Genomic DNA, 72,089 nt, shown 5'->3' on the forward strand with positions numbered 1-72,089 from the left:
CTGCCGTATCAGAGGATCATGAATTGTGGCATGTGTTAAAGGAGCCCAGTGACACTTTGGCCCAGGGCCCACGAAAAGCTGGAGCCAGCCCTAGCCCCCCCCCCCCCCCCCACTACTTTAGCCAAATAACCCCCCATTTTTCAATAATGCCTATTATTATAAAGTAAATTAAGGTTGACAAGCTTAAGTAATAAGAATTGATGTTTTTGGCATTAAAATGGGCACTGTAGGTGTGTTTCCTGTCCTCCACTCACTGCTGACCTTGGTTCCCAATTGACTTGCATTGGGTTTCGTGTTTCAGTCGGCCTTCGACTTTTCACGATAATCGGCAGATTGCATTTGACCCGACTTTTGAGAAAGTCGGGTTTCATTAAACCCGACTTGACCCGGAAAAAGGCAAAGTCGCTCATCTCTACTATACCTTATTATTGGGCATAAAAGAATCTACCAAAAGTTTAGTTATTCTTTGAGGTTAATTTACAATGCTGTCAAAAATCAGAAACCTTATTGAATCTATCTTAACAGGCTATTAATCACCCAATGCACAAGCAAAAGGTTCATTTGTCGGGCAAAATAATTGTTCAGCTTAACTAAAGGGAGTCTGTTATTTGCAAAATGCCGATTAAACTTCATTATTGTGCTAGTACTTTAGTAATCGCCTCCTCGGGGCAGTTTTCGAAGTGTCTTTTACAGAAGCCTTTTCTCCTAATTGACCTCTTTTAAGGCCATTTATATATGTGCATACACATTCAGATATAAGATGGTAGCAGTACGTCCTGAAACTCAAGTAGAAGGATCATTACTGGGCTGAAGCCCGAATAATCAGAAGCACCTCCTTGAAGCTCTTAGGGAAGGCTGATCTCTCCAAAGCATTGCTTCCCTAAGTTATAAGGGATAAGGCCTCACATGGCCTTGTCCAAGATGCGTATTTGGTCCTCACTGTACTGGGTACATCCAATTTTGTGAAAGGGTTAAAAGAGCATTGATCGACTTTAGTTCTCATTGATGGGTGGACGTACATGGACAGTCAGGGTATGTTTCCATGGTCAGTATTGGCAGCGCTTTGGACGCAGCTCCATCCAAAGCGCTGCCGGCTTTTGTATGCACGGTGATTACGCATGTGTTCATTGAGCCATGCGGAATCACTGCACCCTATATATTGGACTGTGTGTCTCCACAAGATAAAGACACGCTGCGGTCTAAAAAGACGCGCCGCATGTCCGGTTACGCAGGGAAGCCGGAGGCATTCCTGCACGCATAGTGGAGATGGGATTTAATAAAACCCCATCCGTTATGCTGTAACATCTAGCCTCTGCGGATTGGACGCTGCGGCTGTACACGGCGTCCAATCTGCAGCGTTTACTGACCGTGGAAACATACCCTAAATCTTCCATAAATGTCAAAAAAACAAAAAAAAGTGTGATTCTTTGTTAAACAGGCTTAGGAACTTGCTCTCAAGCTGCAAAGTCCCTAATGTTAATACAGATATGGAGGCCCTGACTCAGACTGGAGTTGTGTGTGTCAGTCTTGATGAAAGGAGTGCTAGAGAAAAAAAAAAAAATTAACTAAGAGGCGTGCGCGCCAGGATAAGAAAGTGTCGGGGACAGGAGTACATTTATGTTCTGCTTTTTCTAGCATACATTTTTATGAATCTGGTGGGCTAGAAAGCGAGGCAAGAACAAAGACAATTGTATCATTTAGCTTTTATTTAAAAATACTGCACAAATGTGTGATGTCAATATTTCTATGAAAAGTTTAAAATTTCAGACATTAACATTCCATAAAAAATACCATTATCTCCAAACAATTTGATTCCATTTAAAGTTGCATGATATTATACATAATTAGTAAACCTGGAAGATAAATTACATCAGTTTGGTACTTATATTTTTTTCTCATTCACAGAGATATTTCCATTTTCGGGGGGGGGGGGGGGGGGGGGGGGGGGTGGCTTGGTCACGACAGCCCACAAAAGTAGCGACAGGAACAGAAGCAATATAGGCTACCACTTTGACTATCAGTTTCTGATTACAAATTCTGGGAATTTCAATTCAAATGATAAGCAATATATGGCTTTTCTTCCAGTTGTCACTTTGGCAAAAAAAAAATGGCCTTTACAGCTCAACAGAAAATCTCTGCAAGTAAAACAAAAACTATAATTACAACACTGTGGCTACTATGTGGGTATATGGGCAATTTTCTGTTTTGGGTGAAATTCTATTTACAATATATAAAAACTTTAAAAAAAAAAAAATGAAAAAATCAGAAGCCTTTAATCTAGCAATAATAAGAGTCATTCCAGCTCATCAGGCCGTCTGCATAGTAGACTTTGCCAACTGTTAGTACAATGGTAGCTTGTCCTGCTGCCTGGCATTGGCAACAACCAATGATAATGGGTTTTATATGGTTATGTCTATGATTTAGCCCAATCTTAAGTCATTTATAAAATATATTAAAACTCAAAAGGCTTTATTTTAAATCAGTTTTCCCAAACTCCAGTCCTCATTGCCCCCCAACAGATCAGGGTTTCATGATTTCCCTAGTATTGCACAGGTGATGGTATCAAGGCAACAGAAATTGCTGCAGCGTTGCTCACCTTCTTCCATGCAATACTAAGGAATCCTGACAAAATCTGTTGGGGTCCATGAGGACTGGTGTTTGGGAAACACCGATTTAGATCAAGTTAAGAAAAAAAAAAAAAAAAAGGTTATCTGGGACTATTTAATTTTATTCTTATGGGCCTAAGAATTTACAGGTAGGTAGCTGCCTGTTGATGAGATCTGCAGCTTCCGGTGATGTCACGTTGAAAGAGCAGCTATATTTCTTCTGCGCCACTGTTTTGATGTGGTGTGAATGCAGATGTCATGTTGATAGATGACTCCCTGTGGGGAGCTGGCTGTCAATCAGCATGATGTGGTCAGTCATGCCCTGCCGACAGAGCAGCCCGGAAGAGGAAGCGTTGCTCTGTTAACACGAAGCAGATGTATTGTCGGCAGGAACAGACAGAGATTACTCAGCAGATGCCGGCCAGAAGAGGGAGATTGTTATAAACTACCTGCCCTATCCTTTCTTATCCGAAAAAAAAAAAAAAAAAAAAAAAAAAAAAAAAAAAAAAATTAAAATAGTCCTCAAAAACCCCTTTAAATCAACCTCATTTTCAAGATCTAGGCTTACTGTAAGTGAATTAAACTATTCTTGTTTGCATCTAGAGACTGAAAATCTTGCTTCTAGGCAACCCTCTGTGGTGGATAAATGACATTTTCATTGATACATAATAGGATAAAAAAAAAATGTGACCTAGCTAGAATGGATACAATTAGATTTCTTGATGTTTGTTGGCTTATTAGAGATCAGAAAGTAACAAAGATTTGAAACTCAAGCATAAAAGTTTTTTGTTGTTCAATGATTAAAGGTGATTTCTGCTTGTGGGTAAATAAAGTTTAAAGTAAAAAAAAACAGTTTAAAGCCAATTCATACATAATATGCAGTATTTTTTTTTAACAAGGCTATCTATATTTGACTAGAAATAGTTATTAAAAAGCATATTCTTACAAAAATATTTTAACACTGTACATTTTGTATTGGAAGTGATCATTTCTTTGCATCTACAAAAGTAAACTTTGAAAGAAAAAAAGAAAAAAAAAAGGCAAAAAAAGGAACAAACACTGTACACTTTCCTCCCGTTTCAGTTAGTGCAATGCACATAAAGGCCCAATTCATCAAGACTGCTTTCTCATTCATTACGCTTTCTAGATACAGTGTCCCATGGCGTAAGTACTACAAAATTCATTGAGAGAAGTCCACTGCTTAATGAATTACACTCATAGCTCAGTTGTAATTTATGCTAATTTTATGTTGTAAATTTTAATTGGTTGGGCTGAAATAGAAAAGTGGAGGGATATATGGTCTAAGATATCAGAGATGGAAATTGCAAAAAAAAACAAAAACAAATTGTCAATAATTTCTTGCGCAACTGGTCAGTTATTGCACAAAAATTTTGCTACAGTTTTCTCGTGCAATGAATCGGGCCCATAGTGTACAATCTAGTTTAGACATCACTTTTGCAATAATTCTTACATTCCACAGAAGTTGTATACATAACATATGCTTTGAAAATTAACAATTTAAATAACACCAGTGCAATTTACATAGGAGGAAATAAACACAATAGATCAATGACATATTTGGACAGCAGAGAATGAGTTTTACAGTTGCTCTCAGTTACTGTAACCTATAGAATCGCACAACGTCACGTGCCCACCAAGTACAACAGACAAGTGAAAGTGAAGACAAATATTCTGTGCTGAGGGTGTGTCAGACTAAGGTCCTGTGGCTTAAAGAAGTGCTCACAACAGACATTTTAAAGTGAATGTGTCAGTGTTTTAAAGTCTTATAATCTGAGTGAGAACGATGCAGGGTCTCAGAGCCTGATTCTAAGGATCAGTCTTTTACTGGGCTGTGTGTTTCAATAAAAATCTGTGTTCTATAAGCAGAAGATTATCACTACAGGACTAGGGTTCTCATGCCACGTAGTCCTGCTGGTCTATGTCACCACAACCCAACCACTGATTAGCAGATTTCTGTCAATGTACAGTTGTACACAGAAAGCTGACAATCAGTAGTATACAAAGCTCAGTGTTCAGAGCACTGCTAAATCGGCATCAAAGAAAAATATGATTTTGTCAAAAATCACAGTTTGCATCCACATCGCTGGAATCCGTGTTTCAGTCACTAAATCATCCTGCCCTCAGATAACACAGCAAAAACGTGGTGACAGATTCCCTTTGACCACCTGAATCCAATCTAAAATATGTCTAACATAATCGCCATCATCCCCGTTTTTCCAGCATCGCATCGGTCCTCTTCGGGATTACGTGATCGTTCATATTTTCAGGCTCAAATAAGGACTAGTGTGTGGGGAGAGGCTACTTCCATCAATGTAAGCCTATGGAGCATCAGATTTAGACTTCATAGACTTACACAGTGAAAGCACCTTTTGGTGTACACAAAAACCTGTGTCTGTGCCATCCAGTTTGATTTGAGGATACAGAATGCAGAAGAAGAGTACTGGAAACCAGCAGACGCAAATACTTACCATAAATGAACCTATACTACATTACAGACACATTTAGAAGGCCCTAGGGAATACAATTATGGACAGGAGTACTGCATCCAGGAAGCCCAAAATAGTCCCTTTACCCCAAATACCAAGGAACCAGCACTACAAGTGTGTAATAGCGGTGAGGCATGGTAATGGATTTTGCATTGAAGTCAATGATATTCAAGCTACACCTCTGACTGAAACCCCATTTATAGTTTACAGCCCAATGGTGGGTGTATTTTTTTGTTTTAAATAAACTCAATAGAGCACTAGTTCTCACTTCACAGAAATATAAATACATGTTAAAGAAAGAAGTGTGTACATATTCACTAGGAATTTTTTATCATTTCAGGTGAAGATACTTTTTCTAAATTTCACTAATTTCTTAAAAAAAAATTGATAAGGTGCAGTGTTTTAAGAAGGAAGTGTCCAATTTTTATTAGTGATATGCGAGCTAGAAAACCCTACTCCTCTCCTCCTCGAAGGTAAAAAGGTATAAGTGGTAATGGTTAGTAAAAAGCTACAGAAATGATATAACAAGTGTTCTAGTTTTGTGCCAAATTGCATTCAGTGTTAGACCAATCTGATAAATAGTGTGTAATGTATGACAAACATTAAAAGTAATTTGGCTTTAGAAAAAAAAAAACTTCCATATAGAAAACGTAATATACAGACACATATCATCCATTTTGAGAACTGTCAAAGGTTATATCCAAAACTCTTAAAAATACAAAACTCTCAATATACAATATTTTGCTTTGAAAAAGTATTTCTATTCTAATTTTTGTACCAAGGGCGATTGTTGGAAGCAAATATAGAATATATTGTGTATGGCAAGGTTTCAAATTTGTGTTAAAATGTAATTGATACAGAAGAGATATTCCTTATAAACGGACTGAATTGCTAAATTTTGTAATGGAATTTAGCTTTAAAATGTTGTAAGAATTTAGACCTAGGCAAAATTTGTTTAAACGAATTCCTACTTGTAGACCAAAAGCTCATTTATTTCTTTGCACAGACTTCTGCTAGTGTCCTGAATTTAGGCTCTAACTGATTTAAAAAGTCCAGTTTGTCGTCCTCTCCTCGAAGTTCGCTGCAGCAGCCTACAGATCCAGCCACAGACCCTTTTCCCTCATAGTTGTAAGGCACAACATAATCCTCGCCACGTTGATGATCTTCATCCTGTCCGCACATGTATAGTTTCTGCCAATGGAAAACAAAAAATATATTTATAAAAGGCAACAAAATTTATGAAATTATGTCACTTTTGTAGGTTGTAATCCCATCACTCACTTTGAGTTCTGCTCAAAAAGAAATGTATTTGCTATGGGTGGCCGAGACTTTTTAAAGTCTTTTTTATGGACGAGGGCATATGCAGTTTTTTCCTCTGCGTTTTTAATCATGTATGCAATAGTTGGACATATATGCTAAACTTAACCCATCCTTTATAGTAATTCATCGCATTTAGCTACAACAGAAAACCATCTCCGACAAAGCATCACATCAAAATACTTACATCTCCAAGATGAGTGTTCACAAAACTGTGCCACTCTCCATAATTGTGTCTGCTTCCATCCATCAGGTGATGTCCTTCTCTAAGAGACTGGTATGTTAGTCTACCGCCAGTGGAGTCTGAATGCAGATTGGTTTGTTTTATGGTCTGCGTTAGGTGTTGTCCCATTTGTGAAACATTTTGTCCACCTTCATGTCCACTGGGTGGAGCAGTTCCGACAATATCAGGATTTACCATGATCACAGGAACTTTATAATTGCTTTCCTGTAAAATAATGAGATCACTTAATAGTCGAAAGTGATTACTTTCTCAGTTTCAGTAATCTTAAACAGGCCTTTAACAATATCTTTAAACAGAAGGGTGCGATTACATTTGACTTTTGTTGACTTTTACCGTGCCCCGCTCTACTACAGCGAGGGTGGCATCAATGTCATGCAACTAGCACCACAGCAACTGCTGCTTTCAGAAATGGCTCCAATTGCAGCAGCTAAACCCCTTAGACGCTGTTGCCAATCTTGAAAGTAGCATTTAAGTGGTTGGAAACAGAGCAGATGTTCCTTCCATTGGCCAAGCCACCCACCTCCTCCACATAATGGCGAATGCGGGTGGTGTTGTCATGGCAATCAGATCCATAAAAGGTTCCCAGGTATGCCATAGGAGAATGTCAATTATATAAAGAGATCACAGGTTCAAGTTAGTGGGACTAATTCAAAAAAGTTTTAAAGAATTAACATATTTGGTATGGAAACAGTTGTCTGAACTGATATAATACTGATCACATACTGTGAATGTCAAAACAGAAAAAACACGGAACAGGAAAAGAAAATTCTATAGCTTTTAAGATAGTATCAATAAAAACTATGGCTCATCCCACACACAAAAAACACTAATAACAAAATAAAATGTTGATTTTTTTTTTTTAATCACCACAATTATACTAACCCATAAAACAAATTTACCAGGTTAATTGTACAGCAAAGTGACCCTCCTGAAAACGAAACCATTCTACCCTAAACTACATTTTTACTATTTTTCCAGCATATTACAACTGTATAGTAAAATTAATGATTCTATTAAAACCTACCGTATATACTCGAGTATAAGCCGACCTCCCTAATTTTGCCACAAAAAACTGGGAGAACTTATTGACTCGAGTATAAGCCTAAGGTGGGAAATGCTCCATAGATTATTCCCCCATATGGTGTCCCCAGAAGAAGCTCCATAGATTATTCCCCCATATGCTGCCCCCATGCTGCTGCCGCATGTAAAAATAAAAAAAAATGACATACTCACCTCTCCGTCGCTGGGTGTCAGGTGGCGGTGTCACTGCTGGCACCTGAAATACTCACGTGTCCTGCGTCCATGGCTGCTCACCGCTATCTGCCACGTCATCAGTCAGTGACGTTCAGACTGCAGGGGGCGCGGCGTGCACCAACCACGTCACCGTGCCCTCTGCTGTCTGAAGTCACTGACCGATGACAGACAGCAGCAAGCAGCCATGGACGCAGGACAGGCGAGTATCGCTATACTTACCCGTCCTGACGCTGTGTCTTGAGCCCCCAGCTTCTCCGCGCTCTCCCTTCCTGCCTTCAGCGGTCATGTGGTACCGCTCATTAAAACTCATGAATATGCACATATTCATGAGTTTTAATGAGCGGCACCACGTGACCACTGAAGGCAGGAAGAGAAAGCAAGGGGAAAAGCTGGGGGCTCAAGACACAGCTTCAGGACGGGTAAGTGTGACCTGACACCCCCGCCCCCCCTCCCCCTCTGACCCCCTTTGTATATGACTCGAATATAAGACGAGAGGGGGACTTTCAGCCCAATTTTTTGGGCTGAAAATCTCAGCTTATATTCGAGTATATACGGTATATTTCTCCTTGCAAGAAACAAATACTGCATAGCTATGTCAACAAAAATAAAACAGTTACAGCAGGGAAAAAAAAAAAAAAAAAAAAGGTCCCATACACTCACCATAACATCTGCTCCAGGTGCTTCAGTGTTGTTGATAAGTAGATTTTGCTGTGGTCCATCATCAATGAAGCCCCCTTTAGATATACCTGCTCCAGATCCGCACAGGCAAGCCGTTAACAAACCTATAGGACGTAAAAATATGATTAATATTTATATGATCCCCCCCACACACACAAAGTAGTAACATCATATCGGTATTAAAAGAAAAAAAAAAAAAAAAGTTTGGGGTCTAAATGAGGCGCCCTTCAATTTTGGCACCACTAGTAGCCAAGTTGTCACTATGTTGTGGTCATAGTTGAACAGTTCAGTCAATAAGAGTAACTATGAATACAATCCTCTCATATCACCGTGCTGGATATATCAGCCATAATGATCCTGATGGTAATGACCAACGAAATCACAAGATTCCTGCTGCAAAGTGGCTGAAATACATAGACGGGTTTCTAACCTATCTGTACGCAATTTGAGATAATTCTGACCCCACCAACTTTAATTACTGGGGCATATTCAACAGCAGCCATAGCATGTAAGGAGTAGAATATACAGAGAGGAGGATGCTTCATTTGTATGGCCACAGGCACCCCCACAACACGATCACGGTATACAGACAGGTTACCGTAGGAGTCACCAGAGTACGCCACAATGTCTATAATTGGTTGCCTATAACTGTTGCAACTTTACTATAAATTCCAAGTCATAAAGAAATGATCAAAGGAATACTGATTGAGGCTAACCAGAAAGAAAAAATAAAACATTTTTTCATATAAAAAATAAAATATATATTTGCTTTAAAAAGGTAAGCAGAAATAGAAAACCCACACCTTATAAAAGCACATGGCTGTTCGAATACAAGATTGGAAGAAATGAAAGCAATTGCTTGGTGTCCAAGACAGACATTTATTTTTTTGAATGTGTTTTTTCGACAGACAACTGAATAAACAAGAACACATAAAAATGAACTTACAAAGTAGTAACGCAAACAGCAGCGCTGACAGGACCATGACGAGAATAGCCAGACCTCCAAGAGAAGTATTTTTATCAGCCGCTCGGTTGGTGCAAGTGAGACTATCGAAACAATCGCACTTTCGAACAACGATTTCCTGTGTAATGCCATATCCCTGCTTGTCTACTATTTTCATTGGAACCATGTAACTCCCAAGTGGAAGGTTGCCAATTTCTTCTATACGTGCAGCATTTCCTACAGAAGAGAGATAAATGTGATCAACAGTAATTTGTTACCAGTTGTTATGTAATGGGCATAAGTTGCGCTTTTGGGTTAATAAATAAGTAACCAATTAAGACTATTTCAGTATTACCAATGATTTAGGGGAGCTATAAATTACGCATGGTCTTGATACATTTATATATAAAACACCACCTATGAAATGGGCTAGTCTAAATGAATTTGACCACATGCTATTAAGAAAAAAAAGATTATTCATAGTGGAAATATTCAGTATTATGGGAATATTAAAAACTTTTTATCCATGAACACGTAGCCAATCGCATAAAGCACATCCAGCGACACAGTACATACCGTCCTGAGTAACAATGCGCCAGTTCTTTGTCACAGTTGCATCTCTGCTGCTATCCAAGGCAAAAACATAGGGATTGCCATGGGGCCCACTGTCATCATCAGTAGCTTCAATCTCTGCATAGGTTCTGCCAAGTTGGCAAATGGTATATTCACTTCTTGGTACAACAGGAAAGTTGTCATTCACGTCTTCAATTGTCATTACTAATGTGCAGGTTCCAGATTTTCCACCTAGTTGTAAGGGGGAAAAAAAAAAAAAAAAAAAAAGATGTAGAAGTTGCAATCTTGTCTGACCACAGTCTTTTAACCCCTTATGTAAAAATAAAATATGTACTGTAATGAAAAGGTACACAATTTTCTATTGAATAATCGCAGCAATTTTCGAGATTTCCACCTGCGGTCATTCAATAGAAAAATGTATCTTTTGGATAAACATCTGCCTCGGTTCTATCTTTTTCTCTCATAAGGAAAAATTAGGTTGTATCATATCAAGATTAGAGAGCAATCAAATGAAGAATCATGAAAACTTGAAAATTGAGCTCAACAGGTAGCAGCTTTTCTTGAATCCATCCTTGTGCAAACATTGACATTACGCATCTCTAGATTAAAAATACAAGTATAAAACCGCATCAAAACAAATATTGATAAAAAAAAAAATAGAAGAGGAGAAACGCTTACTTTGATCAGTTGCCAAAATTGTTACATTGTATTGATGAGTTGGTATATCTTTAGACTCATAGTCCAAAACTTTTGCTGTTGTTATCCGGCCGGTATTTGCATCAACGTTAACCAAGGACAGACTATCTGTCAAAATCTTGTACCTGTGGTGAAGTATTTATTATTAGTACACTAAAATAAAAATTAAAAAAGTGTACCAGAACCAGTGCATTTCAAGGAGGCGGCTAGGCTTTCAAGAACATGGCTGCTTTAACACCAAAACATGTCCGCTGGCTGCGTAATATATTGCAGCTTAACCCTACTCACCACAATGGAGCAGAGATGCTGTAGCATGTACAACCCACGGTCAGAAATGGGCAGTTACTTTACGCAGCCAGGATTTTCTAATACAGTCCTTTAAGAGTGGATAAATACAAAGTCACTTACTGAATTCCAGAACTGCTTTTAGTCTCTGGGTCAATTGCAGGCAAGTCAGCAACAACAATTCCGGCTGTCTGATTTTCTTTCACATGCACTTCTTTTATTACGGGTTGGCACTCTGGTCCTTCATCCACATCTTTTACAATGACCGTAACGGGAATAGTGTTTACGCCACTGGTTTTGGTCCCGGCCTGTGTTACAAGGCTCAGTTCATTAGCAACTGCCACTTGTAATACAAATTGTTTGGTTTCCTCATAGTTTATTTCCTAAAGACAAAAGGACATTTTATTGGACAGCTGCCCACATTTGAGTTATTGCTAAACAGTAAATTTCAAACATGATAAGGGCCCATTCAAATGTCCAATTTTCATATAGGAGTGGCACTCCATTCATGTTTCTGATTTTTCGCAGACTGAGAGGTCGTTGGAAATATCAAGAAGTTATATCCGATTTTGATCCGAGGGTCGGATCAAAATCAGCAATGCAAATCAATGGTCTGTGAAGATAAATACCGTACATATCGGACAGCACTTTGACAAAAGCAGAGTGTGGTCTGATTTTCACTGTCAGAATGAAGATTTTTTTTTTTTATGAAAGTCTGATCAAATAAATCTGTCCATTTTTTATTAAGTGAAAATCAGGAGTGAATGAGCTCTAAGTATAATTGACATGTATGGCAAGAGGATGCAGTCATCCCATACTCCATATGTAATTTAGTATAGGATTGTATACCGCGCCCTTGATCTGCATATGAAGTATGGTAAGCCAGATAAATAATCAGGTAAAAAGGATTAAGATTGTTTTCTCATTTTATGTCCAGCTACCTGCTTGCCAAAGGCAGGGTGCTCCTCATGACTGACTGTACAGAATAGTGGCATGGTCGCAGTGCTGGTCTGAACGGTGAGCTCTTCCATGCTACAAGCAGATACAGCTTTGCATGGGCGGCTCCAAGGCTGAGCAGAGCTTGTAAGCTCAAAACCAAAGAGTTTGCAAGCCAGCGCTCTTTGCTTAGGACACTGGTGGCTACTGCAGTCTGGACAAAAGTTTTTAATTCTGTAGTATACTGCTCATTGTCCAAAAATAAATTAAAAAGAAAAGAAAAATATTTTTTAAAACCAATTTGGAATTTTACCCATTTAACATGACATGACAACCCCTTGTTAAAAGGGATACAACATACACAAAAATGAGAGAATGGGATCAGTAACAGATGTCATTTTACCACAGAAATAGCACCACACAGGTCTAATGGCCAAGTCTGGTACTGCAGCTCACCTCATTCAAGGAAAATCATTACCACACAAAACAAATGGCAGACAGAAACTCTGTTACAGGGGGAAGAAAATACCTTCAAGAGATTTCTTCCATATAGCTTAGAGGAAACCATCACACTTTCATTTATTTGTTTGCAACAGAAGATGCAATAGTATATAAATATAGTCTTTTTACCTTGATAACACGGAGCAATCCCTCATTTGTTTTTGGATCAGTAGTAATATTAAAATGACCCAACCCGTTTCCTTGGGTGATGGAAAACACAGCTCTCCAGTTTGACGTGTTAACCAGGTCATCGTCTATTATGGGGATTCGCAGTATGACCATTCCCCTTTCATTTTCATTTACTTCTACTTGATACTGATGGAAAGAATCATAGGAAGATTAGTAAATGTGGAAAAAAGGACAGATGAAGATGATGTATTCACAGATTGGAAACTGTCTCTTGGAAATGTCTCTTCTTGTACATCTGGCGCTTTATTCTACAGGCCCGATAATCAGTCATCATATATTAGTGTATCAAGGATACTACACAAAATGGAAACACTTACCGACTGCTTAAGGAAGGTGGGAGCATGATCATTGATGTCCAGCACAGTTACAGACATTGTTCCGGTGGAAGATAAAGCACCGATTCCGCCTCCCATATCACGAACTTCAAGTATAAGGGTGTAGTGGTCTTGAGTCTTGAACATAAGCAAAGACAGCCCACAGAAGTTAAAACATGGAATCAAAAGTCTGTCTAATGAGAGGTTCTATTTTATTCTTCAAGAAAGAATTTCTAATTAACAACTTCCTGGCATTCCCTCTGAGCTTTTGAAGGGTTTTAGAGTTCCTATTTTAGTAAATTTCTTGGGAAACATTTAAAAGGACTGATTGGGCAAAATGTTTCCTTCTTACAAAAGGGAATAGGATGTTAAAAAACAGCCATTGAAATGCTGCATCCTGTGATTGGCTGCAGTGGTCAAGTGACTGAGCAGTGCGTGATTAGAAAGCAGCCATTGACGCGCTGCTCAAAGTCACCGGCAAGGTTTTATTTTGCCCAGACAACCCCTTTATGGTGCTTACGGGTAACACAGAAATGAAAAGCCTGTTTGATCTCAACTCCTGGTCCATACAGCATCAGTAAAGGTGTTACAAAATTAGTGAAAGAGGATGAAGATGATCTGGGATCACATATATAAGCCGCATTCAGTATTTACCCTCGGTATCTGTAAGAAAAAACCAGGAGACGAACAGTCAGGAAAAGTAGAATAGAAACACGTCACCGCTCCTGGATTTATCACCCACTGCTGGTTTTGGCTTAGAAATACTAAGGTAAAATACTGAATGCGGTCTTTTATATCTACAAATGATCCATTTACTTCTAAAGGAGAAACCTTCTGTATTGTCAGTGGCTGTTCACAAAAGTCTTTCCATTATAAATTTTTTGCAGCTCCATATCAAAATCTGTGTCAAAATCCACGATTTACATGCAGATTTGTCACAGATTACAATGCAGATTGAAACCTATGCATTGCAAAGAGAAAAATAAATGGTATAAATCTGAAGCATGAATGGACTCGCTGTTAATTTATCATTCAAAGGTCAAATTATAGCGGAGATTTTTTTTTTTTTCAGAGTATGGATAATATTTGATAAAACCTCATTCACTTTGCTGCTACTGTACTAAACTGCCAATTCAAGTGAAAATCCACACAGAAAGGGTTCATTGTGTGAACGTTTTTATATCTTTACCCAGGGTTCTTGGAATACTATTTTCTATAAAATGCATTGATGCATGTAATGACAGGCCATACAGAAGTACCAGGTCTACCTCTTCAGAGGTCAGTAGCTGACAGCCCAGGCTCACTATCCCTCTATTCTAGGTGTTCAGCTGCCCTCTTGCCGTATACTCCAATGCCTAAACTAAAAAACTCAAGTGTCTGAAGAATATGTAATACCTCTCTGTCCAGCCTGTTTGAAGAGGTTGTGATTATGCCATATTCTGGGTGGATGTTGAACATGCTTGGTGACGGAGGAATTTGTTGAAGAAGAGCATATCTCAGAAGGGTGTGCCTTGTGCCTTGGAGATCTTTGTCTGTAGCATTTACCCTCCCCACAACACTCCCTAGACATGAAAATAAAAGAACATTGATAAAAAATGCCCGAACAAACTAAAAAGTTTTATAGTTAATAAAAGACTACTAAAATGCATTAACTAAAACGACAATACACTTTAGATATTTACTTTTGAAGTTAATTTTACGTCGAAGCTCACTCACATGAGTGTATACAAGTGCTAGCCGATTTTTTTTTTTTTTATACAATTGGATAGCACTTGGAACTATACTGATGTCTGATCTTTTCACTGATAGAATCTGTCAGGTGGAGAAAAAATTTGCAGCATGCTGCAATTTCACTTTTGAAATTGAATGTAAATCATCCATTCCAAGTCTATTAGCACATGGAAAATATCATCTGCATGCAGTCTGATTTCCACAAACTCACAGCATGGAAAAGTTTTGCTCTCCATCTTCTACTCACGGTGTGCTCCAATTCTCTCAGTCGACACTTGGATGAAATTGTGATCAGGGTATCATTTGTATAATCAACCTGATTCACTAAGGTAAGAGAATCTACAGTCGTGCGAGTGAGATCTAAAGAGTGAATGTATCTTCAGAAGATGACCTAATGTATAATGCAGGCTTTTGTGATAAAGGGAACCTGACATGTTGCCCGATACAAGGCCAGCATGTATCAGATGCTGACTAAGTGATGGCAGACATGCATATTTGACACTGAAACATACTTTACCAGCTGCTTGGGAACCAAGTCTCCACCTGCTCCCCTTGAGCGTTTGTGCATGTATAGAGAGACCATTCAGTCATTGGCAGGGGGAGGACAAAAAACACTGGGGAACCTGCCTTTTCAACTAGTCACCTGTGTGGCTTGATCCCCAGTCAGCTTTTAAATGCAGATAGCATCTGATACATTGGTCAGATGTATCGGGCAGCATGTATCCACCATCAGCTTTCCTTTGACACAGAAAATAACCAATCGTATAAGTCAAGTCTCTGATGACATGTTCCCTTTAAAAAAAATGAAGTCTGCCAATCCAAATAAACATCTTGAGAAATGCCATAACAGCATGTCAGAAGCGCCAACTGTTAGATCCGCGACCGCAAGCTTAAATCCCAGCCAAATCTGACATCAAAAGGGTTGTGCCTGAGCTCAAGTGAAGCCTAATGGGTGGAAATGTTCTCACATTTCCAAACTGAAAATTTTGAGCAGTAATGTAATTGTTTAAAAAACATGATAGGAAAGTGAATGGCACTAAGACCAAATCTTCAGGCTTGCAGTACTGGAGAAAACGGCATAGAGTGAACAGCGGTATGCTCGCTTAGGGTTACTGGTGCACGGCATTGAAAAAAACATCCAAAATTAGAAAAAAGGTAGAAGAAATGCAGCACTCACCCGTAAGCTGTAATAAATTAAGTCCTTTATTCAACCATACAAGGTATTAATTACACCTGGTCCCGTAGAAGCATCTACGACGCGAAACGGCCATCGTCCGGCTCTATTCCCGCTAACCTCCTGTACCTGCTTGTCCCATGAACTGTGTCCTAATACCTTGTATGGTTGAATAAAGGACTTCATTTATTATAGCTTACGGTTGAGTGCTGCAATTCTTCAATCTTTTTCTAATGTAATTGTTTTGTTCAGTAGGCTGAACGGCCTGTATATAAATGCCGCACCCACTGTAATTCAGTCCTGACAAGCAGCATTTACGAGCAAAAGATTAATACCCGCAATGTCATTTGAGATATTTTATTCTGTAAACCCATCTCATATGACACTGCTGATATTATTGTCACTTAACCAGGGCTGTGGATACTGAGTCGCTGTCCATTTTGGTTAAGCCCGTATAAAACGGACCGACTCCTAAAATATATAACACATTGGGTACAGTAGTTCAGTGCAGGATGTGCTGTAAATATTTTCATAATAATTTGGGAAAGTTATGAAACGTCCTATAAATGTCTGTTCCCGATCTAAGGATCTTAGATTTTAGTTGAGATGAATCTGTGCTGCACTTTATGCACATGCTCAGTAGTGACCAGTAATGTGGAGTGGTAGTAGAGATGAATCTGTGCTGCACTTTATGCATATGCTCAGTAGTGACCAGTGCTGTGGGGTCGGAGGTGAGATGAATCTGTGCTGCACTTTATGCACATGCTCAGTAGTGACCAGTAATGTGGAGTGGTAGTAGAGATGACTGTGCTGCACTTTATGCACATGCTCAGTAGTGACCAGTAATGTGGAGTGGTAGTAGAGATGAATCTGTGCTGCACTTTATGCACATGCTCAGTAGTGACCAGCGCTGTGAAGCCAGAGTCGTGGAGATAAAAGGGAAATGTTGGAGGTTTGGCTGACAGACTTCATAGCCCTGTTCTTAACTACATGTAAATGCCAATCAGAGAGGACTGAAGACATAGGTAGATATGTTTTCCTTTTGTGCATGCTAAAGTGCATCACAGACATAGAAAAGTAACCGTTATAAAACCACATGGTTAGATGCAAGACTTGGATGGCAGAATATATAAATAAATTTAGAAAAAAAAAGTGTAATGTTACTGCACCAATGTGACAGGAAATAATATTGCCTAAGTTTTGACTTACCAGCTTTGCTATGCTCCAGAACTTCTGCACAAAATATCGCTTCTGTAAAAACAGGTGCATTATCATTGTCATCTTCCACTATGACTGGCAGGTCGAGAGGAGACTCAGGTGCATAACCATCTTTTGTTTTTGCATAAGCCATAAGCTACAAGTAAAATACAAAGAATATTTGAAAACAAAAGGGTAAAAGTCAGATGCCAGTAAGTCCAATATTTGCATTATTAAAGCTAATGTGTTTTCCTATTCCTAGACTAGGCCATGAAAGAAGTCGACAACCCCTTCTCGGTCCAAATCCCCCCCCCCCCCATGAAAATAAATCACTTCTGCTCAACTCTCGTGCGGGCGCTGCTCCAGCGGTATTGGCACTCGCATTTCTGGGGTTCATGTGCAGTTATGACACGTGAACCCTGAATCCCAAGCAGCAATGGAGTCACCTTTGGACGTACATGTAATCGAGAAGTCAGATCTGCGGCTGGTCACTCACTACCTCTTGATTATTTATACTATTTATATTATTTCTAGCTGGGCTCAACAGTCATAACTTACGAGAGACCTGAGAGAGCATGTGTCAACACCGCTGGGAACAGCGCTGGCATGGGAGGAGAGTATAACTGCTTTTATTTTCATGGAGGCCAATATTCAGATCGAGAAAAGGTTGTCCTAATAGTGGACAACACCATCAATTGAATGTAAAATATGTTCTCACATCGGATTAAATAAAGTGGAAAAGAAAAAATATATATATATATATATATATATATATATATATATATATATATATATATATACCTGGAAGAAAGGAAATTCTTCACGATCAACTGGAGCAGTAATGTATATATCACCGGTTGTAGGATTTATCTCAAACAATCCAATAGGGTGCTGATCTACTCCCTGTCCTGTGATGGAGTAGTAGATTTCATAATCTAATTGAGTGTCGGACTGGATCTGCAGGAGGAAAAAAGATTTTTTTATTTAAAAACACATGTCAATTTACACATGCTAATTTCGTAAGAAGACATGCTGTACTACATGCTAGGCATTGAGTGAATGGCAAAACATGTCTAGCCATGTACACCCCTATGCTTGGCTGAGAACAGAAAAATCACTAAGATGCTTGAAAACTGAGAGCAGTTAGTGTACCTAGAGGAACAGCACAAAGTCAAAACTCAGCATAAGAACCTGCTGCTGGTTCTTCTTCATCCATCTTAGTGTACAGAAATATTAAAGGGGAACCTGGCACTAGATTCATGCTACTCTAAATACAACTGCATCCAGGCATGTTCTACTCTAAAACAATGCGGTGCTTCAGTCTGAAAACCAGGCGCACCCTAGGGAGAGACTTTACTAGTCCATCCTAGTCCCAAGCCAGCTCCAACCTGCCCTGCTTCAGTTGATTGACAGGTCTCTAAAGCTGAGGAAAGGAAGACACAACAGCCAAGTTTTCAAATGATGTCTTCTCTGAAATGCTGTAGCATTTTATAATAAAACATAAATGGCTCTAACTGTGCAGACAGACTCTGATCCATGAAGCAATTGAGAGGTTCCCTTTAACAGTAACTACATAAATCGATCATTTTAATCATTCCCGATACAAGCAAGAACTTAAACAGCAACAGATGCCCATCACCATGGGCTAGATTTGCACCACACTAAATTGTGCTGTATTTCCTCTCTATAGAGTTGCAGACCGCTGTTCTCATAGTACAGCCCAAAAACCTGGATTCGGCTTGGCTTCCCAGTGCCTGCTTATATAAAGGGGTGCATGCAGTTGCCTACCATCGTCATTAGAGCAACATGCAAACACCTTCCTTGGCAAAATTCAGTGATAAATGCTTTCGGCTCATTATGACTGATTGTAACTGAGTAACTCGGCTATAGTTTAGATGTATACAGCCATCATAGTCGCTTCCATTGTCCATCTGCATGTAAGGCTGAATTCAGATATACAAGAACATACCAAGATTTCCTGACCCGAAATCAAAAGCCTCATATACCAATTAGGTTATTGGGTACAGGTCAGAAGTCCTGCGACTGATTCAGGAAACCAGAGCCCGTATTCGGACGTCTTAACTCAGCCTAATTTTCAGGTGTAAGGTTGGGTTTATAACACCATTGCTGACCTGCAGAGCATTTCACATGTATAGAACATATACCATATTTTTCAGACTATAAGACGCACATTTTGACAAGAAAAAAAAAAAAAAAATCTTGCTAAAAAGTGTGCGTGCCTCATAGTTTGGAGGCAGCTTCCTGTGATTCAGGAGAACGCTGTCATGGCTTCCTTCCTGATCACGGAGAGAACTACTCTCTCACCTATTTGATCAATGTAGGGCACATCCTAAGCAGCTGAAATACCTTCTACCAGACTTCGCCTAGGGTCTTCAGGTCATGTGATTAATTATGTGTGTGCGTGCACGTATGCATGTGGATGCTGCAGAGAAACTAATAGATGTATAGCCTCCCTAGTGCATTAAAATTAGTGATAATCACCTCTTCACTTTGTACCAGGGATGTTTTAATTAGTAGGAAAAAAGTTTTTTTCCTATTTTCTGACGTCTAAACCTGTGGTGCGTCTTAGTGTACAAAAAAAAATACAGTAAGAAATTAAAAAAAAAAAAAAAAATATTATATATATATATAACAGAGCTCAATGCTACGTTACCCGTTCAACGAAGCATGGATATTTTCCTCTATAGTTCTCATGGACTGAAAAAGGCATAGGGCGCCATCTTCTTTTTGTACGCTTTAGTAGTTCTCTGGCCTGTCTTGTTTTTTTAACCTACAAAAAAAATATACAGAATAAATGTTAACACAAACAGGGGAAGATTCTAAGTTGCAGAGTTTAAGTACTCTCTCCATTGTTCAGCATTGCTTTATTGCATCGATGGGGTTTTCCCACTTTTAGTAGAGTGGATCCCTCCAGTGATTTCAAATAATAGAGACCAGAGCCACAGTAATCTGCCTCCCCATGTTCAGCACCGGTCCCCCACCATGGCTCTGCTCTGTGCTTTGCTTGCAGTGGTCACAGCTCACATCACCGCTGCAGCCAAAACACAGGCACCAGAACATCGGCAGGCGGGGAGCAGAAAATTAATCTTTGTTATTCTACATTACTGAAATCTAAAAAGGTGGAACACATTTAAAGTCATATATTGGTGGCATTTTAACATCACAAATAATGTATTTCAGAAAGGAATCTGAGCCTCACGGTCTAAAAATCACATTAAGATATAACAGAAACTAAGCATGGCACAATTAAAAAGAACGCCATGTAAAGCAGGTCAATTGTTGGCAGACTTTTCTTACCGGCAAGAAATCGCTAAAGCTTCTACAGGGGTTTCACTGCAAAATTACTTAAAGCACTACACACCCAGCATTTTATGGTAATGGGCCAAACATTCCTTTCATGACAAACAGGACAGATTATTCCAAGTCTGTATGCTGTTAAAGCAGAACTTTAGCATTATTTTCAGTTATAGTGTATGACCATAGCAGTGGGTGGAATGTCAGCTGCATGCAATCAGACGCTGTTTGACAAGACCAATAACGGCCAGGCAAGTAGTTTCACCTCAGCTCAGATTGATTCTGAACAAATCATTGTAGGCAGCAATGTCTTGTCTTCTCCATCTAACCACCAATATAGTAAACTCTCTCCTTTGTTGGCAAGAGGTCACTCTAATGTCCTATATAGGACAGTATGAAAATCACCCATCATATCCTTCCTGGTGGCACTCGGACCCCTTCCATTCCAATCTAAGTATGACTCCTTGCAGCTGACAACATTAAGCAAAACCAAAGGAAAAAACAATGTGTGTATATACCCTAATGAAAATAAATAAGAGCAAGTGCATTAAATAACATAGGGTAATTGGTAAACACTATTTTGATCAAAAAAGTATAAAGCTGTCCCACCACGGCAAGGTGTACCCATTTGAGACAGTAACTACACTAACGGTTAAAACCTACCTAGTGTGAATAGTGGCTAGTGAATAGTGGTTCACTTATAGTCCCTCTGAAGCTGGGTGTCCGTTTGGGACCCAGAGACTCTGCCACTATTCACACTAGGTAGGTTTTAACCGTTAGTGTAGTTACTGTTTCAAATGGGTACACCTTGCCGTGGTGGGACAGCTTTATACTTTTTTGATCAAAATAGTGTTTACCAAGTACCCTATGTTATTTAATGCACTTGCCCTTTTACTTATTTATTTTCATTAGGGTATATTCACACATTGTTTTTTCCTTTGGTTTTGCTTGCTTTTATGGCCAGTGTGAACATGCTTTTACATCATGCATGTCATTCAAGTCTACTCCATTTTTTGGTTTAGCTGACAACATATCCTTTCTGCTATACAAGAAAGGCAATTAGGCGAGTGCATACAATGATTAGCTGTAGAGTAACAAAACTTCCCTGACTCACACTGCCCACTTCTTCTATCCCCAAGTGCTGTGTGCAGAATTTCTAGCGTGTTGGACGAAATGCAAATTTCCCAGTGATCCCTTGCCTCCTGCTGGTAAGAGCTGACTGGGAGAAACTATCAGAAGGAGACAGGGACCAAACTGACATGACATCACACAGGATACATAACTTCAAACTGTAGAGTCTGTCAGGCAGGATACACTGAGGATTTGCAATATGAGGAGACAGCAGTTCTCTATTACAGTTATCATTTGTGGCCATTAGAATGGACTCATGTAGTGTGAAAACTTTGTTTCCTCTGCCTGAGATAAACCAGAGGCAATATGAGGAATGCAAGCTGCAGGGTTGCAAATGTGATTGCATTAGGGAAACTATCAGATGGTTAAAAAAATAAATAAATAATAGGGAATCACCTCTGGCACACAACTCGTAAATGGCACTTTGACTAAAACAATTATACAAATAGTATACACAATTTAACAATATCTTATGCTGCATTAGCCAATAACACATTGTCTTTCAGTGAAGGCGAAACTGACAATGTGACATTTGTTTCATTCTTTCATGAATTGTTGGTACCTTGTTTCTAAGGCCGGGATCACACTACAGTGTGTGATGCGAGAAACTCACACGAGACTCTCGCATCAACACCCGGCGCCGCCGCCGGTACTCATAGAAATACATGCAGCCGCAGCTCCGGTCCTGAGTGCTGGCGGCAGCGCTGGGTGTTGAAGCGAGAAACTAGTGCGAGTTTCTTGCATCACACACCGTAGTGTGATCCCGGCCTAATACGAGCAGGAGGGATTGTCTAAGTACCATTTAAAAAAAATATCCAGTGCTGAGTCTATCCACATTAGGTGCCAAGGACAGCAAACAAACAGAAGTGTCCAATCCAAACAAAATCAATTAGGCTGGAGTCATACTACCGTACAATATGGCCGAGAGCTATGCGATAAAACATTGCATAGTATTCGGCCCAGTGTTACTTTATGGGGCAGTTCAAATCGGCATGCGAGAACAATCGCAGCATGCTGCAATTGGCACAGAAACTCGGTTGAATCTCGGCTCACTCGCACCCATATAAGTCTATAGGTGTGAGTAACAACGCACAGCTCTAGATATCATCCGAGTGCGGTGCAATATACGCAGATGCCGGCAGCGGAGGAGGTGGAGAAATTACTTTACCTCCTCCGCAGTAGTGCTCCGATCTTTGTGCGAAAGGAGATCTTCTTTGTGCGAAAGGATCGGCGCACAGTAGCATGACACTCAACTCCCGTTTGCAGCAGAGTAGGAGCCAAGGGCCATTAGCACATCACATCAGATGCTCTCGCAACAGATGACATAAGCTGGTGTGACTTAGGCCTTGAAGGGAGTCTGTGACAACAAAATCGGTGTACTCTTGGCATGAATGGACCTTTCCATTTACTTGTTCTGCATCTATCTCCTCTACAAGAGCTAGGAGGGCAGAGATAGATGGAATGTGCACTGAAATACTCAGCTTTGCAGAGTGTACATCAAGTGCCTATGCCAGGCTTGAAAAGTTATTTTGTGAGGACAAATTCCCTTTAAAATAAACTGTTGCACTTCTGCGGGAAACCACATTGAAAAAACATCCACAAACTGCTTTTTTTTTTTTTTTCTAATCCAAGACAAGACTTGATAAAACTGGTAACAGCTGATGTGAATTAAGCACTACATTGCCACATTAGATTTTAACCACCACATCTATTTCTGTATATGGGAAAGAAAAAAAAAAGCGAGTAGACATCGTGCAATCAATTCCCAACTGGCTACAGAATTGATCAAAGCCCAGATTAAAAAAAAAAAAAACAAAAAAAAACAAAAAAAACAAAAAAAAAAACCCACACTTGTGGTGTCAAATCTTCCATTAAATCAGCTAGAGGTCGCTCCTGTTTTGTATCTGGATCCCCAGTAAAGCGCAGTATTCCCAAGAACAGCAAGCAATGCTGTATCTGTTTGCTTTTTGAGTTCAAGTTTTCACATGAGATTAAATTGCCCAGATTAATGGATTTACCTTTGATTCAGTTACAAGCTTCACAGAAATAATCTTCTCAGACAAGGAAACTTCATCTTTCAGAATAATTCCGAATGACAGAGCATGATCAGGCATTGTAATACGCTTTGTAGAATATATGGTGTAATAGGAATCCACATGTTCAACGACAAAATCAGGATTGTCTGTTCCACTGATAACTTCATTGAGATGCATACATGATTTCAGGTTAACTAGTAAATAAAATAAAAAAAAAAAAAAAAAAAAAAAGATACATGTAAGAAAACTAGTAAAATAGTATCTATGTACTGCCCAAAACATTCAGTGAACATCTGAGGATAAGAAACAGCACTAAACGCAAACCAATGTGTTGGCTTTATATCGGCTTTGTAGGGGTTACACAATATCACGGCAGAATTTCATGGATATTTATAATACCGCCATTTTTCCATGTGACAAATGTGTGGTTATCGTGTTACGCTTGTTATTCTTAAATTGGACAGCACTGACCCATGTTACTCAATAGTGGTGTTCAGATGAATACACTTTTTCTCGGTCCGAGTGACAACGAAGAAAATAAAACGGGAAGAGTCGTATTTGATTTTTACGAAAAATTTCTATTATAATACTGGGAAAATGTATGTGATCATGTACATGACCCAATGTAGTTGTATGAAAGTGGATCGCACACGGACATAAACAGACACACGAATGGCGCATGGATACAAATTTGAAGAAAACAAAATCTTTAGGGTGCCTGCAGACGAGCATATGGAAAATTGTTGGAGTTTCAGCTAGAAAAACCGGACATTTTTTCCATACGTTTGCGGGCACCCTAAAGATGAATTTTAGGCAAGTCACTTAGTTGGAGAGCATCGCTGTGCTTATGCGGCATCCTATTAACTTGAAGTACATGTAATACAAGTGGTAATAGATGTGGGAACCAAAAAATGTGGTCAAACCTTTTCCAACTGAGGGAGCTTTTCATTGTACACAAATCATTTCCTTATAAATGACCAATTACTTCAGAGCCCCATTGTCAAGCTGGGTCTGCTCTAAAATTTTGGGTAAGCTACATCCTCACTACTGATCTATTAGAGGATATCTGGTTGCATCAATGACCTAAAAATGGTTTTTGCTATTCTGTCACTGTGGCTCACAAATCCAGATGTATCCCGTGGTTTAAAGCCTAGCAACACAGTTACACTAGAACACGACAACCATCTTTTCCAGGACTTTATACAATTAACCGAAAAGCAGGAAAGTAACAACACTATAAAATAACCATACCTCACCAGGCAGTCTCATGCTGTACACGCCGGCATTACCGCCAAGTCCAGTTTATGGCTGCAGTAGTCATGTGAAATATATACACGACGAGGACCACCAACGCAGCCAGATATCAAAGGGTTATTTTACTAGGTTATCACTTTCCCTGGGAGACAGTCATAAAATCTTGGAAAAAGCCTTTCAAATATTCATCTAAATACAGAGATAGTCTACAGTTACCTGGAATAAGTAGAAGGGCAAAAAACAACTCACCTTTGCCAACCGAATAACCGGAGTAGATAACAGATGGCACTGTGAGCTTCACTTTGTGGCAAGACTTTCCCAAGACGATCAATGGCTAAAATAAAAAGAGAAAAGTAAGTAATGTGTCAGTCGCTATAAAAACATCTCTAGAATAAGATATCCAATTCATTCTGCTTATGGCTAGCACCTTGGTTCAGATTCATCAGAGCCCGACGCCTGTTTTTTGTTTAGTTGTGCCTCTTCGGTTCCCACCCAATTCACTATTTCATTTGTGTCTTTTTCCAAGTCCATTTTCATATGTGCCTGTATGTTTTTTGTTGTCTTCTGCTCTGTGGGTGGAGTTCAACCATTTCAGTGGTTTTAGCCCGATCAATTTTAACTTAAAGAATTATATTGTGGTACCGTGTTAGCCAGAAAAATCGATGTGAATACTTTTCCGCCCAATGATGACAAAAGTATTCTCAGAGTGCACACTTCCACCAGAAGGACTCCAGACAACCAAGAACATCATTCCCACTGCCTCTCCATTTGTAAGAAAATGCTAATTCGATTTCCTCGACTTATCTTTAGGAGGCATCACACCTCCCACCTAATGAACAAATGTCCTAATGTAATATCCCTTAAATGTTGTGTTTTTTTCTTATTAATCCATTTGTCATCTTGCCTGAAGGAGCCTCTGTGCTCTGAAAGCTTGCAAACATTTTCTGGTTAGCCAATAAAGGTATCACTCTGAGAATACTTTCATCATTGGGTGGAAAAGTATTCACATCAACTTAAAAAATAAAATGCATATATACGCCAGTACTTTGGTGCAATTTTTTTTGCGCATACACTTAAAATGAGGGACTTTTGTGGCGCCAATAGTCAGTATTTTACCTCAGTATTTGTAGGCCAAAACCAGGAGTGGGAGATAAACACAGAAGTGGTGATGTGTGTTTATTATATTTTTCCTCTGACTGTAATCCAAAACCAGGAGAGGAACAAATACTGTGGTAAAATACTGACCAGAAATATTGAACGTGAGCACATGGCCTCAAAGAGTGACTTTTTATTCATGGTATTTTTTTTTTTTTTTACTTTGCATCAAATTCATGCAAACAGAGCACCATTCTGAAGAATTTAGTACCAAAAAAAAATAAATAAAATAACCACAAGACAGAAAAGGAAAGTGCCTTAAAAAAAACGCAAATGATAAATTGGGGTTTTTTCTTCCGCACAGAAATCTGAGGTAAGAACTCTTGCCCATGTCATCTAAGCAAAATAAACAAACTAACATCCACTCAGGTTGGTTTTTGCTGTAGCAGAACTATTTGCAGCTTTCATTATTGTTTGGTCAGACCTTCCTTTTTATTACACTGGTCAACAGCATTTTTGGTGCCAAAGATATTTCATCGAATTTAGGGTATTTTTGGGGTGCTGATTCTGAATATGTCATCAGTTTTGCCAGATTGGCTCAAGTTTTTGAGATTTTTGGTATCTTATTTATAGCACTTGTTGGTAAATGCGACACATCATCTCATTAATTTCTTTGGATTAGTACTTGAACTGAGCAGTTCTCAATATAGTTTTGTGTTAATTAGTGTTCTAAAAGTTTGTTCATAGCTTGATTTTTGCACTAACTTTATGTTGTTGTCTGTTTTCCAGTGAAAAGCATGAACTCATCATGAAGAAGTTGTCTTAACGATCCAGACTCATTCTGTTACATTTGTGGTGAATATACACTGCCAAAACATAGAAGAAACATAACAGACTTCGTAAAAAAAGTGTATTTTGCCTATTTTGGGGTTATGCTTGGGGACCAAGACAAGTTTTGGGCACCACACATAGTGTGCAAAGCATGTATCGAATTATTACGAAAATGGAGCAAAGGACAAAGAAAAAGCTTCAAATTTGGTGTTCCAATGGTGTGGAGAGAGCCAAAAAATCATCATGATGACTGTTATTTATGGTAAACACAGGTACAGGCACATCTTCACAATGAGGGACAGGCCTTCTTGCAGATTCCATGTTACTCCCATTTTCGTTTCTTATGCTTATTGAATCCTTGCACTTGCACTGCACAGAAATAACAGTCATCATGATGATTTTTTGGCTCTCTCCACACCATTGGAACACCAAATTTGAAGCTTTTTCTTTGTCCTTTGCTCCATTTTCGTAATAATTCGATACATGCTTTGCACACTATGTGTGGTGCCCAAAACTTGTCTTGGTCCCCAAGCATAACCCCAAAATAGGCAAAATACACTTTTTTTACGAAGTCTGTTATGTTTCTTCTATGTTTTGGCAGTGTATATTCACCACAAATGTAACAGAATGAGTCTGGATCGTTAAGACAACTTCTTCATGATGAGTTCATGCTTTTCACTGGAAAACAGACAACAACATAAAGTTAGTGCAAAAATCAAGCTATGAACAAACTTTTAGAACACTAATTAACACAAAACTATATTGAGAACTGCTCAGTTCAAGTACTAATCCAAAGAAATTAATGAGATGATGCGTCGCATTTACCAACAAGTGCTATAAATAAGATACCAAAAATCTCAAAAACTTGAGCCAATCTGGCAAAACTGATGACATATTCAGAATCAGCACCCCAAAAATACCCCAAATTCATTAAAATATTTTGGACACCAGAAAAAAAAATTTTTTTCGTTGACCTGTGTTATCATTCTCCTTCTGACTGCACAGATCATGCCCGATGTTGTGCTGGGCACATACAAAACATGTGAAGACGTTCTATATCATTAGACATACTGGTTTATTCCGTTTTTCTTGTCAGAACACATTAAACCATTTCTCATTTAAATCTTGCAGAATCTCTATAAACTGATTTCAAAAGAAAAAAAAGGAAAAAAAAAAAAAAAAAGGAGGAAAGCTATAAAGCAATTTTATCAGAAGCCAATTAATCTGCTTGTCAGGCGGCTGCCCCATTGCCCGGCCCTCCACATTCCTGTGTCTTGGTGCTGGGCCTTCGTCAGTAACCTGTGTTAGGGGTCATGAGACCAAGCATCTCTGGAAGAAATACATCAGCACGTCTCCCCGAGAGGAACAGATCACTTCACTACTTATCCTGGCTGGGAACAAAGGAGCAGTAGTTTGCACGGTTCAAAAGGTTATTCAGAGAATTCACCATTTTGTAATGTATGGGGGGGGGGGGGGGGGATGAATAAAAACAGGTCTCTCACCCTATTCTGCTTAAATCCCACCATTACGTCCACTCCTAGATCAGTACTTGGGGAATAATGCAACTATTTTTAGTTTTTTACGATTCATTTGTATTTTCATAAATCTTACGCCTCATTCAGATGTCCGTTTTGTATCATTTTTCCTCCCTCACAAATACAGCATGTATCCATTATAGTCTATAGAACTAAGCACATGTCTTTTTTCAAAAGCAGTGTGTCCATAGAAAACTCACAGGGACATTTTTCTTCAGTATCATGGATGAAAAAAAGCCAATACAAGTCTATGGGTCCGGGAAAACATGTACAGCACACGGGTGGAAGCAGTGGACAGTTTGTGTGCTGTCCGTAATTAACATTGCAAAGGATAGGAGAAGCTTTGTAAATTATTTATCCATCCATGAAAAACATGGATGACATGGTGCCATTTTTTTCATGTGCGTGCTTAAACATGGATGTGTGAATGAGGCCTAAGGCCATGGGCACACGATGCAGATTTGCAGCGGATTTTACCGCGCAGAAACGTTGCATATCCGCATTGTGATGTACAGTAGCCTTAAAATCAATGGAAAAAAAAAAACGCTGTGCAGACGCTGCGGATTTTTCCGCGCGGTTTTCCTGCGGTACAAAATCCGCAGCATGTTACTTTTGTGCAGTTTTCCACCTCCCCGTCACCAAATCCACAGGGGGAAAACCGCAGTGGAAAACAGCACAAAAACCGCATGAAAAATGGAAGAAATCCGCAGGAAAAATGCAGGTCATTTGACCTGCGGATTTCTTCCATTCTGCGCGGAAAAATCCACAGGGCCAAAAAGTACGTCTGTACTCAGCCTTAATGAAACCTGATAATGAATGACTTTCCTTCCACTGAAGCTACATAGCGGTCAATGACTATCCTACATAAATAGCTATTCCCAATATTAATACTATAGTGCCAACATTTCACAGGTTGTCTCTATTAAGGTCTATGAAAATTGGAATTTGGGGGTCATTCTAAAGGTCAAATTGGCTCCTGTAATGTTCTAACTGGTATACAGCATTTTGTTAATCACCAAGCTGCAGCTTGCCAACTCTGGACAGGTCATACGAAGACAGCAATCACTGGAGAAGGACATCACTGTCAGACAAAAAGAAGAAGACACAAGACGAAGAGGAAGACCAACAACCCAATGGCTTTTTTGCTACCAAAATATAGGCGGAGAAGACCCTGAAGGACCTATGGAGGCCTGCACAAGATTGATCTTCCTACAGATCACTCATCCATCAAGTCGCCGTGACTTCAGATTGAGTCTGTTATGCTTAAAAAAAAAAAAAATAAAATCCCAAGCACCCTTGGTTTTGGGCTAATGTCCCGTTTGGTGAGCCACTGTGCAAAGCCTTGAGAGAAATAATGCCGCTTTTATTGGACCACTTTTACTCTAAAACCAAATAGGAAATTCTGTTGATCAGTTTTCAGTGGTTTTTCTCTATATACGGTAATTTACATTTTATAGCAGCACTCATAGAAGCCAATGGATATTGTCTAAATAGGTTAGCATTTTACAATGTCATATGTCTGTGGCATGTTTTCACACACGAATGCAAAATTACAAAGTCTTTTTAACTATTTCCAGAAAGAGAAAAATAAATGGGAGACTATACCCTCCATTACAGGATCAGCCAACACACAAAAAACAAAACAATGCCAGCCGGGCCTCTGTAATCATTCTCACGCTCCAATGAAACAACACAAATAATAGAAGCATATTAAGCAATTGCTGTATATGAAACTCCCCGACATACGAGTCTATTTGATCTGCCTTAAAAGAACTTAACACGTATGAAAGCCGGGCTGTCATTGCAGCATTAACACGCAGGATGGTTATGTACAGTACAAAGCAAGGAGCTTTACTTCCAGATTATTACCATATAGTGCTGGGTGAGACATGAGCTACTGTACCAGACATTGTAGCAGTATGATGGGATCCAAAACAAGACATTTCTCAATAAAACAAAGCTTATTTTATGTTGTCATGAAAGCCCTGCATGGATTCTAAGATATAATTCATACTAGATATGACTTATTAGGAAAACCAGAGATTTTCCCTTCTAACGATACATGTATGAATGGCCTGTTACATGTAGGCCACGTTCACACATTCAGTATTTGGTCAGTATTTTACATAAGTATCTGTAAGCCAAAACCAGGAGTGGGTGATAAATCCAGAAGTGGTGATGTGCTTCTATTATACTTTTCCTCTGGTTGTCCCACTCCTGGTTTTGGCTTACAAATACTGATGTGAAATACTGACCAAATACTGAACTTGTGAATGTGGCTTTAAATTGTACTTGGAAAAAGGTTACTGCAGAGATAATATTTATTATTATATTATTATTAGTATTATAAGCAATGAAATCTCTTATATTTCATGACATTGATTTTAAAGCTCATCTGCCCCAAAACGCACATTATTTTTAGTGTGAACTTATAATCTCCGATTATCCAGACAGATTGTGGTTAACCATATAAGCCGTCAACAAGGGAGACAAGGAAAACGGGATTTATACAGTCTGCAAAAGAGACAACGACCCCAGGTCTCAATTGTCGCCCATCAGCTCTTCCTCATGAGCCCCAATCGCAGCCCTGTCCTACTTTTACAGTATGCCTATAAGAAATCTGACAGAATGGAGCTCACGTGTCAGCGAGTCTACACTAGGAAATAGCCGCAGTGTGGTGCTAAAAATCAACGCATAGCATCGCCCTGTCTCCACTGATGGTCACGGCTTCCGGCCATGTTGCATCGTATCATTATACCGCTTATGATTTATGCCAAAAAAAATACAGAGTCAAACAAGCCAGACCTGAAGCACAGGCCGTCATCCACTGACACATTGTATGTGTCACAAATGCTGCCCATATACTGTAAGTACCATCCCAATAATGGCGCAATGGATCTCTCTCCACCCATGACTTTAGACATTGGAATATTGATAGTGTAGATGCCGATACCATACAAGAGCAGAGAAAAGAGCCAAGGTATCCATTCACGCCCAAACAATTACAACACCCCAACTCCTCCACACTACTCATAAATGAAGCAATCAAACTAAGGGTTAAGTCCTGGCACACATTAACCAAAGTATATTACATATCTAGCAATAAACAAAAAAACAATATTTGGTAAACATACTGACAATACTAAATTCTGTAGGATCTGACACCAAATCATAGCCAAGCAGAGATGTAGCAGTGCTGGGTCTGTCATTTGGTAAAACTCATGGGGTCTTTTCCAGAGTTTTACATAGGACTTTAGGTTACAATACTAAGCATTGTCAAAGGACACAGTCATCCATTAGGGTCAGATAACGGGATTTTACAACTACACAAAAAAAATAATGAGCAAGCTTCATCAGTGTTTAGGATCGGATTTAATCAATGGCAGTTTACACCATCAAGAGTGTCATCAGTTCAGTTTTCAACGATGATAGTAAAAAAAATAAAAACAATTAAAATAAATAAAAAAGGGTTTCTCAAACTTCTTTCACACAAAGACAGAACATTGATGGCATCTGGGTGCTGTCCGATTCTTTCACAGACTTGCATATATGGCATTGATTGCGACTGGCATCAAACTCGGACGTGTCCCTTTTATTTGTGTGGATCACTCAGTCCCAAAAACTACACGGAAAACAGCCCCATAGAGACCATAACAGGTGCAAGTTCTAACCATGAAAAACACCAATAGAGCTTGTACACGAAAAAGTGACGTCTGGATGAGCAGTTATGGGGTAAAAACATAGGACGGCATGTCTAAGGGTATGTGCACACGTAGTTTTTTGGGTGTGCGGATTTTGGAGAGAAAACCGCAGGTAAATCTTACACCTCATAAAGGATGAGGTGTAAAACTGCAGCGTTTCTGCACCAAACAATTGACATGCTGCGGATTGTAAACCGCGGAAAAATCTGCAGCCTGTGCACAGCGTTTATTTCCATAGGAAATAAAGGTACTGTACAACGCAGCAGAATCTGCACCGTGTGCACATACCCTAAGTGTCCGGCTGCACACACAGGACAATCGTGACTACCCCACCGATTCTATAGGAACTGAACCAAAAACAAATAGCACTGACATAACTGGACCAGACCGATACAAGTCCCGGGAGTATTTCTGCCACATCAGAGATTCCACCGCCATTCATTCATATCGCCTCCGTAAGGAGCGTCATGTGCATGAAAAGTAAAAAAAATGAGGCTTTATATCATATGTCACAGGAAGGATATATATCTTTGTACCGTGTGAGCCAGTAGATAGAATATTCAGAATTGAGAGTCCTCAGTGGTTGATACCTTTTAATGGCTAACTGAAAAGATGGTAACACATTGCAAGCTTTCCAGACTACTCAGGTCTCTTCATCAGGCTGGACTAACACAAAATCTGAAGAGTCTAAATGAGTAGTCTGGAAAGCTTGCAATGTGTTACCATCTTTTCAGTTAGCCATTAAAAGGTATCAACCACTGAGGACTCTCAATTCTGAATATTCTTCTTTCATGTCACAGCCATCTACAGGCGGGCGAGGGCTCCGAGACCGGAGAAGACTGAATGTGGTGGGGTACCGATGTAGCAGAGCTGAGGCAACCACTACCTGCAAACCAGGAGAGGGTGACGCACAGAGGAGCACACACACTAATCAGAAGGGGGCACACACACTAATCAGAAGGGGGCACACACACTAATCAGAAGGGGGCACACACACTAATCAGAAGGGGGCACACACACTAATCAGAAGGGGGCACACACACTAATCAGAAGGGGGCACACACACTAATCAGAAGGGGGCACACACACTAATCAGAAGGGGGCACACACACTAATCAGAAGGGGGCACACACACTAATCAGAAGGGGGCACACACACTAATCAGAAGGGGGCACACACACTAGTCAGAAGGGGGCACACACACTAGTCAGAAGGGGGCACACACACTAGTCAGAAGGGGGCACACACACTAATCAGAAGGGGGCACACACACTAATCAGAAGGGGGCACACACACTAATCAGAAGGGGGCACACACACTAATCAGAAGGGGGCACACACACTAATCAGAAGGGGGCACACACACTAATCAGAAGGGGGCACACACACTAATCAGAAGGGGGCACACACACTCCTGCTCTCTCCAGGCTGTGCCCCATTCTCTGACCTTAATAACACACTCGGCTCTGCTACACTGGCTTGTATCACTGTGTTATAGTCAGGCACCCCCATGCAGCTGGACACCCACTAGGCTGCACACTGCCGTGTGATCGCTGAGGGGCGGCCTCATCGTGTCGGACACTAGTAATAATGGCTCTCACCAGGAGCAGCGCCAGGAAGCAGCCCAGAAGACACGACCGTCTGCAGCCCATGATGAGCAGGTCCCGCGGCAGGTGAAGGGTTAGCCGCTCCCGGTGTGAGGCGAGGAAGGTTCACACTCCGCCGGCGCTCTGTCCGTCTTTGCTGTGGGCTGTGCGGGGCTCCTCAGCACTGCACGCTCAGCTGCTGCTGTCTGCCCTGGCTTCCCTGATCACACTGCTCACCTGTCCCCTCCCTGCTGGAGGCCATAGAGGTGTGACCTCCCCGCTGGGCGGGGCCTCACGAGTTTCATAAATAAACTTTTATTGCCTCCCACCTGTGACTGTGAGGAGAGTCATATTACCTGGGAGGAGGGCAAAGTCCTCCGCCTTGTGTCACCGGCGTGTGAGTCAGGGCGACGGCCAGCTCCTGTCAGCCCCGGCCGGGAGCACAGGGAGGAGGAGCGGGCGCATTCCTGTGTCTCTGCACAGAGCCCGCCATTATTCCTGCCGGAGACTGCAGTGATGCGGCGCTGAAGAATGTGGCCCCGGAGCTTCTGTGCAGGTCACAGGCGGCTCCGCCATGTGCAGCCTGTCCCGGGGGTTCACTTATTACATGGCTGCTGCAGGAAAACCCCGAGCTTTCATGTGGAGATTTTGTAGTCCTCTTTTTGAGTCTGCAGCAGAATCTACTTAGGCCTCTTTCACACTTCAGTTTTTTACAATCAGTCACAATCTGCCAGGTTTTGAAAAAAACGGATCCTCAATTTTCTTTTGAAGATCCGTTTTTTTCCCCATTGACTTCCATTAATGACGGATTGCTGTCCGTCGCATCCGTTTTTTTGGGGATCCGCCAAAAGTTGCTGTCCGTCACCATCCTCAAAGATTTCAAAACGGAGCTTGCAACGTTTTTTTCACTGGCGGATCCTCCAGGCACTTATTTAACCCGAAATTCTTTCTGGGTGCCGGACAAAAGAAAAAAGCTCTTGCTCGCGCTCTCTCTCTCGTTCCTTTATATTTCCTCATTTTCAGGATCCGTCTGAAAACGGATCCTGTGCCATCCGTTCACATCAGTTGAGAACGGATCCGCTTGTCTGACTTTTTGGCGGATTTGAACTGATGCAAAAAAACTGAAGTGTGAAAGAGGCCTAAGGGTGTGTGCACAGGCGGCGGATCCAGCCCTGTGGATCCACAGCAGAATCTGCTGCGTTGTACAGTACCGTTATAACCTATGGAAAGCGCAGTGCACACGGTGTGGAATTTTCCGAGCAGTTTTTGCTGCGGTTTCCTATCCGCAGAAAGAATTGGCATGTCGAGAAATTTTTCGCCCCTCCCCCCCCCGTCCTTCATAGGGCAACAAGTTATGTAAACATATAGATAGGTAATATATATTTATTTATTGGCACCCCCGTTTCCCTTTGTTTCATAATGCTCTCCCCCATGTGCAGTCTACTTTTGGCATAGTGCTTCTCGCCCCCCCAGTTTATGCTGCTTCTCCCCCTATGTGGGCAGCCTGATTCATGTTTCTTCTCCCCCCCCCCCCATGAGCCGTCTCATTCATGAGCAGCCAAGCATCTCCCCCAGTGGCCCCCCCCATTCATGAGCAGCCATGCTTCTCCCCAGGGCCCCCCCATTCATGAGCAGCCAAGGCCATGCTTCCCTTCTACCCAGGCCAGGGCCCCCCCATTCATGAGCAGCCAAGGCGATGCTTCCCTTCTACCCAGGCCAGGGCCCCCCCATTCATGAGCAGCCAGGCCATCATGCTTCAGTTCTCCCCCAGGATGGAGCCCCCCAAAATCATGCCTGCCATGTTCAGTTCTCCCCCACTCCAGGAGCCCCCCAAAATCATGCCTGCCATGTTCAGTTCTCCCCCACTCCAGGAGCCCCCTAAAATCATGCCTGCGCCTCAGTCCCAGTCCCTCAGTCCTGCTCAGCTCTGGTAGTACTCTTACCTGGAGCAGGCAGGGCAGGCCAGACCGAGAGGATCCATCCATTCCACACTGTCCAGTGTCCGCACTCCTCACATTCCTGAGCTGCTGCAGCATATGGGCAGGGGCAGGGCTGCCACTAGGAATTTTGGGGCCCCATACTGGGAAAATTTTCAGGGCCCCCGTAAGATTCCGCCCAGGCTCTACCCCAGCCCCGCCTCCACCCTTCAAACTGTCCACAGTCCCACCGCTCTCTCTTGGAAAACTCCACTTCTGACCAATCACACATTAACAGTTCCCATCACCAGATCACACATATAGCCGGCAGATTTTTTTTTTTGCCAAAATAATTTTTAAGCTGCCATCACAACACTGTAGACACTTTTGGCCAAGCTCTACTCTACTGTAACCTATTAAATATTTGTTAAGATATGCAATACAATTTAGGTACATTTGTATTTATTTTTCAATTTTTAAAATGACCATTAATATCACATACAATGGACAAATACCACCGCACCTTGACCAGACACAATATTACCACCACATAGTGACCTATAATTAATACCACATACAAGGAACAAATACCGCCACACCAGGACCAGACTATATATTACTACCACAGTGACTGAATAATATCACATACAAGGAACAAATACCACCGCACCATGACCAGACCACATATTACCACCACAAAGTGACCAAATAATAGCACATACAAGGGACAAATACCGCAACACCATGTCCAGAGCACATATTACCACCACATAGTGATTGAATACTACAATACTGATCAGTAATAAAAAAAACAATACTATCGCCATAAGTGCCATTATACACAGGGGATCTGTATTTACTATCCAGTGTCTGTGTACTGGTAATACAGTGATTAATGACATTATACACAGGAGCTCTGTATATAACGTGCAGGTAATACAGTGATCACTGGTGACATTATACACAGGAGCTCTGTATATAGTATACAGTATATAGTGTCAGTGTATAGGTAACACACTAACTCACCAGTGACGTCTCTAGGTAAAGTCCTTCATCTTTGCTTTTCATCTTTCATCCAACACAGATCACCATCACTTCTTCCAGCAAGGGCTCGTCTCTGCAGGAAATAACACAGTTATCTAGAGCTCCACTTGCAGAACACATTACTTATTTTTTTCCCAATTTCTACATTACATCACATGAAGAAAAAAAGGCAACATAGTATCACTCTACACAGTAACAGGACTGCCCCCCATTTAAAACAGTATACTCAAAAATAAAATAAATACATCACTGCAGTAATAATATCCTTTATTTATCCCCTATGGTAATATTATCCCCCATCCTGGCCCCCGTGTGTCTCATTCCTGGCTTCAGCCATATGTTCTCCCATCCCACCCTCATGAGTATCCATTGTGCCCTATATGATCTCCCCATCTGTCTCCATAGTATCCATCCTGCCCCATGATCCTGCCCCCTGTGTCTCCAATCCTGCCCCATGTCTCCATTTTGCCCTGTTTCCAATCATGCCCCTTGTGTCTTTCATCCTGCCCCCTTTGTCTCCAATCATGCCCCCTGTGTCTGCAATCATGCCCCCTGTACCTGCAATCCTGCCACCCGTGTCTCCAGTCCTGCCCCTGTGTCTCCAGTCCTGCCCCCGTGTCTCCAGTCCTGCCCCTTGTGTCTGCCATCCTGCCCCCAGTGTCTGCCATCCTGCCCCCAGTGTCTGCCATCCTGCCCCCAGTGTCTGCCATCCTGCCCCCAATATCTACAATCCTGCCCCCTGTATTCAATCCTGCCCCCAATCCTGCCCCAATGATTCCATCCTGCCCCCTATGTCTCCATCCTGCCCCCAATGTCTCCAATCCTGCCCCCGTCTCCATCCTGCCCCGTCTCCATCCTGCCCCATCTCCATCCTGCCCCAATGTCTCCAATCCTGCCCTGTCTCCATCTTGCCCCATCTCCATCCTGCCCCATTTCCAATCCTGCCCCCTTCTCCAATCCTGCCCTGTCTCCAATCCTTCCCCCAATGTCTCCAATTCTGCTCCCAATGTCTCTAATCCTGCCCCATCTCCATCCTGTCCCGTCTCCATCCTGCCCCGTCTCCAATCCTGCCCCCAATGTCTCCAATCCTGCCCTGTCTCCAATCCTGCCCCCATCTCCAATCCTTCCCTGTCTCCAATCCTGCCCCCATCCTGTCCCGTCTCCAATCGTGCCCCATCTCCATCTTGCCCCCAATGTCTCCAATCCTGCCCCCAATGTCTCCATCTTGCCCCATCTCCATCCTGCCCCATCTCCATCCTGCCCCAATGTCTCCAATCCTGCTCCATCTCCATCCTGCCCCAATGTCTCCAATCCTGCTCCATCTCCATCCTGCCCCATCTCCATCCTGCCCCCATCTCCAATCCTGCCCCATCTCCAATCCTGCCCCCATCTCCAATCCTTCCCTGTCTCCAATCCTGCCCCCATCCTGTCCCGTCTCCAAACCTGCCCCATCTCCATCTTGCCCCCAATGTCTCCAATCCTGCCCCCAATGTCTCCAATCCTGCCTGCAATGTCTCCATCCTGCCCCATCTCCATCCTGCCCCAATGTCTCCAATCCTGCCCCGTCTCCAATCCTGCCCCTGTCTCCAATCCTGCCCCGTCTGCATCCTGCCCCGTCTCCAGCCTTCCCCATCTCCATCCTGCCCCCAATGTCTCCAATCATGCCCCGTCACCAATCCTGCCCCCGTCTCCATCCTGCCCCCATCTCCAACCTGCCCCCATCTCCATCCTGCCCCCATCTCCATCCTGCCCCCATCTCCATCCTGCCCCCATCTCCATCCTGCCCCCATATCCATCCTGCCCCATCTCCATCCTGCCCCCATCTCCATCCTGCCCCCAATGTCTCCAGTCATGCCCGTCTCCAATCCTGCCCCCGTCTCCATCCTGCCCCTGCCTCCAATCCTGCCCCATCTCCATCCTGCCCGGTCTCCATCCTGACCCCAATATCTACAATCCTGCCCCCATTTCCAATCCTGCCTGTCTCCATCTTGCCTCCCCCTGTCTCCAATCTGCCCTGACAGGATGGAGACTCATGGTCCATGTGTCTCTATTCTGCGGGGAAACATAATAATTAAATTAAAAAAAAATCAAGCAAAAAAAAACTTTCCTCTTACCTGGCACGCTCCTGCTGGAAGATGCAGCTCCTGCGTGAGCTCAGCTAAAAGGACCTGTGGTGATGTCATCGTCATGTGATCAGGGGGCGAAGCTGATCAATGGTGAAGGCCTGTGATCAGCTCCGCCCCCTGATCACATGACGATGACGTCACCACAGGTCCTCCAACGCTTTGGCGCTGCTCTCCTCTCCTCCTGCGCTCCACATGGCTAATTTGAAAATTGAATAATTAGCCAATGCGGTGCAGGAGGCTGGAGGGGCCCCCCTCTCCCCTGGGTAGGTCCGCCCCTGCCGCAGATAAACCACAGGCCTTCTGACCTGCGGATTTTGCAAAATCCGCACGGAAAAATCCGCAGATCAATCCGCAGCGTGTTCACATAGCCTAATCCTCCTCAAAGACTCCACAACAACCTCTGTGTGCCCGTAGCATTAGGCTGTGTACACACAACGTCTTATACACCTGAAAAACGCCTCAGAAAACACTCCGGAGAACGTACACACGCGTTTCTATGGAAAACTGGGTGGCTGTCTTCATGTTCCGGCTTCTGTCCCAGTTCCTAAACTAAGCAAGTTGTTAATGGAAGTGACAAGTTTATGGGATCGCAAAGACCGCTGGAGACCCCAGAGGAACATCACCCAATAAAGACTACACACTCTGCTATGGGGAATAAAGGCTGCGGTGTTTAGTAATGGGTTACCTAATAATTAACCATTCAAATAAATTATCATAAAACCAATAAAATCACATGTATATAAAAATTAGACATTACGCATTCACCCCAAAGCCTATTTTCACCTTCCTGACCAGGCCACGTTTTACAATCTTAACCAGTGTCACTTTATGAGGTAATAACTTTGGAACGCATCAATGGATCCCACCAATTCTGAGACTGTTTTTTCGTGACATATTGTACTTTATGATGTGACTAAAAAAATGGAAATTTGGCAAAAATTTGGAAAATATTGTAATTTTCAAACTTTTAATTTGTATGCCCTTAAATCAAAGAATTATGTCACACAAAATAGTTAATAAATAACATTTCCTACTTGTCTACATTAATCAGCACAATTTTTTTGAAACATCATTTTTTTTGTTAGGAATTTATAAGGGTTAAAAGTTGACCAGCGATTTCTCATTTTTACAACAAAATGTACAAAACCATTTTTTAGGGACCACCTCACATTTGAAGTGACTTTGAGGGGCCTATATGATAGAAGATACTCATAAGGGACATCTTTCTAAAAACTGCACCCCTCAGGCTGAGTTCACACGTGGCGTTTTTTTCGCGTTTCCGCGGCGGCTTTAACCGCGCGATTTTGCCGCGAAAACGCGAAAAATAAGCATCCCATGCATTCCTATGGGATTCCGCAATGCTGTGCTAATGCTGCGGTTTTTACCGCGGCGGAATCGCTTCGCGGTAAAAAACGCAGCATGCTCATTATTTTGCGGAATCGCGGTGATCCCGCACCCATAGGAATGCATTGTTCTGCTTACTTTCCGCATGTGGCTGTGCACAACATGCGGAAAGTAAGCAGAACAATTGCGGATGGTACCCATGGTCCGGAGGAGAGGAGACTGTCCTCCGGGCTGTGGGTACCATATCCCTGTAAAAAATAGAATTATAAAATAAAAAATATTGTTATTCTCACCCTCCAACGTCCAGCGCAGTCTTCCCGCTTCTCTCCACGCTCCCGTTCCCAGTAATCCTTTGCGAAAATGCCCGCGATGGCATCCGATCTCGCGGGATCGCGAAGTCTCGCGGTCATTCGCGTGACGTCATCGCGAATGACCGCGAGACGTCGCGATCCCGCAAGAACGGACGTCATCGCGGGAATTTTCGCAAAGGATTACTGGGAACGCCTGCGCGGGACTTCGGAAGGTAAGAATAACAGTATTTTTTATTTTTTTTTACATTCTATCTTTTACTACTGATGCTGCATAGGCGGCCTCAGTAGTAAAAAGTTGGTTACACTTGTCAAACACTGTTTGACGAGTGTGACCAACCTGTCAATCAGTTCTCCAAGCGATGCTACAGATCGCTTGGAGAACGCTAGCATTTTGCAAGCTAATTACGCTTGCAAAATGCTAGTTTTTCCGCGGGAAAATCGCGGGAATTTAAAATGCGATTTTCCCGCGGACTGGAATTCCGGAATTCTCGCGGTAATTTCCGCGAGAGTTCCGGTACGTGTGCACTTAGCCTCAAGGTGCTCCAAACCACATTCAAGAAATTTTTTTAACGTTGAAGGAAAAAATAAACATTTAACTTTTTTTCACAAAAAAAAAATTTAGACCCAACTATTTTTATTTTCACAAGGGTAAAAAATATATTAAAAATGATATTAAAATATTATTAAAATCTCTAATATAATATTTTTCTTTTTTTGTATAGAAGGATATGCAGTTCTGTTGCGCCTCGAGAAGCTGAGGCATCGGAGCCATCTAGACAGGAACCAAGCCAACAGACAGGCACTGAAGATGTGTCAGTCCTTAACAGGGCCGTATTTAGAGTTTGTGCTGCTCTAGGCACTTTTCGTGCTGCCCCCCCATTGGCGAGTATGACTAATGCAGTCACTGTCGGCAGTGACTTAGGCCTCTTTCACACATCAGTTTTTTGCCTTCAGGCGCGATCCGGCTTTTTTTTGTAAAACCGGATCCGGCAAAATGCAATGCCGGATCCAGTTTTTCCCCATTGACTTGCATTAGCGCCGGATCGTGCCGGATGGCATTGCGTTTCATCCGTTTTTTGCCAGATCCGGCAACTTGTCTCATTCCGGCGTCTGGAAAAAACGGCTACTGTAACGTTTTTTGTCTCCGGCGAAAAAGCCGGAAGCGCCGGATCCGGCGCTTCCAGCTTTTTGCTACAATGAAAGTCTATGGGCGCCGGAATGCGCCGGATCCAGAAAAAGACGGATCCAGCCACCGGATCCGTTTTTTTTAAGTCTGCGCATGCTCAGATCCAATTGGCCAGCCCCCAGGAACAGATATAACCTGCTAGACGGATCCAGCAAAAAAACGGATCCGTTTCTACAGTTCTCCAAAATTTATGCCGGATCCGTTTTTTCTAAAAATAGCCGGATCCTGCCTGACGGCAAAAAACTGATGTGTGAAAGTAGCCTTAGGCTACTTTCACACCAGCGATTTTAGCCATTCACGGCAGATCCGGCAGTTTTTTCCGCATCTGTCACGTAACGGATCACTTATGCCAACACTGCATTCGGACTCATTCTTTCCCTATGGGACTTGCGGACATGCGCGGCACTTGCAGTTTTGCCACGATCCCGCAAATGCGGTACTTGTAGCAATGGAAAAAAATGCTGCTAGCAGTGGTTTTTTTTGTCTCACCGCAAGTGCAAAACCGCACGTGCCGAACATGTTTGCAAGTCCCATAGGGAAGCGGTCCGAATCTGTGTATGCCCATGTAGCGCTTTCAAAGACAATTCCAGTAATATTTTTACACGTTCAGTCTATTCATCTGAAATCGGTTTGCATACATATGCAAATGAGGGAGTAGATCTGTTACTCCAGCTCTATACCCGCTCGCTGCCACCTCTTCCAGCTCTTTTTTCCAGAAGGAAGCACATCATAGAGGTTGTCAGTGAAGTAGGTGGCACTCTGTGGGAAGTAGAGCTGGAGTGAGTTTCCATGCTGCTGACGCACTCACATCCAGAGAGCCTGCCGCTGTCCCAGGTGAGTCATGCGACACTCATGCGAGTATCTTGAAGCCTCTCGGTCCGTGTTTCCAGCCTTATTGCTGCAAAATCAACAAATGACCATTGGAACCTAGTGTATAAGTATGGTATATATAGTATAAGTATGATATATATGAAGCGCTACAATGCCTTCAGGAAACTGATCAGTGCTGGTGTCAATATTGATGGCCTATTATAAGGATAGGATATCAATATTACATCCTCAAATAAATCCATAAAAACAGATGTGTAGTGCATATGATGAGCATAGAAAAAGCTAATACACAATGCTGCCAGACAAAATATTCTTGCATAGCTATTATGGCAGCACGGTGGCTCAGTGCTTAGCACTGTATATAGTGGCTCAGTAGTCAGCGCAACAGCTTTGTAGCACTGGGGTCTAGGGTTCAAATCCCAACAAGGATGACATCTGCAAAGAGTTTATATGTTCTACCCGTGTTTGTGTGGGTTTCCTACCACACTCAGAAGACCTACAAATAGGATGTTTAGATTGTGAGCCCCAATGGGGACAGTGTTGATGATGTATGTAAAGCGCTGTGGATTTAATAGCGCAATATCAATGAATAAATATTCTACTTAATATTATGTCACAATACCAGGATCTTCTGTTTCGAGGTCACGAGCTCTCTGATGCGATGTTGCTGCCTGTCTCGCAGTCTTCCTGTTTTGACACTGCAGTGTGGTGGACAAGAATACATTAACTGGTTAACAGCAAGAAGTATGGTGTCTGTACTAACCGAACTATAAACTACCCCATACCATGTCTAGCAGACATTGGAGGATTACCCGTATATAGTCATGTACAAGCCGACCCCCTTAATTTTGCCACAAAAAACTGGGAAAACTTATTGACTCGCGTATAAGCCTAGGGTGGAAAATGCAGCAGCTACCGGTAAATTTCAAAAATAAAAATAGATACCAATAAAAGTAAAATTAATTGAGACATCAGTAGGTTAAATGTTTTTGAATATCCATATTGAATCAGGAGCCCCATATAATGCTCCATACAGTTCATGATGGGCCACATAAGATGCCCATACAAAATACGCCCAATATAATGCTGCACAAACGTTAATAATGGCCTCATAAAATGCTCCATAGAATAATATGCCCCATATAATGCTCCATAAAGGTTATAACCCCATAAGATGCTCCATAGATTATGCCCCATATGCTACCTCATAAAATGCTCCATAGAATAGGCCCCATATGCTGCCCCATAAGATGCTCCATTGAATATACCCCCATATGCTGCCCCCATAAAATGCTCCATTGAATATGCTTCCATATGCTGCCCCCATGAGATGCTCCACTGAATATACCCCCATAAGATGCTCCACTGAATATGCCCTCATATGCTGCCCCATAAGATGCTCCACTGAATATGCCCCCATATGCTGTCCCCATAAGATGCTCCACTGAATATGCCCCCATATGATGCCTCCATAAGATGCTCCACTGAATATGCCCCCATATGATGCTCCACTGAATATGCCCCCATATGCTGCCCCCATAAGATGCTCCACTGAATATACCCCCATAAGATGCTCCACTGAATATGCCCCCATATGCTGCCCCCATAAGATGCCCCATTGAATATGCCCCCATATGCTGCCACCATAAGATGTACCATTGAATATGCCCCCATATATTGCTGCTGCCGCTACTGCAGGTATTAAAAAAAAACTGCTCAGTCTCCCCCCGGCCCCCATTCTTCCCCTGGCACTCATTAAACCCCCCGCTCATTCCTCTCCCCACTGTTTAGTCTCCCCCTGGCCCCGATTCTCCCCCTGGCTCATTGCCCCACCCCGGCGCTCATTCCCCCCACGCTCATCTCCCCCCGGTGCTCAGTCTTCCCCCCGGCCCCCATTCTCCCCCTGGCCCTCATTTCCCCCCCTCATTCCTCTCCCAGCTGCTCAGTCTCCCCCCGCCCCCTTTCTCCCCCTGGCAATCATTCCCCCCCCTCATTCCTCTCCCTGCTGCTCAGTCTCCCCCCCGGCCTCCATTCTCCCCCTGGCTTATTGCCCCACCCTTGCGCTCATTCCTGCCGCGCTCACTTCCCCCCTGCTCATTGCGCCCCGGCGCTCAGTCTTCCCCCCGGCCCCCATTCTCCCCCTGGCCCTCATTTCCCCCCCTCATTCCTCTCCCAGCTGCTCAGTCTCCCCCTGCCCCCTTTCTCCCCCTGGCAATCATTCCCCCCCCTCGTTCCTCTCCCTGCTGCTCAGTCTCCCCCCCGGCCTCCATTCTCCCCCTGTCTTATTGCCCCACCCTTGCGCTCATTCCCGCCGCGCTCACTTCCCCCCTGCTCATTGCGCCCCGGCGCTCAGTCTTCCCCCCGGCCCCCATTCTCCCCCTGGCACTCATTTCCCCCTCATTCCTCTCCCCACTGCTGTCTCCCCCCTGGCCCCCATTCTCCCCCTGGCTCATTGCCCCACCCGGCGCTCATTCCCCCCGCGCTCATCTCCCCCCTGCTCATTGCCCTCCCTGGCGCTCAGTCTCTCATTTCCCCCCTCACTCCTATCCCCGCTGCTCAGTCTCCCCCTGGCCCCCATTCTCCACCTGGCTCATTGCCCCACCCCGGCGCTCATTACCCCCATGCTCATCCTCCGCCTGCTCATTGCCCCCCCTGGCGCTCAGTCTCCCCCCAGCCCCCATTCTCCCCCTGGCACTCATTGCCCTCCCCCAGCACTCATTCCCCCCGCGCTCATCCCCCCTGCTGCTCAGTGTCCCCCTGGCCCCCATTCTGCCCCTGGCTCATTCCTCTCCCCGCTGCTCAGTCTCCCCTGGCCCCCATTCTCCCCCTGGATCATTTTACCACCCCCCGCGCTCATTCCCCCCCACTGCTCAGTCTTCCCCCCGCCCCCATTCTCCTTCCAGCTCACCTATCGTGGTGCGGTCTGGTCCCTGGTCCTCCTGCTGCTGCTGCATCATGTGCCAGGAGCCGTGGCGCCGGTATCTTGAGCTCTCTTCCTGTTTGTTTCAGCGTCCGGTCACCTGGTACCGCTGATTAAGATCTTGAATATGGGTGCCACGCCTATGAGAGAGGCGTGGCTTCCATATTCATCTATTAATGAGCGGTACCACGTGACCGCACGCTGACACAAGAAGACAGATATCGGCACAGCCGTGCAGGACCATCTGAGCTGCAACAGGCACCGCTGGAGCCTGGAGGAGGTGAGTATGATTGCGGAGGGGATGGGGGGTGAACGAGGGGGAGGGCCAACCCCGGACCCAAAAAAAAAACCCTTGCTCAGGTGCCGCCCTCCCGCTAAGCCCCGCCCTAGGCACATGCCCTCCGGTGTCTAATGGTAAATACGGCCCTGGTCCTTAGCGAGCCACGATCAATGGACAGCAATACTGAGGCTCCTGTTGTCAGTGCCCGTCTGCAAGCACAGCTGGACGCAAGAGATCATCAGCCAAAAATGAAGTCGATGCCATAATTGTCGATGGACTGCAACGCCTAGAGGATCTGTGTCGCAGTGAACACAGAGATCTAAGGCGGGAAATTACAGAATTGCAATCCCGTGAATCAGTATATGCAGCCAATGAGTGGAAGCTCCTGTTTTTGTCATATGTGCCTGTAGCCCAAAAGATACCACTGCACAGAAATTTACTGTTTAGGCAAAGATTTCATGATCTATTCGAGGAATTTTTGACCCCTCAGGAACCCACTTCCTCGAGATCAAGAACCATGGACATTCCGTCATATCAAGCACAATACAGAGGCCAGGGTGAACCGGGTATGGAAATGCAAAGGCAATGTAGCAGTCCAGCATACAGTTGGGCAGACAATACGCCCGCGCAATATCACAGTCTGTAATAACTGTTAAAAAACATCACTAAAGTTTGGCAATATAGCGTTTCAAATGTTTGTGTTAAATTTTTGTTTACCAACGTTAATTTTGCATATTTTTGTTCATCCCTATGGGATCGCATATGCTAAAAATGTATACCAACATTCAGAGTGGAAGACCAATGTCTTCAAAAGATTTTTAGTAAAATTTGATATTATTCAACAATTCATAATATTGTATTTATTTAATTACGTTTTAAAATGTATTAACGTTATATAAAGTGCAAAAAAAAATTGCAACACACATAGAACATACACCAATAAACAGTCTTAAAAATTTTCACACATGCATGTTTGCCATGGAACAAGACCTTCATGTATGAAATAGTTTGCAAATTGATCCCAAATCCTCATTATCTCAACTGTAGAACGAACAGAAGTGGAATCTATGCTCATGAGGTTCGAATCACAGTCATCTGGTCAACCAGCAGGGGTTCTTGTCTGCACACAAAATTGTGCAGGCAGATGCATGCCTTCACTACACAGTCCACATTTTCAGGCTGTAGTTGCATGCAAGTTAGTAAGATACGCCATGCGGTCAAAATACCAAAGGTACATTCCACATAACGTCTTATGCGGTTCAAGCGATAGTTAAAAATGCGTCTTGTGGAGTTTAGACTACGGCTTGAGTATGGCTTTAGTAGATTTCATCCGAATTGGAACGCCTCATCTCCAACTGAAACATAGGGCAAACTTGGGCCTTCGGTCCCCGGAAGTGGTTCTGCTGAGGGTATGTTGAAGCTGTTGCTGTACAAACATTTCCCCATGTTGGACTGTTTGAAGACTCTGGAATCGTTCGTTCGTCCATATGCACCGATATCGACAGCTATAAACCAATATCTAGCATCCGCAATAGCCATTAATACAATTTCAAAGTAGTTTTTGTAGTTATAGTACAGGGATCCACTATGCACGGGTTTCTGAATCCGAATGTGCTTCCCGTCCACGGCACCAATGCAAATTGGGAAATTAGCCACATCCTCAAAAAGTTTGGAAATTGATAGCCACATTTCTGTTGTCAGGGTTAGTAGCACAAGTGGTTGTAAGTTGTTCCAAATGGCATCACAAGTTTCCCGAACTAGTTGGCAAATGGTCAATTTTCCCAGCCGAAATTGAAAATGCAGTTATGCAAAAATTTCACCAGTAGCCAGATATCGATTGATAATCCAAAAATAAAAAATAAAATTAGCACTATGGACATATTGTACAGATTTTTAAAGGCTAAAAAAAGGCAAATTAAAATAGACTAGGACAATTGGCAACGTGTAGAAAATTAAAAGACATGCACCACGATAAATTACATCCTGTCTTTGTCAATAGAAGAATGCTAACAAAAGGATATTTACCTCAAAGTCACCACTAATGTTGCTCCACGTGTTTGGTAGAGTGGCTTAGTATACATTTTTTGCCAAAAATGTATCAACCAAATACCCTGTTTTGTTATCATCTTTTTAATAGCACTTGCTGTTTACTGTTACTTTTTTACAACAGAGTACTTTTATATGTTTGTTATACTGTGTTTTTCTGTGTTTCAGTCTTTTGGTGGTGTGAACACTGTCCTACAGACTTGTTAACTGTGTGCATGGCCCATGTGTTTGTATTTAATTTGTTTCTTGTTTTTGCTAGATTAAGAAGGTATGTCCATACTCAGTTTTTTTTTAAGGTGTCCAAAAATGAAGAGTTTCTCAAGCAGAAACAGCTTCAGGAAATCTTCCTTTTTTGGCAGTTTTTGAGAAGCTTTTAATTTTCCAGAAGTGTATTTTTTCAGACATTTTGAGGAAATTTTTGAAGTGCTTTTTGAGTATGTGTACACATTTTGGCAAAGTTTGCCAACATTTTAAAGGTAGGAAAAATGCTTTGAAAATAAGCACATATTGGTTTTACTGTAAAACATTGTGTTATTTCCATTGCAAAAACATGCAGAAAAACCACAGCAAAAAACGCAACAAGAATCTATCTCAAAGAAATAACATTCACTTCTTTTTATTCCACTAGATGCTATTCAAAGCTTAAATAGAAAAAGAATACACAAATAACTGAACGCACGTAAAGCAGAGTGGATTAACATTGAAATGCAGAAGAGAATTTCAAGCAGTTTGAAGTGATTTTTAGAGCAGGTCTGCACCAAAAAGTCCATGTAATCATATCCCAAGGTTATGTTTTCAAAGTGTTTTTGTTTTTACATGGGATTTACTGGCAGAAACATCTGACTCTGAAGTTACTGGTAAAAAAAAACATGCATTGTTTTGTCTGCTTCTATAAATTATCTGAAGTATGAAGAATTTACTAACACATGGAAAAAGCATGCATAGTAGCAGGTGCAGTATAGGTAAGGTTTCTAATTAATACTCATTTGATGTCCACATCTTGTGTTTTGCAGTGAATTTTCTGAAAAGTCTGCAAAGGCTTCCACCTGCAAAGGCTTCCTAAGCCTTTGAAAAGGTCCCTTAGTCTATTTCAGTAGGCTCCACAATCATGGGGAAGACTGATGACTTGACAGATGTCCAGAAGTCAGTCATTGACACACTCCACAAGGAGGCTAAGCCACAAAAGGTCATTGCTAAAGAAGCTGGCTGTTCACAGAGTGCTGTATCCAAGCATATTAATGGAAAATTGAGTGGAAGGAAAAAGTGTGATAGAAAAAGGTACACAAGCAACCGGGATAACCGCAGTCTTGAAAGGATTGTTAAGAAAAGACCATTCAAAAATGTGGGGCTAATTCACAAGGATTAGACTGCTGCTGGAGTAATTGCTTCAAGAGTCACCACACACAGACGTATCCAGGACATGGGCTACAAGTGCTGTATTCCTTGTGTCAATCCACTCATGACCAATAGACAATGCCAGAAGCGTCTAACCTGGGCCAAGGAGAAAAATAATTGGACTGTTGCTCAGTGGTCCAAGGTGTTGTTTTCAGATTAAAGTAAATTTTGCATTTCATTTGAAAATCAAGGTCCCAGAGTCTGGAAGAAGAATGGAGAGGCACACAATCCAATCTGCTTGAGGGCTAATGTGAAGTTTCCACAATCAGTGATAGTTTGGGGAGCCAAGACTTCTGCTGATGTAGGTTGACTGTGTTTTATGAAGACCAAAGTCAGTACAGTCGTCTACAAAGAAATTTTAGAGCACTTCATGCTTCCCTTTGCTGAGAAACTTTGTGGAGATGGAAATTTCATTCTCCAGCAGGACTTGGCACCTGTCCACACTACCAAAAGTACCAATACCTGGTTTAAAAACAACAGTATCACTGTGCTTGATTGGCCAGCAAATTCGCATGACTTTAACCCCATAGAGAATCTCTGGGGTATTGTCAAGAGGAAGATGAGAGACACTAGTCCCAACAATCTAGACGAGCTGAAGGCTGCTGTCAAAGCAACCTGGGCTTCCATACCACCTCAGCAGTGCCACAGGCTGATCGCCTCCAAGCCATGCCGCATTGATGCAGTAACTGATGTAGAAGGAGCCCCGACCAAGTATTGGGTGCATTTACTGAACATACATTTCACTAGGTCAACATTTAGGATTTTAAAATCATTTTTCAAGCTGATGTTATAAAGTATTCTAATTTACTGAGATAATGACTTTTGGGTTTTCATTGGCTGTAAGCCATAATCATCAACAGTAACCGAAATAAACACTTGAAATAGATCACTCTGTAATAACTCTATATAATATATGAGTTTCACTTTTTGTATGAAGAACTGAAATAAATTAACTTTTTGATGATTTTCTAATTTAGTGAGAAGCACTTGTATGTGGGCTTGTTTCCAAGAGTTGTGCTTTTGAAAGATGCCATTGATTTTTGCATATAATGTGCTGAAAAATGGGAAAATAATTCCCAAAAGGGATGAAAAACAGCAATTCCACCATTGTTTGTTAGGTTTTGTATTCATAGGATCTGCCTTATTTAAAAAGTTGACAGTAGTCTGAAACAAATGATCCAATATAGCACAATAAAAAGTCTATTCAATGAACACAACATCCGAGCAAAACCTCCCTCTTTAGCAGAAAAATAAGTCCATTTATAATAAAAATACAGAAAAAATAATTGCACCTTTAATGTCATATAGTGTTTAATGGCCAATAAAGATGGCCATGCAGCTCAAAAGAGAAAAAGAAATATTTGTGACACCTAGTTTTAAGCTTGCAGAAGTAAATTATAAGGGTTTAGAAAACACAAAATAGATTCTGACATGAACGATGCAATCAGTTTACAGCAACCACCACATAACAATAAAAAACCATTAGTTTAAACATTATTTTACTTCCAAACCTGCATTCAAACCACTTGGAGCCAGTGTCCTTAACCTCTTCCTGACCTATGACGCCTACGTAGGCATCATGAAAATTCGTGCCATTCCGACCTGTGACACCTACGTAAGAGTCACGGCAGAAATCACGTTCCTGTGGGTCGGGTGACCGGGGTCACTGAAAGGTCACCTAACCTGTAGGTACAGGAGGACTTGTACTTCACCCCAGGGAGGGTGGCTTTGCATCCCCATGGCTATGACCGCTCTGATTGGCTGTTGAAAGTGAAATAGCCAATCAGAGTAATTGTAATATTTCATCAATGAAATTTGGTGAAATATTACAATCCAATACAATGCTGAAATATCATCAGTCATGGCTCGAGACCACGATGTGCCCCCCCCATGATCTGCCCCTGCCACCGAATGACGACGGCGATCTGCCACCGCCGTCAGTATTTGCTCCCCTCCCTTCTTCTCCCCTCTGCTCCCCCGCCTTTCGATTCCCCCCTCCCCCAGTACCTCCTGAGTCCCGGTGTCCCTCCATCTTCCTCCATGGGCACCGCCATCTTCCAAAATGGCGGGCGCATGTGCAGTACGCCGCCGAATGTGCCGGCCTGCAGATTCATTCATACATTCCAGGTACATTTTGATCACTGTGATAAACCCTATCACAGTGATCAAAATAAAAAAAATAGTAAATAAACCCCCCTTTATCACTCCCATAGGTAGGGAAAAATAATGAAATAAAGAAAATATATTTATTTTTATTTTTCCATTAGGGTTAGGGTTAGAATTATGGTTAGGGATGAAATTAGGGCTAGAGTTAGGGTTGGAATTAGGGTTAGGGTTGGATTAGGGTTAGGAGTGTTTTGGGGTTAGGGTTGGAATTAGAATTGAGGGGTTCCACTGTTTAGGCACATCAGGGGCTCTCCAAACACGACATGGCGCCACCATTGATTCCAGCCAATTTTGCGTTCAAAAAGTCAAAGCGTGCTCCCTCCCTTCCAAGCCCCGAAGTGTGCCCAAACAGTGGTTTACCCCAACATATGGGGTATCAGCGTACTAGGGAAAAATCGCACAACTTTGGGAGTCTACTTTTTCCTGTTACCCTTGGGAAAATAAAAAATTGGGGGCTAAAAAATATTTTTTTGAGGAAAAAAAATGATTTTTTATTTTCACGGCTCGAGTTATAAACTTCTGTGAAGCACTTGGGGGTTCAAAGTGCTCACCACACATCTACATAAGTTCCTTGAGGGTCTAGTTTCCAAAATGGGGTCACTTGTTGGGGAACTCCAATGTTTAGGCACACGGGGGCTCTTTAAACGCGACATGGTGTCCGCTAACGATTGGAGCTAAGTTTCCATTCAAAAAGTCAAATGGCGTTCCTTCCCTTCCGAGCCCTGCCATGCACCCAAACAGTGGTTCACGCCCAAACAGTGGTTTCAGCGTACTCAGGACAAATTGGACAACAACTTTTGAGGTACACTTTTTCCTTTTACTCTCGGCAAAATAAAAAAAATTGTTGCTAAAAGATCATTTTTGTGACTAAAAAGTTAAATGTTCCTTTTTTTCCCTTCCATGTTGCTTCTGCTGCTGTGAAACACCTGAAGGGTTAATAAACTTCTTGGATGTGGTTTTGATCAGCTTAAGGGGTGCAGTTTTTAGAATGATGTCACTTTTGGGTATTTTCAGCCATATAGACCCCTCAAAGTGACTTCAAATGTGAGGTGTTCTCTAAAAAAATGGTTTTGTAAATTTTATAACAAGTCTTAAAATTCACTGCACTTACTACAAATTATAAAATGTATAAAACAATAAGCCAAAATAAGTACCAATAGAAGGAACAAGCTGACAATCCTGGATTGGAAATCCCTGTAAAAATAGGTGCAGTACAGACCTACTGAAATAATTGAATATGCAGATACGTACAGATAATGCTGCCAGTACACTTTATTGTGTGTTAGCACCTGAGAATCAAAAGTATGAGACCCCTGCAGCGTTCAGATGTGAGCCAAACCATGTAAATTGATAATAAATAGGGAAGTACTTACTATGATTGCATAGGCTTGGGAGAAAAGCTGTTCTGGGAAGTCTGACAAGCGGAGTGTCAGGACCACCGCACTGCACTTGCTCACTGAGCCAGGGTGCGTGTCCTGAGTACAAAGACTGTGCACAAAGATACCTGCGGAGCGAGCAGCAGTGGTGACAATGCATGCTCCAGGACCTGAATCACGTGACTGCTGGGGGCGTGGCCTAAGCTCCACAGAGCTAGGAGCTGCAGGGAAACTCCTAGAAGGGTAACTACAGGACAATGTTACCAAGGAGCATAGACAGAGACAGATACCAGATCAAGCCGGGTCAAAGCACGAGATAGCAGGACAGTACCAAAGGGCTTAGACAGAAAGAATAGTCAGGACGTAGCAATAGATCAGAAAACCAGAACAGGTATTAGACGGTACAATAGGGGTAAACTGTAACGGAGTAACGATAGCCAAGCCAGGAGGTCAGAACCAGAAAAGACAATGGTACCAAAAACGAGAGACGGAGTACAGAGTGAAGGAACAAGCCGGGTCATACACGGGAAGCAAACAAACTATGCAGAGTACACGCACACCAGGGGTCAGACACACCAGAATAGCAGTATAACTGACAGAGAATGCCAGTATGGAGTGAGCATAAATACCCCTCCCAGATCCAAAGAGAGGCCGGCAATGTTAACCCTGTCAGAACAGGATATTAACCATGTCCTAACCATGACACCGGCAATGTTAACCCTGTCAGAACAGGACATTAACCATGTCCTAACCATGACAGTACCCCCCTCTTAATGGGGGGCCACCGGACCCCCAGGTTTCTCAGGGTACCTGGCATGAAAAGCCTGCACCAGTCGATCAGCGTGCACCGAACTGGCCGGAACCCACGATCGATCCTCAACGGAATATCCCTTCCAATGGATAAGGTACTGAAGTCTCCGGCGCACCCACCGCGAATCAATGATGCGCCCTACCTCGTACTCCAGTTGACCCTCTACCAACACTGGTGGAGCCACCGATGAGGGATCTTCTCTAACTGTCCCCACAGATTTTAATAGGGACCTGTGGAAGATGTTAGAGATTTTGAAGGAGGTGGGCAACTGTAATCTGTATGCCACCGGGTTGATCACCTCTACAATCTTGTATGGGCCAATAAATTTGGGGCCCAACTTCATAGAGGGTATTTTAAGTTTGATGTTACGAGTGGACAACCAGACTTTTTCCCCCACTGTCAAAGCAGGAACCACCCCCCTCCTCCTGTCTGCAAAATGTTTGAACTTCTTCTGGGCTTTGGAGATGTTCCCCTGTACCTCCTTCCAGAGGGTTTTTAATTGTTGTACCATCCCCTCGGCACCAGGGCAATCCGAATCCATACGGGAAAATTCCCCAAACTGCGGAACAAACCCATAATTGACCAGAAAGGGAGGCTTTCCAGTAGACTGATTAACCCGACAGTTGAATGCAAATTCTGCCATGGGCAATACCTCACACCAGTCTTCCTGTCTGGAGGGGGCCAGGCATCTCAGAATCTGCTCCAATGACTGGTTGGTGCGTTCCGTTTGTCCGTTAGATTCCGGGTGATAGGCAGAGGAGAATGACAACGTGACCCCCAACTTCATACAAAACGCTCTCCAAAACCTGGCCACAAATTGCACACCCCTGTCCGACACCACGTTCACAGGCACTCCATGCAGTCGAACAATGTGCTGTATAAACAAACGAGCCAAGGTTTCAGCAGATGGTAACGCAGGTAATGGCACAAAGTGGGCTTTCTTAGAAAATCTATCAACCACTACCCATACCACTGAGTTGCCCTTGGAAGGTGGAAGGTTAGTGATAAAGTCCATGGACAGGTGTGTCCATGGTTTATCCGGAATTGGCAAAGGCACCAATTCCCCGGCCGGCCGGACCTGAGAGCTTTTAGAGTGCGCGCACACCCCACAAGTATTCACAAATCTTTTTATATCAGTACCCATAGAGGGCCACCAAAAACCCCTAGCCACTGCCCCCCGGGTAGCTGCAATACCAGGGTGTGCACTTAACATAGAGTCATGAAATTCTTGAAGGAGTGTGGGACGGAATTGTTCGGGTACAAACAATTTACCTGGGGGTTTATTCCTGGGAGCTTGTGCTTGTGCTTCCAGAATCTCTCTCTGTAACTCAGAGGAGATTTCGGCTACAACCACTCCCGGTTGAAGAATGGAGGAAGGAGGTTCTGGAGGAGACACAGAATCAAAACTTCAGGATAAGGCATCTGCCTTTACATTTTTAGACCCTGGTCGAAACGTGATGGTAAATTGAAATCGAGAAAAAAAAAGTGCCCATCGAGCCTGTCTGGGGGTCAATCTCTTAGCAGACTCGATATAGGCCAGGTTTTTATGATCAGTGACGACCGTAATGGGATGAGCGGCCCCCTCCAAAAAATGTCTCCATTCTTCAAAGGCCAATTTAACTGCTAACAGTTCCCTGTTACCGACATCATAGTTTCTCTCGGCCGACGAGAACTTCTTAGAGAAAAAGGCACAGGGTTTGAGGTTAGTCAGGGTAGAGGGGCCCTGTGACAATACTGCCCCCACCCCCACCTCCGAAGCGTCGACCTCGACGATAAAAGGTCTTGACGAATCGGGTTGTACCAACACAGGGGCTGTAGTAAAACACTTCTTTAATGTCAGGAAGGAATTTTTTGCGGCCACAGACCAAATTTTTACATCTGCCCCTTTAAGAGTGAGGTCCGTCAAGGGTTTTACCACCTGCGAGAACCTTTTAATGAACTTCCTATAATAATTAGCGAAGCCCAGAAATCGCTGCAACCCCTTCAGGTCATGAGGCTGCACCCAATCTGTAATGGCCTGAACCTTCCCTGGATCCATGCGGAATCCCTCCCCGGATACAATTACACCCAGAAAAGACAGTTCTTGCATAAAAAATGAGCACTTCTCCAGCTTAGCATACAAATGGTTCTCCCGGAGTCTCATAAGCACCGTACGCAGATGATGCAAGTGTGACTGACTGTCCTCAGAGTAAATCAAGATGTCATCCAGGTAAATGACTACATAACGTCCAATCAAGTCAGAAAAAACAACATTAATAAAGTTCTGAAAAACCGCAGGAGCATTAGTGAGGCCGAAGGGCATAACCAGGTTTTCAAACAGCCCCTCAGTTGTCAGGAACGCTGTTTTCCATTCGTCCCCCTCCCGGATCCTTATAAGGTTATAAGCCCCTCGTAGATCGAGCTTAGAAAACCATTTGGCCCCCGTGAGTTGATTGCATAGATCAGGAATCAACGGGAGAGGGTACGTGTTCTTAACAGTAATTTTGTTCAGTTCTCGAAAGTCGAGGCATGGTCGCAACCCACCATCTTTTTTCTTTACAAAGAAAAACCCCGCTGCCACAGGTGAGACCGAGGGCCGAATATGCCCCTTGCGAAGGCTTTCTTTAATGTACTCTTTCATAGCTTGGCGCTCAGGCCCGGACAAATTAAACAAACGAGCCTTGGGTAATTTGGCTCCAGGTACTAAATCGATAGCACAATCATATGGTCTATGTGGTGGGAGCGCCTCGGCCTCGCTTTCGGAAAACACATCTTTAAGGTCTCTCAGGTACTCCGGAATACCCTCCAGACCGACAGATGACACAGATACAGATTTTATCGGATTGACAAAAGGAACCGGGTTACAACATAGACCATCATCATAAAAAATCCCCAACGGGTGATCTCCCCCTTCACCCAATCAATAAGAGGATTGTGGCGTTGCAACCAGGGCATTCCCAATACCAGTCCTGCAGGCAGATTATTCATAACAAAACAACTTAAATTTTCCACATGAGTGAAACCCACTTTCATAGAAAAAACTTCAGACATAAAACAAATTCCATCCCGGGTAAGAGGAGATGAATCCACAGCCACAATTTTAACAGGGTCTTTTAACCTGACTGTCCCTATCTTATTAAGAGTCACAACTTGGGCATCAATCAGATTAATAGAGGAACCACAGTCAACAAAGGCGGTGGTCATAACAGGACCGCCAGCAATTTCCAATTCAACCTGGAGGACCATTTTTATACAGGAGAAAAAATGTACCTGGGAGTCTAGACAACCTCCTCGATTGTTGCCCAGACTCAGTCGTTTCTCTGAAGGTTTCTCTGAAGAAGGGCAGGAGGGACAATTCCTTTTCCAATGTCCAGAGGCTCCACAGTAAAAACATAGTAGGTTGTCTCTGCGGTGCCTTCTCTCTTTCTCCTTAACCGAGACTGACCCAACGTTCATGAGCTCAGATACGGGTGAAGTGTCACACAATTTGGGGTACAAGGGAGACTCTTGTTGCATCATTCCTCTAGCACGGAGTCTCCGGTCCATACGGACCGCCTGCATCATGGCGTCCTCCAGGGTATCAGGAGGCGGATGTAATGCCAGAGCGTCCTGCAGACGGTCAGAAAGGCCCCTGCGAAACAACCCCCTCAGGGCGGCGTCATTCCAGGATACTTCGGCGGTCCAACGTCTAAACTCTGAGCAGAACCATTCGGCAGAGTGTCTCCCCTGTGTCACACTCATCACCATATCCTCTGCCAGACGCACTCTATCAGGCTCGTCATAAATGTGCCCCAGAGCCTCAAAGAACAAGTTCACTGACATACGTTCAGGAGCAGAGGAAGACAGAGAGAAAGCCCATGCTTGCGGAGCCCCCCGAAGTAGGGAAATAATGACCCCCACCCTCTGGAACTCATCCCCGGAGGAGCGGGGCCTTAGAGAAAAAAAAAGCTTGCATCCTTCTCTGAAAGACCTGAACTCCTTTTTATCCCCTGAGAAGGGATCGGGCAATTTGGCTGGAGATTCGGGGGATGCTAATGACACATCCCTACCCCCAGAACTAGAAGCCCCTGCATCGACAGCCCCCTGCACAGTAACCACCAACTGTTGCTGGGTATGGGCCATCGTGCGCTGTTCCACATTGAGTTTATGGAACATTTGGGTCAGGTGCTTGACCTGATCAGCCAAGGCTTGTATGGGATCCATGAGGATAACACACACTTTTTTTTTTTTTTTTTTTTTTCCTTCAGAGGAAAAAAACCCTGAAACGGTCAGTTATAATGTCAGGACCACCGCACTGCACTTGCTCACTGAGCCAGGGTGCGTGTCCTGAGTACAAAGACTGTGCACAAAGATACCTGCGGAGCGAGCAGCAGTGGTGACAATGCATGCTCCAGGACCTGAATCACGTGACTGCTGGGGGCGTGGCCTAAGCTCCACAGAGCTAGGAGCTGCAGGGAAACTCCTAGAAGGGTAACTACAGGACAGTGTTACCAAGGAGCATAGACAGAGACAGATACCAGATCAAGCCGGGTCAAAGCACGAGATAGCAGGACAGTACCAAAGGGCTTAGATAGAAAGAATAGTCAGGACGTAGCAATAGATCAGAAAACCAGAACAGGTATTAGACGGTACAATAGGGGTAAACTGTAACGGAGTAACGATAGCCAAGCCAGGAGGTCAGAACCAGAAAAGACAATGGTACCAAAAACGAGAGACGGAGTACAGAGTGAAGGAACAAGCCGGGTCATACACGGGAAGCAAACAAACTATGCAGAGTACACGCACACCAGGGGTCAGACACACCAGAATAGCAGTATAACTGACAGAGAATGCCAGTATGGAGTGAGCATAAATACCCCTCCCAGATCCAAAGAGAGGCCGGCAATGTTAACCCTGTCAGAACAGGACATTAACCATGTCCTAACCATGACACCGGCAATGTTAACCCTGTCAGAACAGGACATTAACCATGTCCTAACCATGACACGGAGGGACCACAATGTAGAGAACGAGATCGTGCCTCTGTTTTAGTTTTGTACATTTTGTTGTAAAAATGAGACAACGCTGGTCAAATTTTAACCCTTATAACTTCCTAACAAATAAAAATTTTTTTCCAAAATTGTGCTGGTGTAAAGTAGACATGTGGGAAATGTTATTTATTTACTATTTTGTGTCACATAACTCTCTGGTTTAATAGAATAAAAATTTCAAAATTTGAAAATTGTGAAATGTTCAAAATTTTCGCCAAAGTTCCGATATTTTCACAAATAAACGCAAAAATTATTGACCTAAATTTACCACTAACATGATGCCCAATATGTCCCGAAAAATTAATCTCAGAATCGCTATAATCCGTTGAAGCGTTCCTGAGTTATTACCTCATAAAGGTAGGGACGGTCCAAGGAAGGAGAGCCAGCCGTGCGTGTTTTAGGAAGAATGCTGCTCCAGCTGGGCACCTCAAGAGAGGAGAAAATATGGCAGTTTAGTACAAACCTGGTCAGAAAGGAGCGCAAAAATAGGAAGGGGTAGTTAAAAGTCTTCTTTATTAGATGTCCATTACCTCATAAAGGGACACTGGTCAGAATTGCAAAAAATGGCCAGGTCACTAAGGTCAAAATAGGCTGGGTCAAACTTTCAACAGGTGTATATCTTTTATTATTCCTTATTATTTTCCATGTGCATTTTTAAAATGAAGGGAGAACTATGTTTTGAGACATTTTCTTATAATATATGTAATCCATATAATATATATAATATATAATATAATAATATAATAGTAATATTATAATAATAATATAATAATAATAATATATAATATATGTAATCCCTAACCATAGTCCCCTGGCAGCAGCACAGACCCTCCCTGGCAGCAGTACAGCCCCCCTGGCAGCAGCGCGAGCCCCCCTGGTAGCAGCACGAGCCCCCCTGGTAGCAACACAAGCCCCCCTGGTAGCAGCATGAGCTCCCCTGGCAGCGCGATGCACATCGGAGCACCCTCTCATCCCTTCCTGCGGCCTGCAGTATCACCCCACTCCTGCCTCCGTCAGCAGCGACCCTGGGACCCCACTTCACCGCAGCCACCACCCCCGGTAAGCAATAAGACACCTGGATTATAAAAGGCACCACCATTTTATTTAAAAACGTTTTTTCCTATTTTTCTCCTCAAAATTTGTGGTGCGTCTTATAATCCGGAGCGTCTTATAAAGCGAAAAATACGAAAATTCTATTTTCAAGTAAAATGTGGACGTCTAAAAAAATTAGTATTGTAAGAGTTAGTTTCAGTAAAAAAAATTCATATTGTTTCTAAGAGCTTCAACAAATTGTCTAGCCTAATGGTGTTCTCCATTCCAAAGGAACAGACAGTCATCTATAAATCTTTCCCAATATATCAATTTCACAGGAGGTTAAGCAGACAAAAATATCTTCCTAATTCACCATATAATTATTAGCAAAACTAGGGTGAATTTCGCCCCTTCACAGTCCCTGCTAAATAATTGTGCTTTGGTCCAGTGCAGAAAGTAAAGGCATGGTTGAGTGAATTTGCTGTGGAAACACATGACTGGCTGAAACAGAACCCTGAGCTTAACCCCATCAAACACCTTTGTAATGACCTATAAATGAGATTGAGAGCCAGGCCCACTTGCGCACTATCAGTGTCTGACCTCACAAATGTTTTGGATAAATGGGCAGAAATTCCACAGAAACAATATAAAATCTAGTAGAAAACTATCCAAGAAGAGTGGAAGCTGTTTTATCTGCAAAGAGGGTGGGAGTGAGGACCAACTCCATACTATTGCCTATGGATTTAAATTGAAAGTCATAAAAGCTCTTGTAGGTGTAGCATGTTTGTTTGTGTCCCAATACTTTTGTTTCTATAGTGTAAGTGATGTCTTTTATCATTGTGGCACCTATCTTTCATCTGACTCGAGTCTTGTTGCAATTGACCACAATTCCAGCCTTTTGCCTTCATACCACAACTCCTGCTTGTCTATTTGCCAACCAATGCTGTTAGAATATTTCATAGGTAGCAACATGGGCATTTACTGTGGGAAAATCAACACTCCTTTGTGGGGGTTAAGAACGAAGAATGCACAATCCATTTGACTTTTCTTCCTGGTTTAGATCTCAGCCAAATCCCTTAGTGACCTATTGGGTCCATGACTCCAGTTGGCTATTGTTACATGTACTGGTAGGTTTCTGGCTTTGTATGAAATTTTCCAGTGTGTTTGCCCACAGCACATAAAGTCTAATAATTCTCCAGAGATAAGGACTTGTGTGTTTGAATGCCTCTTTGGTACAATGCTGCCAATTAGTTTAGTGCTAAATAAATAAAAGGATAATAATACTTCAAAATAAACACTGTATCTGTGATCCGTAATTTTGTAATTTTGCAGTAGAGTCTGCAACCTAAATTTTTATATGACAGAAAGAAAAAATATTGTAATGACTGTGTCTGTTTCACAAGTTTTAAAGGGAATCTGTCATCAGAAAAATTGCTATTAACCCCTTTCTGACATCAGACATACTATTCCGTCCATGTGCCCTGGGCCTGTCTAACCATGGACAGAATAGTACGTCTCAGCGATGGTGGTGTGCGGCCGATCGCTGCCGGGTGTCACAGACCGCTCCTGGAACTTTAACCCCCGAAACACGATCACAGCATTCCGGGAGCAGGCAGAGGGCTGACAGCCCCTGTGCCTTTGGATCGGAGAACCCGCAGCGTGACGCGGAGTCCCAATCGCTGCCATGGTAACCTGATGTCGTAATGACGACATCCGAGTTAACTGAAATGAGAAACTTCCTGGTCATGCAGCGCATGATCAGGAAGTCTCTCAGGTCAGTGCAGTGGGTGCAGCGCTGACAGCTTCTATAGCATGCAGATGCTGCTGATGTAAAGTAAACATGTGGGAAATGTTACTTATTAAGTATTTTATGTGACATATCTCTGTAATTTAAGGGCATGAAAATTCAAAGTTGGAAATGTCATGATCTCAGTGCGGGTTTGACTCGCACACGTGGGGTTAATGTTTGGAACCAGTGCTGATGACTGACATTTCTGGGGTTAAAGGTTGTGATCCCGATGCAGGCTTACCTGCACACCTGGGGCTATGATTGTGGCCTCTCCCTGGTTCTGGGGGAGGCTTCTTATAGCCTCAGGACGCTCCCATCCCTGTCAGTTATACTTTCGCCCTTGGCATTGTGTGGTGACCCCTGAGTGTGTCTGTGCTGTGTTCTGGTTACTTGATTCTCTGTGTATGACTCGGTCTGTTCTCTGGATATCGCTTTGGATTCTGCCTGGTACCTTATATGCCTGTTTGGTTTTGATCTCTGCTTGGCCCTGATTATCCGCTCTGTCTCATCCCTGGTACTGTACTGTGATCCTGTGTATGACCTTTGGCTTTGTCTGACCTCCCGTCTGTTTATCCCTCCTGTGCCTCGTTTGCCCGTACTGTTGTGACCTCCGTTTGGCTTGACTCTGAGTTGTTGTATGGTGTCCTGTCATATCTGAAAGCAGGACGCTAAGCCACGCCCCCTTGCAGTCACATGACCATAGGTCCTGTGCAAGCTTGTTCATTTTCAGTGTCCGCAGGTCCCGTGCCTCTTTACTTTCCAGCGCTGACTGGACCCTGACACTAATAGTTGAAGCACGCCTGGTCACCTCTGCTGCCCTGCTCCCCAGGTAACTCTTAGCACTGCTTCTGTACTCAGGACACGCGCACTGGCTCTATGAGCAAGTGTAGTGCGGTGTCCCTGACAGGAAAATTGTGACATGTTGGGAAAAGTTCCTGAACTTTTTCCCACGCTCCTGAGTTCACCTCAGGTCAGCCGGGGACTCCGCGCAGCCTCACTGACTACCGCTGACGTCACTGATGCTGTGCGGAGTCCCCGACTGACCGGAGGTGAACTGAGAGTGTGGGAAAAAGTTCAGAAACTTTTCCACACTTCATCCCCGGTCAGCCAGGGTGCCTGTGCACACATGATTTCAGTCATTCTGCGGTGGTTTACCGTGGGGTCAGTAGCATTAGCACCGGTCCCTGTTGTAAACGAGTTAACCCCTTGTGATGGATTGCAGCGGGGGACCTGACTGAACGGCGAAGAGGTATGTATATTGTTGGTTTATTTATTTTTTTTTTTTTTCAGGAGAACAAGAGATTCTGTTGGAATATCAGAATAATAAATTTGGTCAACAACTTTGTGTGATAATTTCATTAAAATAATTTTTAATTAATGTGTGTGTCTTTTTTAACCCTTTACTACTATAGGATTAATAATGGATAGGTGTCTTATTGACACCTCTCCATTATTAGCCCGGCTTAATGTCACCTTCCAATAGCAAGGTGACATTAGCCCATTATTAACCCATGAGCCACCGCTAAAGGCAATGGGAATAGAGAGGCTACGTGCCAGAAAAGGCGCCTTTTCTGGGGTGGCTGGGGGCAGATTTTTTTAGCCGGGGGGGCAAAAACAGTGGTCCCTCTCTAGGCTATTAATATCTGCCCTCACTCACTGGCTTTCCCTCTCTGGCGGAGAAAATACTGCGGGAGACAACACAATTTTTTACAACGAATTTACCCATTAATTTAACACCTACATGTCCAAAATTTTACACACATACCCTAATCTAATTATTAGTCAAAGACATATATGAAACTAAATGAAATGAAATGGTTTACTGTATGTAACCCATGTGTCATTTCATGTTGGGTTTTGTAATGATTTTACAGAAGCCGGCAACTGATTTAGTGGCTATTATGCTATGTAGAACTCTATGAAGTATAAATATACAGTATATATATATATATATATATGTCTCAGTGACATGTATATATATGTGTATTCTATGTGTTTATATCTATTCTTTCATTTGTGTTTTAACCTGTCATTGAGATCCATTATATGTCCATTTTGCAAGCTGACGAGAAAATCTCGGCATACGGATGCAGTATGGATGTCATACGGATGCTTAGATGCAAGAAAATCGCATCCTCGCATTACAGTCGGATGACATGCCGATCATTGTTTAGAGAACATCTCTGCTTATTACGTCCGTAAAAACGGACCATATTTTTATACGTTGTGTCTGACTCTGGCCTAATAGCGTTACTATGCTGCCCGGAGTCTCCACATAGCTTAACACTGCTGGGAGAAAATTAACTTTATTCTCGGCATCAGAGCTCCCATTTAATTCACGGGGGTGGCGCTGACGCTCATTCAGTCATCGTTCTGAGAATACATAGCGACGCCTGTAATCGCACCCCTAGCCCTGACTAACAGCCGGCCCCAATGCAAAGCCATTGTCAGACAGGGCCGGGAGCATGGTTACAGCTCCAGTGCCGCCCCCAGGACTGAAACGGGAATTCTGCCGGGGACAATAAAGTTGATTTTCTACCCGCAGAGTACCTACAGACTCCGGGCAGCATATTAACAATAACCTGCAGATTAACCCCATATCTGCAGGTTCATAGTCTTTTTTTCTGGTGACAGGTTCCCTTTAAGGCTTCATAGCAATTAAGGCAAAGCACAGTATTGTGGGACATAGTCTACATATTGCATGTGCAGCTTGGTTATCACATGCACACTTGTAAAGGTGTTTGAATTCAGAAAAAAAAAATAATTTCAGTGTTAAATAGTCTCTTTTTGGCAATGATTAATAGCATTGTCCAGCCTCACTCACCATGCTTTAGAATAATATTTACCTGTCCTTACTGATCCCTGCTGCTCCTCTATTTCCAACGCTGCTAGGTTGCACCACCTGTCTTTATATTTCCTGTTTGGTCCAGATGGGCATGTGACTGCTGCAGTCAATTACCATCCACTGTGGTAATAAATGCTTTAGGTTGCAGCAGTCACTTGTCCAATCAGAAAAGGATATATAGAGACTAGTGAGGAATCGGATTTATGTTATGTTCATAATATATGATTGCGTATTGTGCATACCCATTTTGCCTTTACCTGCTGCTTAAGTTCTCCCAGGTTGACCTATCTGCTTTCAGAAGGGGTTAAGCAAGGGATGATTTTCAAGCTCAATGAATGTCAATACTGAGCTCCAGCACTAGAGCACATGCCACTCACACACCCTGTGGTCAAACTGTAATTGAGGATCTTCTTATGTGTCAGCATTTCCACCTGTCATCCTAGTATGTAGAGATTGGCTAAACCTGAGCGTGCGGGAGCTAGGAGAGGGGAACTAGAGTGTCCTTTCCATTACCATCTTCCTGATTTGAGAGGTCCCTCTTTGCATGCACAATGATTTAAACTTAAAAAAAAAAGAAATAATGTTGTTTTTGATTTTTTTTTACCTGACACTATAGACAGAAAAATGTGCATTGGATTATCCTTGAATTTATGGGTGATTGACAATACTATGTCAGATTTCACAATTTAATGGCTAGTGCTCATAACACGACTGTAAGGCCGGGCTCACACTTGCGAGTGTGATGTGAGTCTCTCGCATCACTACCCAACACTGTCGCCGGCACTTGGGACTGCAGGGTGCGGCTGCATGTATTTCTATGGAGCCGCACACTCCGGTGCCGGGTATTCATGCGAGAGACTGATGCGAGTTTCTCGCATCACACTCGCAAGTGTGACCCCGGCTTAAGGACGATATTCTGAAAGTACCCCTAGATGCCCCAATACAAAATTATACAACATAATGTAAATATACAATGCAATTTCACAATATTTGAATTGTCTTTATGTTGCTGCACTTAGAATGTGACGTTATAATGCTGTATTGTTTTGTTTTAGTGCCATGTAACCTCCAAGTCTGGGCAGTCCCAACACCTCCAATATGAGTTGGAGAACCAGAGAACCATTGTCTCAATTGTGTCACCATATTCTGTGTAGGTTAATGGCATTCCTGGAATCCAACCAGCAGGTGTAGTAGGAGTCAGTCAGAAGAGGTCATTCCCTTGGAGCACTGAGATGACAGCGGATGTTGTAACATCTGACTGTTGCCACTCAGCATCTGTAGGATGAACTGAGATGTGGCCATATAACTGTGATTGTTTGGCGCCTCTGGCAAATATGTGCTGAGTAAGTGCATGACCCAGCAGCCAGCAAGGAGCAACCCAGTGGGGTGGGTTATGAGATAGGCAGAGTGAGTTAGGGAAGCCTGTGGAGGAGTGAAGCCCAAAACACACCACCGTTTGAAACCTTCATAGGGGTCACTTATGAGATAAATACTATTTCTGCAACTGTTCTGCTGTTTATTTAGCTGCATAAAAATATTCCTTGTCACGTATTAGAGGAACTATTAAAGTAACCCTCCACAATCATTTACTCATGTATACCAGAAGCCTGCCTTACGACGCATACTGCCGCTGAGCCTTTCTTCTAGTTCTCAACTGATTTTTTTCAACAGAAAAACACATATGGTGTCATGTGCAATGTATAGTGGCATTTTGGACTTGAGGTCACTATACTTTTGCACCACTAATAGTGATAGTATAAAGTGTTTTGGTATGTTTCTAGTTTGCATTTTCAATATTAGCATTGGATACATTTAGGGTTGAACGAATAGCTTCGGATATGTGCTTATCTGCATAGCTATAACGCTTCACGAATAGCTGCATCGGTAACCTGGATACCTGGAGCGCTCCTGATAATCAGCTGTTCAGCGACACCACTGCATGTGTCGCGGCTGTGTGACAGTCACAGCACATGCATGGAGAGCCTGTGTGTTGGGCCGCGCAACACATGCAGCTGCGGCGCCAAACAAATGATTATCGGGAGCTCTCCAGGTATCCAGGTTACCGATGCAGCTATTCAGTAAGCGATATAGCTATTCGGATAAGCACTTGTCCAAAGCACATTGAACATGCAGAAAATGGGAAGACTGTGCCCAGGTAGATAAAAATGAATACTCTCAAAATATATCAATGCATTTTCATCTAGACATGTTATGACAGTATGTGATCAGGCACTTCTGTGTACCACAAGGACATTCATACACTATTTATCTTTCTGTCATAGAAATGACTTTGCAATTGCTGTTTTCTAGTATGGATCCCAAGCATGTAGGAATCTATCCTAGGTGCCCACAGCCAAATATGTCAGTTTAAACATAGGCAAGGCTTAATCTACTAGTTTTACCCAGTGATGCTTCTATGGTGTTTTCGGGAGCTTCCAATTCAGCAGGATAGATTTTCTAGCGTCATCTTTAAAGGATTTTACTTTATTTAGTGGGAATCTGATCTGCTACCTTGTCAAGTAAGCTGGAGAGCACACTCTGAGAAACCCTAATTTTATATTCAAAAATGTATGAACATCTAACCAGTAGATTACGTTTTCCCAGCTTATATGTATTAACAGGCACGAACTGACCAACTGGGGAATAGGTGTATCCCTTGAGGGCCTCAGTGCAGGAGAGAGACCCCTCTCCACAATATAAGTAGTAGTAGACAGAATGCACTTATCGTAATTCTCTATATACAGGTAAAAGCTAGATATCAAGGTGTATAGGCTCACCCACTTTCTATATCTGTAATTGCTATGTTGGATATTTATATTGGATATTTATTTCCCCTTTCCCTGTTTAATAAAGATTTATATCATAGTGACATAGTAACATAGTTTTGAAGGCTGAAGGAAGACCTTATGTCCATCTAGTTCAGCCTATTTTTAGTGCAGCTGTTCTGCATTGTTGATCATGGGGAAGGCAAAAAACCCACAGAGTAGAAGCCAATTTTCTCCATAGGGAAAAAAAATTCCTTCCCCTAAGCTGGGTCAACTATCTACCTATAATATTATGCTATTCGTAACCTTCTATACTGTTACTCTCAAGAAAAGCATCCATTCCTTTCTTAAATTCATTCAGTGAGTTGGCCACCACCACTTCCTCAGGAAGAGAATTCCAGAGCCTCACTGCTCTTACCGTGAAGAACCCTCTTCTATGCTGGTGCAGAAATTGTCTTTCCTCCAAGCGAAGAGAATGCATCCTTGTTCTTGTCACAGTCCTTGGTGCAAACAGTTCATTGGAGAGATCTCTGTATTGCCCTCTGATATACTTATACATATATATTAGGTCTCCCCTAAGTCTTCTCTTTTCTAGAGTAAATAGACCTAATTTTGATAACCTTTCTGGGTATTGTAGTGAACCAACTCCATTTATCATTTTAGTAGCCCGCCTTTGAACCCTTTCAAGTTCAGTAATGTCTTTCTTGAGCACCGGCGTCCAAAATTGCACACAATACTCCAAGTGTGGTCTGACGAGTGATTTGTACAGAGGAAGAATTATGTTTTCATCTCGTGTCCCCAGACCTCTTCTAATGCATCCCATGACCCTATTTGCTTTGGTGGCAGCTGCCTGACACTGGGCACTCCAATTTAGCTTCTTATTGACTAAGATGCCTAAGTCTTTTTCCATGTCTGATTTCCCCAGAAGTTTCCCATTTAGTAAGTAATTGTAGCATCTGTTTCTCCTTCCCATGTGCATAACCTTACACTTATCTGTGTTAAACCTCATTTGCCATTTTTCAGCCCAATTCTCCAATTTACTCAAATCTGTCTGTAGTTGCAAACTGTCCTCCATTGTGTTAACTACCTTACATAGTTTTGCATCATCTGCAAATACTGATATTTTACTGTGTAGCCATCCTCTAGATCATAAATATATTAAATAGTAGGGGGCCCAATACAGAACCCTGTGGTACCCCACTAGTAACCCTGGCCCAATCTGAGTATGCACCATTAATAACCACTCTTTGTTTTCTATCACTAAGCCAGCTACCTACCCATCTACACACATTTTCCCCTAGCCCAAGCTTTCTCATCTTGCTTACCAATCTTTTATGTGGGACAGTGTCAAATGCTTTTGAGAAGTCGAGATAAATGACATCCAATGATTCTCCTTGGTCCATTTGAAGCTGATCAAGTTAGTTTGACAGGAGCGATCCTTCATAAATCTATGTTGATATGAAGTTAAACATTTATTAACATTGAGATATTCCATAATGGCATCCCTTAGAAACCCTTCAAAAATTTTACCCACAACAGATGTTAAGCTTACCGGCCTATAGTTTCCAGGTTCCCTTTTACACCCCTTTTTGAATATTGGTACCACATTGGCTTGCTGCCAATCAAAAGGAACAGACCCTGTTTCTATAGAATATTTAAATATAAGGAATAGAGGCCTGTCTATCACATTACTTAACTCCCTTAATACAGGGCCGGTTTTAGGCAAAGTGGGGCCCTAGGCAAAGTTTAAAATGGGGCCCCAAATGCTAACATACTGCACATCACACAGAAGCATTTCGATTGTATTTACATGCACTGAGTTCGGGCCGCTAAATGATCGTCAAAATTGAAGTTGTTCAATGCTTGTTTCCCGGCCTCTTTCCACCATCTGAGAAAGAATGATGGGAACAGAACGATCACTAAGGGTGTGTGCACACGTTGCGGTTTTTGCTGCGGTTACGCCGCAGTTTCCATGCAGTTTACAGTACAATGTAAACCTATGGAAAACCAAATCCGCCGTGCACATGCTGCGGAAAATTCCGCGCCGATTTGCTGCGGTTTATTTTCCGCAGCATGTTACGTCTTTTTTGCGGGACCGCAGCTGCAGTGTATGTTCCGGGACATACAAATCAATCTCTCTGTCTCTCATTCACACTGCCAAACCGCACTAGAACCTGCATCAAATCCGCTGTACACATGCTAGGAATCCGCAGAAAAAATGCATGTGTTTTACCCTGCAGTTTCTGCCAAGAGATATGGATTCTCTGCAGAAAAAGCCGCAGACTAATCCGCAACGTGTGCACACACCCTAAGGGTGGTTTCACATTAGCGTTTCAGGCCGCAGCATCGGCCTGCACACGGCCGCCGCTAAGCCCCGCCACCTGCCACGCCTCCTCCGGTAGCTCCGCCTACGGGCGCATGACACTGCATGCGTCCTGCGTCCCCTATCTTTAGCACTGGGGACGCAGGCCGTGCGCAGATATGCGTTTGGCGGCGCATGCGTCCTTTTGACGGTGCGCTGACCAGCGCCAAACGCAACCTGTTGCAATTTGGTGCGCTCGGCGCACCGTCAAAAGGACGCATGCACCGCCAAACACATACCTGCGCACAGCCTGCGTCCCCAGTGCTAAAGATAGGGGATGCAGGACGCATGCAGCGTCATGCGCACATAGGCGGAGCTACCAGAGGAGGCGCGGCAGGTGGCGGGGCTTAGCGGCGGCCGTGTGCGTCCCCAGTGCTAAAGCGTCATGCGCCCGTAGGCGGAGCTACCGAAGGAGGTGCGGCAGAGAGCGGGGGGCTTAGCGGCCTGCAACGTTAATGTGAAACCACCCTAACAGATCACCATACAGTATCATGTTATCAGCAGGACATCTACAGTTTACACCCCATAGTCCTCCATATAATATAATCTGCCCCAAAGTCCTCCATATAGTATAATACACTCCTTATAGCTCTCCATATATTAAAATACACTGCTCAGTCCTCCATATAGTATACTACACTCCTCATAGCCCTCCATATATTAAAATACACTGCTCAGTCCTCCGTATAATACACTCCATATAGTATAATGCACCGCCATAGTCACCCATGTAGTACAAATCACTTCCCATAGCATAATGCACGCCATAGTTCTTCATATAATGTATTCCCCATAGTCCTCGATACAGCATAATGCAGCCCACATATAGTATAATGCAGCCACCCCACAGAGTATAATGCATCCCCGCCATACAATATAATGTAACCCCCATAGAATATAATGCAGCCACTCCACAGAATATAATGTAACTCCCCATAGTATATAATGCAGTCCCACCCCCCATATAGTATAATGCAGCCCCTCCATAGAATATATGGCAACCCCCTCATGGGATATAATGAAGCCCCTTATATAGTATAATGTAGCCCCTCCATAGAATACAATGTAGCCCTCCTCATATAATAACTATAATACAGCGTCCCCCATAGAATATAATACAGCCCACCTCCCCATAGAATATAATGTAGCCCTTCATATTATTTAACACAGCCTCCCCCTATAGAATATAGTGTAAAATGTACCCTACATGGTATATAACACACCGCACAGTATACAGCTCAGCCCACCATGGTATACAGCCCACCATGGTATACAGGCTGTATACCATGCTGGGCTGTATAATACAGCCCAGCATTGTATAATATAGCCCGCCCAGCATGGTATAATACAGCCCAGCATGGTATAATACAGCCCAGCATGGTATAATACAGCCCAGCATGGTATATATCCCCCCAGCATGGTATAATACAGCCCAGCATGATATATAGCACCCCAGAATGGAATAATACAGCCCAGTATGGTATAATACAGCCCAGCATGGTACTGTATATAGCCCCCCCCCAGAATGGTGTAATACAGGCCAGCATGGTATAATACAGCCCAGCATGGTATGTAGCACCCCAGAATGGAATAATACAGCCCAGTATGGTATAATACAGCCCAGCATGGTATATATCCCCCCAGCATGGTATAATACATCCCAGCATGATATATAGCACCCCAGAATGGAATAATGCAGCCCAGTATGGTATAATACAGCCCAGCATGGTACTGTATATAGCCCCCCCAGAATGGTGTAATACAGGCCAGCATGGTATATAGCCCCCCCCCAGAATGGTATAATACAGCCCAGCGTGGTATATAGCCCCCCCAGAATGGTATAATACAGCCCAGCATGGTATATAGCCCCCCCAGAATGGTATAATACAGCCCAGCATGGTATATAGCCCCCCCCAGAATGGTATAATACAGCCCAGCATGGTATATAGCACCCCAGAATGGAATAATACAGCCCAGTATGGTATAATACAGCCCTGCATGGTATATAGCCCCCCCAAAATGGTATAATACAGCCCAGCATGGTATATAGCCCCCCCAGAATGGTATTATACAGCCCAGCATGGTATAATACAGCCCAGCAAGGTATATAGCCCCCCCAAAATGGTATAATACAGCCCAGCATGGTATATAGCCCCTCAGCACGGTATGATACAGCCCAGCACGGTATAATACAGCCCGGCATGGCATATCGCCCCCCAGCATGGTATGATACAGCCCAGCACGGTATATAGCACCCCCCAGAATGGTGTAATACAGGCCAGCATGGTATATAGCCCCCCAGCACGGTATGATACAGCCCAGCACGGTATAATACAGCCCAGCATGGCATATAGCCCCCCAGCATGGTATGATACAGCCCAGCACGGTATATAGCACCCCCCAGAATGGTGTAATACAGGCCAGCATGGTATAATACAGCCTAGCATGGTATATATCCCCCCACAGAATGGTATAATACAGCCCAGCATGGTATATAGCCCCCCCAAAATGGTATAATACAGCCCAGGACGGTATAATACCGCCCAGCATGGTATAATACAGCCCTGCATGGTATATAGCCCCCCAGAATGGTATAATACAGCCCTGCATGGTATATAGCCCCCCCAGAATGGTATAATACAGCCCAGCATGGTATAATATAGCCCAGCATTGTATATAGCCCCCCCAGCCTGGTATAATACAGCCCAGTATGGTATATAGCCCCCCCAGCATGGTATAATACAGCCGAGCATGGTATGATACAGCCGAGCATGGTATATAGTCCCCCCAGAATGGTGTAATACAGCCCAGCATGGTATATAGCCCCCCCCCAGCATGGTATGATACAGCCGAGCATGGTATATAGTCCCCCCAGAATGGTGTAATACAGCCCAGCATGGTATATAG

The 72,089-nt window shown here is 42.9% G+C and overlaps 1 protein-coding gene across 1 annotated transcript; it reads right to left on the reverse strand.

Annotated features, from left to right (window-relative positions):
• Nucleotides 1-1,688: 1,688 nt before the first annotated feature.
• LOC141096862 (desmocollin-2-like) lies at nt 1,689-33,873 on the reverse strand. Its single transcript, XM_073583709.1, has 16 exons — nt 33,644-33,873; nt 25,131-25,215; nt 23,610-23,821; nt 19,820-19,936; nt 17,947-18,102; nt 17,158-17,302; nt 14,439-14,605; nt 13,047-13,181; nt 12,670-12,855; nt 11,227-11,486; nt 10,801-10,943; nt 10,126-10,353; nt 9,553-9,786; nt 8,589-8,710; nt 6,618-6,878; nt 1,689-6,304 (listed from the first exon to the last, which is right to left on the reverse strand). Exons 1-16 carry the CDS (start codon nt 33,692-33,694, stop codon nt 6,104-6,106), a joined length of 2,703 nt encoding a protein of 900 aa, XP_073439810.1. The 5' UTR covers nt 33,695-33,873; the 3' UTR covers nt 1,689-6,103.
• Between the last annotated feature and the right edge of the window lie 38,216 nt (nt 33,874-72,089).

The sequence above is a fragment of the Dendrobates tinctorius genome, unplaced genomic scaffold (genome assembly GCF_039654945.1).
Source record: "Dendrobates tinctorius isolate UK_male_01 unplaced genomic scaffold, ASM3965494v1 ptg000081l, whole genome shotgun sequence".
NCBI classification, from domain to species: Eukaryota; Metazoa; Chordata; class Amphibia; order Anura; family Dendrobatidae; genus Dendrobates; species Dendrobates tinctorius.

Bases quoted from the DNA above. Each gene is read 5' to 3' on its own strand.
- LOC141096862 (XM_073583709.1), bottom strand. From the start codon at position 33,694: ATGGGCTGCAGACGGTCGTGTCTTCTGGGCTGCTTCCTGGCGCTGCTC. The intron at 19,937-23,609 runs GTAAATCCATTA...TTTTTTTTGTAG, and splicing joins AGCTTGTAACTGAATCAAAG to GTTAAAAAAACAAGACAGGC. The intron at 13,182-14,438 runs GTATTACATATT...CTTATGTTCAAG, and splicing joins CAAACAGGCTGGACAGAGAG to ACTCAAGACCACTACACCCT.